The sequence below is a fragment of the Balaenoptera acutorostrata genome, chromosome 9 (genome assembly GCF_949987535.1).
Source record: "Balaenoptera acutorostrata chromosome 9, mBalAcu1.1, whole genome shotgun sequence".
Lineage (NCBI taxonomy): Eukaryota > Metazoa > Chordata > Mammalia > Artiodactyla > Balaenopteridae > Balaenoptera > Balaenoptera acutorostrata.
The window spans coordinates 81185203-81257291 of NC_080072.1; the positions used below are offsets into that span (position 1 = coordinate 81185203).

Sequence of the window (72089 nt, forward strand, 5' to 3'; positions counted from 1 at the left end):
TTAATTTTTGTATATGGTGTTAAGAAAGGGTCCAGCTTCATTCTTTTGCATGTGGATATTCAGTTTTCCCAACATCATTTGTTGAGAACTGTATTTTTTCCATTGAATCATTTTGACACCCTTGTTGAAAATCATTTGATCACATATGTGAAGGTTTATTTTTGGACTCTCTATTCTATTCCATTTGTCTCAATGGCTGTCTATATGCCAGTGTCACGGTTTTGATGACTGTAGCTTTGTAGTAAGTTTTTTTTTAAAATTTTATTTATTTATTTTTTATACATCTTTATTGGAGTATAATTTCTTTACAATGTTGTGTTAGTTTCTGCTGTACAACAAAGAGAATCAGCTATATGTATACATATATCCCCATATCCCCTCCCTCTTGAGCCTACCTCCCACCCTCCCTATCCCACCCCTCTAGGTCATCACAAAGCACCAAGCTGATCTCCCTGTGCTATGCAGCAGCTTCCCAGTAGCTATCTGTTTTACATTTGGTAGTGTATATATGTCAGTGCCACTCTCTCACTACGTCCAGCCTCCCCTTCCCCCACTGTATCCTCTATCTAGTAAGTTTTGAAATAAGGAAATATGAGTTCCCTAGCTTTGTTATTCTTTTTCAGGATTGTTTTGGCTATTCAGGGTCCCTTGAAATTTTATATGAATTTTAGGATGCGTTTTTCTATTCTTTTTTTTTTTAAATTAATTAATTAATTAATTAATTTTTATTTATGGCTGTGTTGGGTCTTCGTTTCTGTGCGAGGGCTTTCTCCAGCTGCGGCAAGCGGGGGCCACCCCTCATCGCGGTGCGCGGGCCTCTCACTATCGCGGCCTCTCTTGTTGCGGCGCACAGGCTCCAGACGCGCAGGCTCAGTAGTTGTGGCTCACGGGCTCAGCTGCTCCGCGGCATGTGGGATCCTCCCGGACCAGGGCTCGAACCCGTGTCCCCTGCATTGGCAGGCGGATTCTCAACCACTGCGCCACCAGGGAAGCCCCGTTTTTCTATTCTTGCAAAAAATGTCATTGGAATTTTGATGGGGATTGTATTAAATATGTGGATCACTTTGGGTAGTATTGACATCTTAATATTAAGTCTTCCAATTCATGAACATGGGATCTTCCCATTTATTTATTTATGTCTTCTTTAATTTCTTTCAGAAATTGTTTATAGTTCTTATTGTACAACGCTTTCACTTCCTTGTTAATTCCCAAGTATTTTATCCTTTTTGATATTATTATTAAGGGAATTGTTTTCTTAATTTCCTTTTGGAATTGTTTATTGTTAATATACAGAAATACAACTGATTTTTGTGTGTTGACTTTGCATCCTACTACTTTTCTGAATTTGTTTATTCTAACAGGTTTTTTTGGTGTGTGTGTGCATGTGTGTGTATATAATCTTTAGGGTTTTCTGTATATAAGATTATATTATCTGTGAATAGAGATAATTCTGCTTATTCCTTTCCAATTTGGATGGCTTTTATTTCTTTTTCTTGTCTAATTGCTCTGCTTAGGACTTCTAGTACCATTTGAATAGAAGTGGCAATAGCAGGCATCCTTACCTTGTTCTTGATTTTAGAGGAAAAGATCTAGGTCTTTCACCATTGAGTATGATGTTCACTGTGGATTTTTCATATATGGCTTTTATTTTGTTGAGGTAGTTTCCTTCTATCCCTAGTGTGTTGAGTGCTTTTATCATAAAAATGTGTTAAATTTTTGTCAGGCGCTTTTTATCGATTGAGATGATTATGTAGTTTTTCCTTTTTTTTGTTAATGTGGTGTATTACACTGATTTTCATATTGTTGCACCATCTTTGCATTCCAGAAATAAATCACACTTGGTCATGGTATATAATCCTTTTAATATGCTGCTAAATTTGGTTTACTAGTATTTTGCTGATAATTTTTGCATCAGTTTTATAAGGAATATTGGTCTGTAGTGTTTTTTTTCTCCCTTGTAGTGTCTTTGTCTAGCTTTGATAGAAGGATAATGCTGATTTTATATAATGAGTTAAGGAGTGTTCCTTTTTCTTCAATTTTTGGAAAAGTTTGAGAAGGATCAATGTTAGTTCTTCTTTAAATGTTTGGTAGAATTCACTGGTGAAGCCCTCAGGTCCAAGGCTTTTCTGTATCAGGAGATTTTTGATTAGTGATTTAATCTCCTTACTAGCTATAGTCTATCCAGATTTTCTATTTCTTCATGGTTTAATCTTGGTATGTTTTGCATTTCTAGGAATTTGTCCATTTAGTCTAGGTTATACAATTTTTTGGCATAGAACTGCTTATAGCACTGTCTTATAATCCTTTTTATTTTTGTAGGATCAGTCGTAATGCCTCCACTTTTATTGCTCATTTTAGTAATTTGAGGCTTATTTCTTTTTTTCTTAGTCCATCTAGCTAAAGGTTTGTCAATTTTTTAATTTTAAAAAGTCCAGATTGTAATGTTATTTTTAATCTATAGTTTTTTTAAATTAAGACTATTTTTAAGAGACATTTTAAGATCACAGCAAAATTGAGTGGAAGGTACAGAGATTTTCCACATACCCCTTATCCCCTTACACACATAGCATCTGCTGTTATCAACATCCCCCACCAGAGTGCACATTTGTTACGATTGATGAACTTTAACTGACACATCAAGATTACCCAGAGTCTATAGTTTACATTACAGTTAACATTACTTTTGATGTTGTACATTCTATGGGTTTGGACAAGTATATAATTACATGTATCCATCATTATGGCATCACACAAAGTATTTTCACTGCTCTAAAAATCCTCTGTGCTCCACCTTCATCCCTTGTCCTCCCCACATTCCTGGGAACCATTGATCTTTTTACTGTCTCCAAAGTTTTACCTTTTCCAGAATGTCATATAGCTGGAATAATACAGTATGTAGCCTTTTCAGATTGACTTCTTTCACTTAGTAATATGCATTTACATTTTCTCCATGTCTTTTCATGACTTGGTAGCTCATTTCTTTTTAGTGCTGAATAATATTCCATTGTCTGGATAAATCACAGTTTATTCATTCACCCACTGAAGGACACCTTGGTTGCTTCTACATTTTGGCAATTATGAATAAAGCTGCTTTGAACATCCATATGCAGGTTTTTAAGTTTTCAGCTTTTTGGGGTAAATACCAAGGAGTGTGACTCCTGGATCATATGGTAAGATTATGTTTAGTTTTGTAAGAAACCACCAAGCTGTCTTCCAAAATGGCTCTACCACTTTGCATTTGTTGATCATTTTCAAGAACCAACTTTTGGCTTCACTGATTTTCTGTATTATTCTTCTATTCTCTATTTCACTTATCTCTGCTCTAACTTTTTTTTTTTTAATTAATTAATTTATTTATTTATGGCTGTGTTGGGTCTTTGTTTCTGTGCGAGGGCTTTCTCTAGTTGTGGAAAGCGGGGGCCACTCTTCATCGCTGTGCGTGGGCCTCTCACTGTCACGGCCTCTCTTGTTGCGGAGCACAGGCTCCAGACACGCAGGCTCAGTAGTTGTGGCTCACAGGCCCAGTTGCTCCGCGGCATGTGGGATCTTCCCAGACCAGGGCTCGAACCGTGTCCCCTGCATTGGCAGGCGGATTCTCAACCACTGCACCACCAGGGAAGCCCTCTTACTTTTATTATATCTTTCATCCTGCTAGCTTTGGTTTAGTTCATTCTTCTTTATCTAGTTACTTAAGTTGTAAAGTTAAGTTTTTGACTTGAGATATTTGTTTTTTTTTTTTTTTAAATGAGAACCTCATTCTTTTTTTCTTTATTTTTTTAGTTAATTAATTAATTTATTTTTAAAATTTTTTGGCTGTGTTGGGTCTTCGTTTCCGTGCGTGGGCTTTCTCAAGCTGTGGCAAGTGGGGGCCACTCTTCATCGCAGTGCGCGGGCCTCCCACCATCGCGGCCTCTCTTGTTGCAGAGCTCAAGCTCCAGACGTGCAGGCTCAGCAGTTGTGGCCCACGGGCCCAGTTGCTCCGCGGCATGTGGGATCTTCCCAGACCAGGGCTTGAACCCGTGTCCCCTGCATTGACAGGCAGATTCTCAACCACTGTGCCACCAGGGAAGCCCTTGTTTTTTAATGTAAGCATTTATAGTTATAAATTTCCCCCTTAACACTCCTTTGGCTGCATCCCATAAGTTTTGGTATGCTGTGTTTTCACTTTCATTCATATTTAAATATTTTCTAATTTCTCTTGTGATTTCTTCTTTGATTCATTGGCTTTTTAAAGGTATGTTGCTTTATTTCCACAAATTTGTAAATTTTCCAGTTTTATTTCTGTTATTGATTTCTAACTACATCCTGTTGTGGTCTGAGAAGATACTTTATATGATATCTATCTTTTAAAATCTATTGAGACTTATTGTGACCTAGCATATGGTCACATGTCCTGGAAAATGTCTCATGGTTCTTGAGAAGAATGTGTCTTCTGTTGTTGTTTAGAGTGTTCTGAATATTTCTCTTAAATCTAGTTTGTTTATTGTGTTGTTCAAGTCCTCTGTCTCCTTACTTATCTTCTGCCTGGTTGTTTTATCCATTGTTGAGAGTGAGGCATTAAAGTTTTCAGCTATTATTGTAGAACTATCTATTTCTCCCTTCAATTCTGTCAATTTTTGTTTCATGTATTTTGATGATCTGTTATTAGATGTACAAATATTTATAATTGTTATATAACCTTTTTTTTTTTTTTTTGGCTGTGCCTTGTGGCTTGTGGGATCTCAGTTCCCTGACTAATTATTGAACCCAGGCCATAGCAGTGAAAGCTCCAAATCCTAACCACTAGACCACCAGGGAACTCCCTGTTATATAATCTTGCTGTATCGAACTTTTGTTAATATATAATGTCCTTCTTTGACTCTTGTAAACTTTTTTGATTTAAAGTATATTTTATCTGTTATTAGTATAGCCACCCCTGCTCTCTTTTGGTTACTATTTGTGTGGAATATACTTTTCTATCTTCCCACTTTCAACCTGTTTGTGTCTTTGGATCTAAAGTGAGTCTCTTCTAGACAGTACATAGTTGTATCATATTTTTTAAAATCCATTCTGCTAATCTGTGTTTTTGATTGGAGAGTTTGATCTATTTACATTTAAAGTAATTACTGATAAGGAGGAACTTACTTCTGCCATTTTGCTATTTGTTTTCTATATACCTTATAAATTTTTGTCCCTCATTTCTTGCATTACTGTCTTCTTTTATGTTTAGTTGCTTTTTAGTAGTGAAATATTTAAATTCGTTTTTCATTTCCTTTGTGTGTATTATTGAGCTATTTTCTTTGTGGTTACCCTGGGGATTACATTTAACATCCTAAAGTTATAACACTCTAATTTTAATTTATACTTGCTTAATTTCAATAGCATACAAAAACTTTTCTCCTTTAACAGCTTCATCTCCACCCCTTTCAGTTGTTGATGTCACAATATTACGTCTTTATACAATTGTGTGTCCCAAAATATAAACTAGTAATTTTTAAAATCTCTTAAGTTATGTAGAAAACAATGTGGAGTTACAAACCAAAGTTACAATAATCCTAGTTTTAGACTAATAATTAAAAAAAAATTAGTCTCTTAAATCCTGTAAAAAACAAAAGTGGAGTTACACATCATTATTACAATATATAATTGGCCATATATTTACATTACTGAGATCTTTATTTATTCATATGGCATTGAATTACTGTCCTTTCACTTCAACCTATGCAACACCTATAAGCATTTCTTGCAGGCAGGTCTAGTGGTTATGAATGCCTTCTGCTTTCATTTGGTAATGTCTTAATTTTTCCCTCACTTGTTTTTCTTTTGGCTGCACTGTGCAGCTTGCAGGATCTTAGTTCCCTGACCAGGGATCGAACCCGGGCCCCCAGCAGTGAAAGCACTGACTCCTAATTACTGGACCTCCAGGGAATTCCCTTCCCTCACTTTTGAAGGACAGTTTCACCAGATATACAGTTCTTGGTTGACAGTATTTTTTCTTTTAGCACTTTGAATATATCAGCTTAATACATCTGATCTCCAAAATTTCTGATGAGAAATTTACTTACAATCTGATTGAGGATCCCTTGTATATGATGAGTTGCTTCTCTCTTGTTGCTTTCAAGAGTCCCTCTTCGTCTTTGCCTTTCAGTTTGATTGAAATGTGTCTTGGTATGGGTTTCTTTAAATTTATCTACTTGGAATTTGTTGAGTTTATTTGACATTTATATTCATGTCTTTCATCAAATTTGGGAAGTTGTTGGCCATTATTTCTTCAAGTATTTCCTACGTCCTTTTCTCTTGTCTCCTTCTGGGACTTCCACAGTGTGTATGTTGGTCTGCTTGATGATCACTTTTCTTCAGTCTTTTTTCTTTCTGTTCCTATAATTTAATAATTTCCATTGTCCTATTTTCAAGTTTGCTGGTTCTTTATTCTGCCTGCTCAAATCTCTTTGAACTCCTCTAGTGAATTTTAAAATTTCAGTTATTTTACTTTACAGCTCCAGAATTTCTTTTTGGTTTCTTTTAAATATTTCTTTATTGATATTTCCATTTTGTTCATACATTGTTTTCTTGATTTTCCCTGTGTCTTCTTTTGGTTCTTTGATCATCTTGAAGATAGTTGCTTTAAAGTTTTTTGTAGTAAGTCCACCATCAGGTATTTCTCAGGGATAGTTTTTTTTTTTTTTTCCTTTGAGTGAGTCATACTTTGTGGTTTCTTTGCTTGCCTTGTGATTTTTTTTTTCTTTGTTGTTGTTGAAAACTGGACAGCTGAATCTAATAATGTGGTAACTGGAAATCTGATTCTCTGTCTTTCACAGTGTTGGCTGTTTTTTTGTTTTTGTTTATTTATTTTTTATTGTTATAGACTATCTCTGTGCCAGGGATCTGCCTGAGGTGCAAACTTAAGATTTTCTCATGTCTTTTCTTTTTTTTAAAAAAAGATTTTAAATTTTATTTATTTATTTATTTATTTATGGCTGTGTTGGGTCTTCGTTTCTGTGTGAGGGCTTTCTCTAGTTGCGGCAAGTGAGGGCCACTCTTCATCGTGGTGCACAGGCCTCTCACTATCGTGGCCTCTCTTGTTGCGGAGCACAGGCTCCAGACGCGCAGGCTCAGTAATTGTGGCTCACGGGCCTAGTTGCTCCGCAGCATGTGGGATCTTCCCAGACCAGGGCTCGAACCCATGTCCCCTGCATTGGCAGGCAAATTCTCAACCACTGCACCACCAGGGAAGCCCTCTCATGTCTTTTCTGAGCCTGCACCTTCTCCGGGACATGTGTGGTAACTTTCTAATTTTCCCTAGATATACAGTTGCTTTTGAAATTCCTAGTCTTCTGTTTGACTCCCAATAGGGAAAAAAGACAAAAATGAGGGAGAAAAAATTTACTGATCCTTTAAAGCAGCTGGAAGTCACTTTGGCAGGAGTGGGAGGGACTTGCAATGATGGGAGGAATTGCAACCACAATGGCTGTTGCCTTTTTGTCTGCACCTGTGTGATCAGAAGCAGCAATCAGTGATAAGATATCCGATCTCTAGTATTTGGAGGACACCCTCACTCCCACAGCTGTGTGCAAGCTGTGTACAGGCTGCTCCAGGAGCATGTGCACAGCTCCCTGCCATGGGGCTGAGGTGGGTAGCTACCAATATACTAAGAGCTGAAATTGACCAATATTGACTGTAATTTACTGTCCAAGCCTTCCCCTGGAAGTTTCAGGCCTTCAATAGACTCCACAGTTCCAAACGAGTTGCATCAAACAGAGTTTGCCAGTGTATTTTTTTGTCTAGGTGGGGAGATACATTTCTGATGCTTCCTACTCCACCATCTTCCCAGAATCCTCCTCTGTGTTTCTTTGTAAAGTTGTGTTTTCTTTTTCATAATTTCTAGGGCATCAATCCAATTACATTCTAATGTATAGCTTGATCTTATGTCTTTTAGAAGTGTTTGAATAATTTACTAATTTGGACACAACCTAAATGAGAGGTTTCTGTGAGTGAACCTTTCATTGTATTTCAGGAATAATTTTTCTTTACACAGAAACATATTCAGTTTCATCAAGGAGCTGCCAATCTAGTGGATATTGTCATAATTCATCAGAAGATTATAATTCAGTGAGATAAAAGATGACTGTGAGGGGTACCTGTTTGGTACCATGGAAAATCATAAGAGGGGCAGCTAGGCAGGTGTAGGGGAGTGTGAGGTCAAGTGGAGGTCTTTTGGGCATGGAAATGTCAAGGCTGAGGTGTGAAAAACTGTAGGATTGCCAGGTGAAGAAAAGGCAATGCATATATATATATATATATATATATATTTTTTTTTTTTTTTTTTTTTTTTTTTTTTTTGGTATCTTCTTTGAGTGCTGTAAGCTAGGGTTGTTTCCCTTGTAGAGCCTCAGTGAGTGATTCTGATGGCACACATTTGCCTTCATATCCTTGTTTTTCCTGATCAAATTGATAGGTAAATTTAGTCAAGAGTGAAACCTTAGTTGATCATTAAATTCTAGATCTTAAGTCCTGCTTTATGAAGTGAGAGAATTAAAACAAAGGACAACGCATAGCCAAGAGAAGATAAGGAAGCCCAAGGCTTTCTTACTGTCTGTTAGAACATAGCCAGTATCAAAACAGAACTTCAGACACAGTTCAATACTCTTTTCATTTAATATCATTATTTTTACATTATCAGCAATGGCAATGACAACAAAGTAAGAGAAGCTTTGGTTAGCTTCACACTGGGCTGGCACAGTCTACACCACTTCAGTCACTTTGATCTGATCTTTGTTCTGTATTGTTGATGTCCATTTTTCTGGAAGGTTTCATGGCAAAAATGGTAGATGATGCTAGTGAAGGGAGGAAGAAGATGCCTATATTATACTGTTTCTCTTAATTGTTGGACTTGTTTGTTTTGGTATTAGCTTAGTTGAAAAGGAGATTTATTGGAAGGACATTAGACTGCCTATGGAATCCAGAAAACTATTGAACAACAAGGCCTTGGGAAATGAAAGCACTACAGAATTTCTGAGATCTTTAGCCATAGAAATTTATGGATCTTTCCTATAGAATTTCACCAGTAACAAGGCTCAGCTCAGAAATCCCAGTCTCTAGGTCTCTCTGTTCATTGTTTTTGGTGAGTTTGTGGGATCCATGTGCAAAGTGACTTTCTTTGTTTGGAATTATATCCTCAAGGTTAAACAGTGCCTGGAACATGGTAAACACTCAATAAATATTATTGAATAAATAAGTGAGTGGAATCACAGTCCCCCTGGAGAAGGTACCTAAAGGGCCTTACCTGAGGTGGGTGTCTGCCCTTGTTCCAGACACCTGTGGCAGGAGGTGGGATAGTACACACTTGCCGTCCGAGGTCCACTGTGGGTCAGCGGCACTTCTCAGAGAATAAGGACTGTCAGGGGAAGTGGTCAACATCCTGAAGGTGACTGTTATTTGTGTTGATCCCTAAAAAGACTGACAAGAAACAACAGTTCTGGAAAAGTGACATTTAAAATAAGGGAAGACTACTGTACAAAGTTTTGTGTCTTTTCACATACTGCATCTAAACTTCGTATTCCAATTAGCACATTTCAGTGAATTAAAATGTCATCTATTGTAGCATGAAACCACCTCTTTGTGTACTATGAAAAAAGTAAAGATGTTCAAGAAGCAGACTCTAACAGGAGATCCTGACTTAAATCTGGGAGACCAAATGACAGGTCTTTCAGTGCAAGGATAAAAGAGAAATAAACCTGCAACACCAACAATGCAGCAAGGGCACATGGCTGCCTCAGTCATAGTACTGAGAGGAAAAAGACATATTTCCTGAATATGCGGTCTCCAAGCTGGTATTCCTACAGATTTGCTGACTGAATTCACATGAACAGTGTGGTCTGAACAACCCCAAGCAAATGATGTAATATAAAGTGATCTCAGGTTGATAGGGCTCCATGTGATTGGCAGAAGCAAACCCAAATCTTCTCCTGGAGAATTGCCAGCCCCAGCTGCAAGATGTCCTCTTATTTTTAACAATGTTAATATGTAAACACGTATGTTTTACAATATGTGAAATTGGCAATGTGCTCCAACTTCCTACATTTTTACATTGTCATGATTGATCAAATTTACATTTCATCCTGTAACCATAGTTAACTCCCATTTCCACCTGAGACCTCTTCATATATCCCAGGCTAAGTCTGATATGTTTCACCTATCACCTGTATTAGGTCATCAGAAATTTATTGAAATTCCTTGTCTATGGATAGACCTCCTCCGCCTATTCTGTTTTATTGCCCTACTACCACTTAAATGGAAACTCAGAGGGGAGTGAAGACAAATTCATGAGCTCAGCCCTCTATCTTAAACTGGAGTTTGACATTAAAATTAGAAAAGATAACAATAAAAATAATTGACAGAATACAAACAAGTTTTGTGAACTTCTATAAATATATATCATCTTGGCTTTGGCATACAGTTGGTTTTATTCCTTAAAATATGACAGTCCTTTCCTCAAATAAGTGTCAAAAACAGATAAAGCCACATTAATCTTTTATTGGTTTTCCTTTCCCATGGGATGGCACAGGATTACCGGATGGTAGGAATGAAAAAAAGGTAAAAAGGGACATTGAGTATAATGCAGTGAAATAGGAATTTATTTTCTTTAGCTCCATGGATCTCAGCTGGGGGCTATTTTGCCCCTCAGGGGTCATTTGGCAATGTCTGAAGACATCTTTGGTTTCCACGACTGAGGATGTTTTACTGGCATCTAGTGGGGAGAGGCCAGGGGATGCTGCTGAGCATCCTACAATGCACAGAATAGCCCCTAACAAAGAATTATTCAGTTGAACATGCTAATAGTGCTAAGGGTAAGAACATTTACACTTGTACAACAATGTGAATATACTTAATACTGAACTATATACTTAAAAATGGTTAAGATGATAAATTTTATGTTATGTGTATTTTACCACAATTAAAAAAAAAAGAACATGGGTCCTTATTTTCTAGGCAAAATTTCTCTTTAGAAGTCAGCTTTATGTTTTTTGGATAGGAATAAGAAAATTCAACTTCTATGCTCAGTTAGAGCTTAACTTCCTAGAGTTAAGATTGGAGTATGTGGTGAGATATATAACAGAGCCCATATATCAGATACCATAGGAGAGCCGTTCAAGCTACTGTGTCAGGGATTTGCAAGCAACAGACATAAACTGACTCTTGCTAACATAAGCAAAAGACAAAATTTATTAGAAGGCAATGCCGTCAGCTGCAAAACCTGGAAGAGACGTCCTGTACCTAAGCTGTTTGTAGGACAGGACCCAAGGCAGCTTCAGAGATTTATCTGGGTGCAGGAATGAATAGGCAGTGTCTCCAAAACCCACTACCAGGGTGAATCAGTGTCTGGTGTTTTCAGAGGGAGTGTCTTGATAGGCCAAACTTGGGTCCTGTACTCCCTTCTCAGCCCTGGCAGCATGTGGCATACTAAGTTATGTCTCACTAAGATAATACACAAAGGGGAAAGACTGTCCCTGTCCCCAAAAATAGTGTGAAGGGATGCTGGGCAGGTAAAAACAATTAATATCCATTTCAGCTACAAGATAGATATTGCCTTCTGCTGCCCAAACCAGAATACAAACAGGCAAACAAACAAACAAAATGCTTTAATCACAGGACACATTTGTTTACTGCAAAATTTATGGAAATTTAATCTCTCTTGGTCTGTTTTATCATCTACAAAATGAGGAACTTAAATTTAATGACTTCTTCCTTTTCATTTTTATTATGGACCTATTCCCTTATGTTTTAAGAGAGTCTTTGAATATATACCTCATTTTGCCTAGGTTGTAGATTCCCCCCCTCATTTTGTCTGTCCCTGGAATGGCTTCCTAATGGTTTTGGTGGTATTTCTGAGTTTTGGATTATTGATCCATTTTGGGTGGAAAAAAAATCCTTAAATGAAATTTTTAAAAATGAATACATCTTTTCAGGTGCTTATGTGTGGCATAATTTGTATCAGTAAGAAAGTAAATTACAATTATTTATCCCTCTATTTGTAGAGAAAACCATGCATGGGTGTAGGGAGTGTGGAGGAGGAACGGCTGAAATGGAAAAGCCTTTGCCAGCTCTGTGTCCTGCTAAAGGGTTAAGCCCCGCATAGAGAGTGTTTTCCCCACAGAAACATAGTAGCGAGTCTCTGTGCACCGAGAGGTAGAGCTACTTGAACCTCAGGAAATGAGTTTCTGAGGGAAGTCAGAAGGACTGGGGTTTAGAGATTTGAGGATTAAGGAGAGATGTGGTAGGAGGTTGGAGCCTGCAGAGGTAGGTGACCAGTGGGAAATTCCTGATGCTGGGATGGGTAAAGGATTTGAAGGGTGAGGATAATATCCAATTTGAGTTTAGTTCAATTTCATTGTCCTTGTGCAGTGTAAAATCTCACCGTTGATACAAATCTTCAGCAGTGTCAACAATCTCACAAAAGCCTTGTAGGATTGGTTTGGAGAAAGTAAAAGAGAAGAGGGTGGGGCTTCCCTGGTGGCGCAGTGGTTGAGAATCTGCCTGCCAATGCAGGGAACACGGGTTCGAGCCCTGGTCTGGGAAGATCCCACATGCCGCGGAGCAACTAGGCCCGTGAGCCACAATTACTGAGCCTGCGCGTCTGGAGCCTGTGCTCCACAACAAGAGAGGCCGCGATACTGAGAGGCCCACGCACCGCGATGAAGAGTGGCCCCCACTTGCCGCAACTAGAGAAAGCCCTCACACAGAAACGAAGACCCAACACAGCCATAAATAAATAAATAAATAAATAAAAATTAAAAAAAAAGAGAAGAGGGTAAGATTGATATTTGGGTTGTGATGGGGCAGAGGAAAGGGAACACAGAGCAGCTGTGGTAGGAGAGATGCCATGAAGTCAGTTCAGGGGCAGGAACTTGGTGCCAGAAGGAACTATAAGAATGTAAATCCCTGGGAATTCACACACATTTTGTGGGAAGATTTGGACTTCCCAGAATACTCAGAGTGAGGGATTGGACCAAAGGATAAGGGGAACTTAACATACCTTTGGGTTATACTATCTTGGTTTATACTATACTGTACTATACTATACTATACTATACTATACTATACTATACCTTACCCAACTGGTGATAGGGTGAGGTGCAGCTGAAGACCCAAAATAATGTGGTGGGGTTATTTAATTCTTTTTTCTGGTCTTAGTCTGATTTCATTGTATAGCATATCTTCTCTTGCCACAGAAACAGTACTTCCAAATAGAAATCATTTTACCATGGAATAAAAATTTTATTTATCTATGTATTTAACATTTATTGACATCCGCCAAGTGCATGTTGCTTGAGGAGAGTCATAGATGGGTAAGACATAGTAATGTCATAAAAGGATTTATCCCTGGAGGGGGAGAGAGATGTACAAAAACCAACCACAATACAAGGATGGAGGCAGCAAGGGGTAAATGGAGTGCAGCAACCGTGTTCTTTAATTCTGGTTGGGAACAACTATATAGAATCCAATGAATGAATGTGTGTTCTCCCTGAAGTTTCTAATTTTTTCTTGAATCATTTCTCTTTCCTGTGAAGAGACAAAATAAGAACAATCTGACAATGTATAAAACATATTAAAAAATCCTAAGACTATAAAAACACAAGAAATGTCACAGTATGTACAGTCCATCGTTCACCCAGCCCAGTTTCTGTGCCTGGGACAACGGTTCTGAAGAACAACCTCCAAAGGCTACAAAGGCAACCCTGTATGGATTGTAGTCCCTGGGTGGTCAGATATCTTTGCACCCTGTCTTTTCACTCTGTCATTTTACCAGCCATTTTGTCTTGGGTAAGTTATTACTTAGCCTCTCTTCATGTTAGATTACCAGCCTGTAAAATGAGGACAGTAACAATTCATTGGATTGTTGAATTAAATAAGCTATTGCACGTGAAATGCCTGGTACGCTATAAAAACTTGATGCATTTTAGCTATTATTTTTATTATTCTGAAAGGAACATTGGGAATTTTATATCCATGAGTTTAATCACATTCTTTTGAATTTATATTTTCTGCTCACATCACTTCTTGTATTAATGAACTACCTACATTAAAAACCTATGTAATTAAATCTTACTTTCATTTGTCCAGAAGCTACCTCTTTCCAACTTTGACTAGAGGCACTTCACTGTCTAATACTTAAGGATTTAATGCACTAATCCATCTTCTTTATGTTAAATCTAATCAGTCTGCCAAATAACATTTTTCAGGCCCTTTCTAATTTTCTTAAGGTTCAAAGATAGTTATACATGCCATAGAGTATTCTGTGAGTTCCGTAGTTTTATATAAGGGGAGGTACTATTTTCTGTTTTGTTGGTGTTGACTTTACCAACAATTGCAGTGTTTCGTGAACTTTTTTGGACAGCAGCAGCTCCTTAAGTCAGAACTTTGTGGTACAGTTAATGGTATTTTCCAAAATGTGTTCTCTGAAATGCTATTCTGAGAGGGCTCAATGGGTGTGCCACAAAAAGGATTATAATTTGGGAAGAGCTGAGTTAAATGACAGTTTGTTAGATCCTTTTTAACATCCTGTGCACCTTAAATACAGTAAGTAGTGGTTTTTGAACTTGTTTCTCCAAAGCATCTTTTTTTGGGGAATTGTCTGGTAGGACCAGTGTTCTGGGAACACAATTTGGGAGATGCTGATCAATAGTAAGTTATAGGTTCAACTGATAGCTTAAATCCATTATCCTACAGGAGTAATTTCCCCCTGAGGACATTACATTATTTATTATGTGGAAGCACTTTCATTGCTCTTCTGAACATTCAGAGACTCTTACGTTATCTTTTTGCCGTATGTTCTTATCATCCTGGTATTTTGCCGGAAAGGTTTAATTATATCTGTGTACTTAAAGATATCATTCCTTATGTATTTTCTTTTCCAAATTGCTTTTAGAAGCATACTAAGTAGTGATAGGCTGAAATATGAAGTAGAATGTGAAATCATGCAGCCCTGGCTTGGAATCTTTGTTCAAGAACTCAGCAGCCTCTTGTCCTTGGACGATTTATTTAGCTTCTTTGATTCTTACTATTCTCATCTTTATCTAGAGACATGGCTTTTTATCCTTGTCCTTTGATTCTTTTCTCACATTACTCTTTCTGACTTGATCAAGCAAATACAAATCAGTTTATTCTTTTAAATTGAATTTGGAACTTGATTAAAACAAAAAAGTGTAGATTGGGACATGGTATATTCATACCCGTCATGACCAGCGATTATAAGAAGTCACTGTCTATGGTTAACCCCTTTCCCTATGCATATATACAGGCAGGAAAAATTGGGTAACTTTTTTTTTTTTAATTTATTTATTTATGGCTGTGTTGGGTCTTCATTTCTGTGCGAGGGCTTTCTCTAGTTGTGGCAAGCGGGGACCACTCTTCATCGTGGTGCGTGGGCCTCTCACTATCGCGGCCTCTCATGTTGCGGAGCACAAGCTCCAGACGTGCAGGCTCAGTAATTGTGGCTCATGGGCCCAGCTCCTCCGCGGCACATGGGATCTTCCCAGACCAGGGCTCTAACCCATGTCCCCTGCATTGGCAGGCAGATTCTCAACCACTGCACCATCAGGGAAGCCCTGGGTAACTTTTAAGCACCTAGGTCCAAACCCTTGGGGGTGGGAAGCTACGGGGGAAGGTGTTATGTTCCACTGTCCGTCCCTGTGGGGGAGGCTCCCCTAAAGTATTTGAACCAAGCAAGAAAGAAGAGTGAGTGGCTGCTTAAAAAAAACGCTTGACAGTGTCATTTTCATGATTTCACCAAATGATACTGTATTACTGAAAATTTAAAATCAATATCCTCATAGTATAAAATAGCATGATTAAATTTCAAGTATCTAATGTCTCAAATTTCTCCTCTCAGTAGGCTTTTGGATATAAAAGTTCCAGTGTGTTTTTCCAAGTAAATACCTCTTTCCCAGCCTTTCTCATTCAAGCCTACCCAAAGGAGGCAATGTCTTAAGGAGATATTGGAAATACGGAAATCATAAACATTACCATATAATTTCTGAATTCCATTAATATCATCCTGTGCAAGTTTGAAATTCTTGGAATCGCCTTCTTCATAAGTTGGATACATCACAGCATTAGGATCAGATGAATGATCCAGACCCAAGGAATGGCCAAGTTCATGAGTTGCAACATACAGAAAATTAATTCCTGCAACCAAAGAGACATACAGTAACTGTAAAAAATAACTATAAAATCAAAATAGATAATAAAAATAAAATAACTATAAAATACCTAACTATTTAAATTCTCCATAGTTTGCTTATTTGTTTCCAGGCCTACACAAAGGCGGAAGGTTTAGAAGAGGAATCAGAATAATAGTGCTTTCCTCAATACATAAGGCAAATGCTAACAGCCATGAAAGGCGAAATCGACAGTAACACAGTCATAGTAGGGGACTTTAACACCTCAGTTTCACCAATGGACAGATCATCCAAAATGAAAATAAATAAGGAAACACAAGCTTTAAATGATACATTAAACGAGATGGACTTAATAAATATTTATAGGACATTCCATCCAAAAAGAGCAGATAACACTTTCTTCTCAAGTGCTCCTGGAACATTCTCTAGGATAGATCATATCTTGGGTCACAAATCAAGCCTTGGTAAATTTAAGAAAATCAAAATTATGTCAAGTATCTTTTCCAGCCACAACATTATGAGACTAGATATCAATTACAGGAAAAAATCTGTGAAAAATACAAACACATGGAGGCTAAACAATACACTACTAAATAACCAAGAGATCACTGAAGAAATCAAAGAAGAAATAAAAAAATACCTAGAAACATATGACAATGAAAACACAATGACCCAAAACCTATGGGATGCAGCAAAAGCAGTTCTAAGAGGGAAGTTTATAGCAATACAATCCTACCTCAAGAAGCAAGAAACATCTCAAACCAACAACCTAACCTTACACCTAAAGCAATTAGAGAAAGAAGAACAAAAAAACCCCAAAGTTAGCAGAAGGAAAGAAATCATAAATATCAGATCAGAAATAAATGAAAAAGAAATGAAGGAAACAATAGCAAAGATCAATAAAACTAAAAGCTGGTTCTTGAGAGATAAACAAAATTGATAAACCATTAGCCAGACTCATCAAGAAAAAAGGGGAGAAAACTCAAATCAACAGAATTAGCAATGAAAAAGGAGAAGTAACAACTGACACTGCAGAAATACAATCATGAGGGATTACTACAAGCAACTCTATGCCAATACAGTGGACAACCTGGAAGAAATGGACAAATTCTTAGAAAAGCACAACCTTCTGAGACTGAACCAGGAAGAAATAGAAAATATAAACAGACCAGTCACAAGCAATGAAATTGAAATTGTGATTAAAAATCTTCCAACAAACAAAAGCCCAGGACCAGATGGCTTCACAGGCAAATTCTATCAAACATGTAGAGAAGAGCTAACACCTATCCTTCTCAAACTCTTCCAAAATATAGCAGAGGGAGGAACACTCCCAAACTCATTCTACAAGGCCACCATCACCCTGATAACAAAACCAGACAAAGATATCACAAAGAAAGAAAACTACAGGCCAATATCACTGATGAACAGAGATGCAGAAATCCTCAACAAAATACTAGCAAACAGAATCCAGCAGCACATTAAAAGGATCATACACCATGATCAAGTGAGGTTTATCCCAGGAATGCAAGGATTCTTCAATATACACAAATCAATCAATGTGATACACCATATTAACAAACTAAAGTATAAAAACCATATGATCATCTCAATAGATACAGAAAAAGCTTTTGACAAAATTCAACACCCCTTTATGATAAAAACCCTCCAGAAAGTAGTCATAGAGGGAACTTATGTCAACATAATAAAGGGCATATATGACAAACCCACAGCCAACATCATTCTCAATAGTGAAAAACTGAAACCATTTCCACTAAGATCAGGAACAAGACAAGGTTGCCCACTCTCACCACTCTTATTCAACATAGTTTTGGAAGTTTTAGCCACAGCAATCTGAGAAGAAAAAGAAATAAAAAGAATCCAAATTGGAAAAGGAGAAGTAAAACTGTCACTGTTTGCAGATGACATAATACTATACATAGAGAATCCTAAAGATGCTACCAGAAAAGTACTAGCACTAATCAATGAATTTGGTAAAGTAGCAGGATACAAAATTAATGCACAGAAATCTCTTGCATTCCTATACACTAAGGATGAAAAATGTGAAAGAGAAATTGAGGAAACACTCCCATTTACTGCTGCAACAAAAAGAATAAAATATCTAGGCGTAAACCTACCTAAGGAGACAAAAGACTGTATGCAGAAAACTATAAGACACTGATGAAAGAAATTAAAGAGGATACAAACAGATGGAGGGATATACCATATTCTTGGATTGGAAGAATCAACATTGTGAAAATGACTATACTACCCAAAGCAATCTACAGATTCAATGAAATCCCTATCAAATTACCAATGACATTTTTCACAGAACTAGAACAAAAAATTTCACAATTTGTATGGAAACACAAAAGACCCTGAATAGCCAAAGCAGTATTGAGAAAGAAAAACGGGGCTGGAGAAATCAGGCTCTCTGACCTCAGACTACACTACAAAGCTACAGTAATCAAGAAAATATTGTACTGGCACAAAAACAGAAATATAGATCAATGGAACAGGATAGAAAGCCCAGAGATAAACCCACACACATATGGTCACCTTATCTTTGATAAAGGAGGCAAGAATATACAGTGGAGAAAAGACAGCCTCTTCAATAAGTGGTGCTGGGAAAACTGGACAGCTACATGTAAAAGAATGAAATTAGAACACTCCCTAACACCATACACAAAAATAAACTCCAAATGGATTAAAGACCTAAATGTAAGGCCGGACACTGTATAACTCTTAGAGGAAAACATAGGCAGAACACTCTATGACATACATCACAGCAAGATCCTTTTTGACCCACCTCCTAGAGGAATGGAAGTAAAAACAAAAAGAAACAAATGGGACCTAATGAAACTTAAAAGCTTTTGCACAGCAAAGGAAACCATAAACAAGACGAAAAGACAACCCTAAGAATGGGAGAAAATATTTGCAAATGAAGCAACTGACAAAAGATTAATCTCCAAAATATACAAGCAGCTCATGCAGCTCAATATCAAAAAAACAAACAGCCCAGTCCAAAAATCGGCAGAAGACCTAAACAGACATTTCTCCAAAGAAGATATACACATTGCCAACAAACACATGAAAGGATGTTCAACATCACTAACCATTAGAGAAATGCAAATCAAAACTACAATGCGGTATCACCTCACACCAGTCAGAATGGCCATCATCAAAAAATCTACAAACAAGTGCTGGAGAGGGTGTGGAGAAAAGGGAACCCTCTTGTACTGTTTTTGGGAATGTAAATTGATACAGCCACTATAGAGAACACTATGGCGGTTCCTTAAACAACTAAAAATAGAACTACCATACGACCCAGCAATCCCACTGCTGGGCATATACCCAGAGAGAGCCATAATTCAAAAAGAGTCATGTACCCAATGTTCATTGCAGCACTATTTACAATAGCCAGGACATGGAAGCAACCTAAGTGTCCATCGACAGATGAATGGGTAAAAAGTTGTGGCACTTATATACAATGGAATATTACTCACCCATAAAAAGAAATGAAATGGAGGTATTTGTAGCGAGGTAGATGGACCTATAGTCTGTCATACAGAATGAAATAAGTCAGAAAGAGAAAAACAAATACCGTATGCTAACACATATATATGGAATCTAAAAAAAAAAAAAAAGGTTCTGAAGAACCTCGGAGTAGGACAGGAATAAAGATGCAGACATAGAGAATGGACTTGCGGACATAGGGAGGGGGAAGGATAAGCTGGGATGAAGTGAGAGGGTGGCATGGGCATATATACGCTACCAAATGTAAAATAGATAGCTATTGGGAAGCAGCCACATAGCACAGGGAGATCAGCTCGGTGCTTTGTGACCACCTAGAGGGGTGGGATAGGGAGGGTAGGAGGGAGATGCAAGGGGGGGGATATGGGGATATATGTATACATATAGCTGATTCACTTTGTTATACAGCAGAAACTAGCACACCATTGTAAAGCAGTTATACTCCAATAAAGATGTTAAAAAAAAAAGCATATGTGGTACATTTATATGATGGAATACTACTCAGCCATAAAAAAATGAAATAATGCCATTTGCAGCAACATAGATGGACCTGAGATATCATACTAAGTGAAATAAGAAAAAGACAAATACCATCTGATATCACTTATATGTGGAATCTAAAATATGACACAAATGAACATATCTATGAAACAAAAACAGACTCACAGATATTGAGAGCAGACTCATGGTTGCCAAGGGGGTGGGGGTGTGGGAGGGAAGGATTGGGAGTTTGGGATTAGCAGATGCAAACCATGATATATAGGATGGATAAACAACAAGGTCCTATTGTAAAGCACAGGGAACTCTATTCAATATCCTGGGATAAACCATAATGGAAAAATATGAAAAAGAATATGTGTATAACTGAATGACTTTGCAGTACAGCAGAAATTAACACAACACTGTAAATCAACTATACTTCAATAAAGTTTAAAAAAAAAAGAATAGTAGTGCTTTAATCTCATCACCTTTTTTTTTTAATATAATATTTTTCTGCCTATTTTCTTCTTATGTAATCACTCAGATAGCAGTATTCAGTAGAGGAAAGCAAAGGCTTATAAGTATTGTATAAATACCTGGTTTTGAAACCCAGCTCTGCTACTTACTAGCTGGACAACTTTGGACAAATTAATGGGTATTTCTGAGTCTCAGTTCCTCATCTGTTAAATGGAGATAATAATTCCTACCTTGTCGATTTGTCATAAGGAGTTTCCCAATATCTGGAAAATAATAATGGCTATTCAATAAATGATAGTGACTTTGAATAGCAGGAGAGAGAAAGTTGGCTTTGAGAAAGCACGGCCATAAGGCAGGAACTCCAGGAGATGCTGGGATTTGTTTTTGATTTGTTAAAGTGTATCATGTATGTGCTCTCTCTCCCTCAGACTCATAGAAAGGCTTTGCAAATAAGGGGGAAGGTGTGAGTGTGTGAGTTTGAGTGGCCAGAGTTCCAATTGTGGTGCATTAGATTGAAGGAAGCTGTCTTTAGCTTACCTTGAGTGGGAAGAAGGAAGAATGAAAAAGGTATGCAAGATGTGAAACGGAAGCAGTGTCATAATTTTACATAGGTTAGATTTTCACGGCAAGGCATCACTTTAGTGGTGAATTCCCATTGCCAAACACAAGTACTCATTTCTGTTTCAGGGCCAGTTAGTAACCACTTTTTAAAAAGCATTGTCTCCAATTAGGATTATTTATCTAGAGCTTCTCTTCATTAGTTTTCTGTTTTGTCTATGATCTTCTGCTTTGTAAAGTGATGAATACAATGGGCTGGGTTATGGTGTGGGTTCTTTCTGGAAAACAGTGAATAATATCAGAACTGTATATACTTCTCAAATATCATAGTCTCTGCTCCTCTTTTTCCTTCTATTAAAAAACTTATTTTGGAGATATATACAAAAGAGCTATAACTTATTGAATTATTAATATATTCCAAGCACTGTGCTAAGCACTGCATAAGCATTATCTCATTTAATTCAAATAGCAATCCTGTGAGGTAGGAATTACTTATAGTCCCATTTCATAGATAAGGAAACTGAGGCTCAGGGAAGTTAAATAACTTGCCCAAAGACACAAAGCGAGTAATTGATAGAGGTACAGCAAATTGAACCCAACATTGCTTGACTCTGTAGCCTGAGTATCCATCTTCTATATATGGAGCATTATGAGCATATTAAATGCAATAATGCATTTAAAGCACAGAGGTGGCAGTTAGCAAGGGCTCAATAACTATTATTAATTGCTTTCAATTATCAAATTAAAGATAGTTAAGATATAAAAAGTCCAGGATTTTAAAAAAGATATGTAGTGGAAGAGATATGGGATGCTGTACCTATACTGCTACCATCAGTCCAGCGTTCATCCTCATCAAAGTGAGCATCTCCTCCCAGGCCTGGCCCAGGTGCAAAGGCATGAGCCAGTGTGTTTCCTGGCCCATCAAATGGGTTGGGGTCCCCGTGAGCTGAAAGAAAAAAGGGTAATTGCCTTTAGTGACTGAATTTATCTCCAGTCATTTCATCTTTTAGTTTACAGTACATGATTATTGAGGTTAGAAAGATTAGCCCAAGCAGTCAGCTGCATACACAGGGTGATTTGGGTGTTTATTTGTCACAGGGACTTTTTCTTTCACAGAACCACTGCTCATCCCTGATAACCACCACATGTTGAAAGCTTACTGATATGGACTTTAAATACATTCACATCCTACTCATGGTGGCATCTAAGTGTTATATTTGATCATTTTCCTTAGCTGGATGGTGGCAGAGTAGAGAATGAGTTTGAGTACTGGATTCAGCAGGTAATTGCATACCATTTAGTATATGTTTTCTTAAAAACCCAGCTTTTTCTTTGTGGGTGTAGTAGACAGTCTCTTGAAGAACTGCGCTGAAGGTGTCTTAAAATAGATTTTGATAGTGCTTTGATTTATGATGCAGAGACATTTATTTTCAAATTGGTGTCAGGCCATATCCAGTTTATCCAGTTCTTGAAAAACATGGAGTGCCATGGTCAGTGCTTTTCTGTAAGGTTTTCTTCAGTCTTGTTGATATTGTGGTTGAAGCTCAAATTTCGGCTAAATTCACAGCACCCAGGAAGTTTAACATTAAAGCAGGCCAAAAAGAGCAGCATTTTCCTCTAAATTTGCACCATGAAACACCAGCAATTAATAACAGTTCATGTATATGGGTTATATCTCCTTAAGCCCTTTAATATGAAAGTTCTCTATTTTCTACTTTTTACTACATGAAAGGTGTTGGCAATAAGCCACAGGGACTGTTCACTTCTTGGAGACCACTTAAGGCCTTTGGAAGTTGTAACCTCTTCTTTTGGTTTAATGTTGATGTTAGTTAGATATATTTTAAACTGTCCCTTAAATATACATATATATGTATATCATGATTCATGTTACAAAAGAGAGGTTGGCAAACATTTTCTGTAAAGGACCAGATTTGTGGGCTTGAAGACCTCTGTCAGAATTGCTAAAGTCTGCCATTGTAGCCCCAAAGCACTCATAGACAATAGGTAAATGAAGGACCATGGCTGTGTTCTAATAACTATTTACAGATTTGGCTCATGGGCCATAGTTTGCCATCTTGTGCTATAAAAAGTGGCTCTGAAAAAACCACAGTTACAGAAAGACAGAGAAGATGAAAAGGCAGAGGGCTATGTACCAGATGAAGGAACAAGAAAAAACCCCAGAAAAACAACTAAATGAAGTGGAGATAGGCAACCTTCCAGAAAAAGAATTCAGAATAATGATAGTGAAGATGATCCAGGACCTCGGAATAAGAATGGAGGCAAAGATTGAGAAGATGCAAGAAATGATTAACAAAGACCTAGAAGAATTAAAGAACAAACAAACAGAGATGACCAATACAATAACTGAAATCAAAACTACACTAGAAGGAATCAATAGCAGAATAACTGAGGCAGAAGAACGGATAAGTGACCTGGAAGACAGAATGGTGGAATTCACTGCTGCGGAACAGACTAAAGAAAAAGAATGAAAAGAAATGAAGACAGCCTAAGAGACCTCTGGGACAACATTAAATGCAACAACATTCGCATTATAGGGGTCCCAGAAGGAGAAGAGAGAGAGAGAAAGGACCAGAGAAAATATTTGAAGAGATTATAGTCAAAAACTTCCCTAACATGGGAAAGGAAATAGCCACCCAAGTCCAGGAAGCGCAGAGAGTCCCATACAGAATAAACCCAAGGAGAAACACGCCGAGACACATAGTAATCAAAGTGGCAAAAATTAAAGACAAAGAAAAATTACTGCAAGCAGCAAGGGAAAAACGACAAATAACATACAAGGGAACTCCCATAAGGTTAACAGCTGATTTCTCAGCAGAAACTCTGCAAGCCAGAAGGGAGTGGCATGATATACTTAAAGTGATGAAAGGGAAGAACCTACAACCAAGATTACTCTACCCAGCAAGGATCTCATTTAGATTTGATGGAGAAATCAAAAGCTTTACAGACAAGCAAAAGCTAAGAGAATTCAGCACCACCAAACCAGCTCTACAACAAATGCTAAAGGAACTTCTCTAGGCAAAAAACACAAGAGAAGAAAAGGACCTACAAAAACAAACCCAAAACAATTAAGAAAATGGTCATAGGAACATACATATCGATAATTACCTTAAACGTGAATGGATTAAATGCCCCAACCAAAAGACATAGACTGGCTGAATGGATACAAAAACAAGACCCATATATATGCTGTCTACAAGAGACCCACTTCAGACCTAGGGACACATACAGACTGAAAGTGAGGGGATGGAAAAAGATATTCCATGCAAATGGAAATCAAAAGAAAGCTGGAGTAGCTATACTCATATCAGATAAAATAGACTTTAAAATAAAGAATGTTACAAGAGACAAGGAAGGACACTGCATAATGATCCAGGGATCAATCCAAGAAGAAGATATAACAATTATAAATATATATGCACCCAACATAGGAGCACCTCAATACATAAGGCAACTGCTAACAGCTATAAAAGAGGAAATCGACAGTAACACAATAATAGTGGGGGACTTGAACACCTCACTTACACCAAAGGACAGATCATCCAAAATGAAAATAAATAAGGAAACAGAAGCTTTAAATGACACAATAGACCAGATAGATTTAATTGATATATATAGGACATTCCATCCAAAAACGGCAGATTACACGTTCTTCTCAAGTGCGCACGGAACATTCTCCAGGATAGATCACATCTTGGGTCACAAATCAAGCCTCAGTAAATTTAAGAAAATTGAAATCATATCAAGCATCTTTTCTGACCACAACGCTATGAGATTAGAAATGAATTACAGGGAAAAAAACGTAAAAAAGACAAACACATGGAGGCTAAACAATACGTTACTAAATAACCAAGAGATCACTGAAGAAATCAAACAGGAAATAAAAAAATACCTAGAGACAAATGACAATGAAAACACGACGACCCAAAACCTATGGGATGCAGCAAAAGCGGTTCTAAGAGGGAAGTTTATAGTTATACAAGCCTACCTAAAGAAACAAGAAAAATCTCAAGTAAACAATCTAACCTTACACCTAAAGAAACTAGAGAAAGAAGAACAAACAAAACCCAAAGTTAGCAGAAGGAAAGAAATCATAAAGATCACAGCAGAAATAAATGAAATAGAAACAAAGAAAACAATAGCAAAGATCAATAAAACTAAAAGTTGGTTCTTTGAGAAGATAAACAAAATTGATAAGCCATTAGCCAGACTCATCAAGAAAAAGAGGGAGAGGACTCAAATCAATAAAATCAGAAATGAAAAAGGAGAAGTTAGAACAGACACCGCAGAAATACAAAACATCCTAAGAGACTACTACAAGCAACTTTATGCCAATAAAATGGACAACCTGGAAGAAATGGACAAATTCTTAGAAAGGTATAACCTTCCAAGACTGAATCAGGAAGAAACAGAAAATATGAACAGACCAATCACAAGTAATGAAATTGAAACTGTGATTAAAAATCTTCCAACAAACAAAAGTCCAGGACCAGATGGCTTCACAGGTGAATTCTATCAAACATTTAGAGAAGAGCTAACACCCATCCGTCTCAAACTCTTCCAAAAAATTGCAGAGGAAGGAACACTCCCAAACTCATTCTATGAGGCCACCATCACCCTGATACCAAAACCAGACAAAGACACTACAAAAAAAGAAAATTACAGACCAATATCACTGATGAATATAGATGCAAAAATCCTCAACAAAATACTAGCAAACAGAATCCAACAACACATTAAAAGGATCATACACCACGATCAAGTGGGATTTATCCCAGGGATGCAAGGATTCTTCAATATACGCAAATCAATCAATGTGATACACCATATTAACAAATTGAAGAATAAAAACCATATGATCATCTCAATAGATGCAGAAAAAGCTTTTCACAAAATTCAACACCCGTTTATGATAAAAACTCTCCAGAAAGTGGGCATAGAGGGAACCTACCTCAACATAATAAAGGCCATATATGACAAACCCACAGCAAACATCATTCTCAATGGTGAAAAACTGAAAGCATTTCCTCTAAGATCAGGAACGAGACAAGGATGTCCACTCTCACCACTATTATTCAACATAGTTTTGGAAGTCTTAGCCACGGCAATCAGAGAAGAAAAAGAAATAAAAGGAACACAAATTGGAAAAGAAGAAGTAAAACTGTCACTGTTTGCGGATGACATGATACTATACATAGAGAATCGTAAAACTGCCACCAGAAAACTGCTAGAGCTAATTAATGAATATGGTAAAGTTGCAGGTTACAAAATTAATGCACAGAAATCTCTTGCATTCCTGTACACTAATGATGAAAAATCTGAAAGAGAAATTATAGAAACACTCCCATTTACCATTGCAACAAAAAGAATAAAATACCTAGGAATAAACCTACCTAGGGAGACAAAAGACCTGTATGCAGAAAACTATAAGACACTGATGAAAGAAATTAAAGATGATACCAACAGATGGAGAGATATACCATGTTCTTGGATTGGAAGAATCAACATTGTGAAAATGAGTATACTACCCAAAGCAATCTACAGATTCAATGCAATCCCTATCAAATTACCAATGGCATTTTTTACGGAGCTAGAACAAATCATCTTAAAATTTGTATGGAGACACAAAAGACCCCGAATAGCCAAAGCAGTCTTGAGGCAAAAAAATGGAGCTGGAGGAATCAGACTCCCTGACTTCAGACTATACTACAAAGCTACAGTAATCAAGACAATATGGTACTGGCACAAAAACAGAAACATAGATCAATGGAACAAGATAGAAAGCCCAGAGATTAACCCACGCACCTATGGTCAACTAATCTATGACAAAGGAGGCAAAGATATACAATGGAGAAAAGACAGTCTCTTCAATAAGTGGTGCTGGGAAAACTGGACAGCTACATGTAAAAGAATGAAATTAGAATACTCCCTAACACCATACACAAAAATAAACTCAAAATGGGTTAGAGACCTAAATATAAGACTGGACACTATAAAACTCTTAGAGGAAAACATAGGAAGAACACTCTTTGACATAAATCACAGCAAAATCTTTTTTGATCCACCTCCTAGAGTAATGGAAATAAAAACAAAAATAAACAAGTGGGACCTAATGAAACTTCAAAGCTTTTGCACAGCAAAGGAAACCATAAACAAGATGAAAAGACAACCCTCAGAATGGGAGAAAATATTTGCAAATGAATCAACGGACAAAGGATTAGTCTCCAAAATATATAAACAGCTCATTCAGCTCAATATCAAAGAAACAAACACCCCAATCCAAAAATGGGCAGAAGACCTAAATAGACATTTCTCCAAAGAAGACATACAGACGGCCACGAAGCACACGAAAAGATGCTCAACATCACTAATTATTAGAGAAACGCAAATCAAAACTACAATGAGGTATCACCTCACTCCTGTTAGAATGGGCATCATCAGAAAATCTACAAACAACAAATGCTGGAGAGGGTGTGGAGAAAAGGGAACCCTCTTGCACTGTTGGTGGGAATGTAAATTGATACAGCCACTATGGAGAACAATATGGAGGTTCCTTAAAAAACTAAAAATAGAATTACCATATGACCCAGCAATCCCACTACTGGGCATATACCCAGAGAAAACCGTAATTCAAAAAGGCACATGCACCCGAATGTTCATTGCAGCACTATTTACAATAGCCAGGTCATGGAAGCAACCTAAATGCCCATCAACAGACGAATGGATAAAGAAGATGTGGTACATATATACAATGGAATATTACTCAGCCATAAAAAGGAACGAAATTGCGTCATTTGTTGAGACGTGGATGGATCTAGAGACTGTCATACAGAGTGAAGTAAGTCAGAAAGAGAAAAACAAATATCGTATATTAATGCATGTATGTGGAACCTAGAAAAATGGTACAGATGAGCCAGTTTGCAGGGCAGAAGTTGAGACACAGATGTAGAGAATGGACATATGGACACCAAGGGGGGAAAACTGCGGTGAGGTGGGGATGGTGGTGTGCTGAATTGGGCGATTGGGATTGACATGTATACACTGATGTGTATAAAACTGATGCCTAATAAGAACCTGCAGTATAAAAAAACAAACAAATCAACTAATACTAAACTTTCATTGGGTTATTTGTATGGAAATATGTTAATATAAATGTTTCAGACATTACATGAAATTTCTAAAAATCTTATATTTGTATTTGTATGGAAATATGTATGGAAATATGTTAATATAAATGTTTCAGACATTACATGAAATTTCTAAAAATCTTATATTTGTATTTGTATGGAAATATGTATGGAAATATGTTAATATAAATGTTTCAGACATTACAGGAAAAAAAAAAAAAAAAGTCCATCATGGGCTTCCCTGGTGGCGCAGTGGTTGAAAGTCCGCCTGCCAACGCAGGGGACACGGGTTCGAGCCCTGGTCTGGAAAAAAAAAAAAAAAAAAAAAGGTGGCTCTAAGTTAATGGACTAGAAAAAGTGTAAGAACATTGATCTTTAATGAGATCTATCTATCTATCTATCTATCTATCTATCTATATCATCTATCATCTATCTGTATCTCTTTAAAGATTTTAAATCCCAGAAAGAGGAGGGCATTGATATAAGCAACAAGCAAAATAGCACACAGGATCAGCCTGCAGGAATCTTCCTTACCTCCTCTTGCAAAGCCAATCATGATATCAGCAATTCCCCAACTAACTTTCTTGAAGCTCAGTGGGATCTCTTTGCTCCACACGTTGAAGGCCTTTGCCACTAATTGATTCACTATGACATGTGGTAAGTCTCGAGTATATGACACGATCCTGGTAGAAAACAAGAAAACAATGTTTGACCTTTTAGGAAATAGGCTTTATTGTTTTTGCTAAAATGAGCCAAAGCAAAACTAACCTGTAGGTGACTACTTTGGAAGTCCATTTTGGGCGATCTGGGAATAGGGAATATTCTGCAACATCTGGCACTCCACATCTGGGCTTCTGCATGATTTCTATAATATGAGAGCTTAATCTTCCAGTTATAGGCAGGCGAAAGAAGTTTTGCATCTGCTTGAGTTCGACTTCTAAACTATTGGGGTCCCTTGATTTTGAGTCAGATGGATAAAATCTCTTCAGATAGTCCTATTGGAAAGAGAGTAATTGATCTATAATTCTTGTTTATTGTCTTCTTTTAGCTCAGAAGTCTGCACATCTTTGCCTCTGACTCCTGTGGACCCAGATAGTAGTGTGAAGGCAGAATACTTACATAGTAACCAAGTAAAACAAGAGTGCATTAATGAAAAGAAAACTTAATATTGATGATGAAGCACTGCCATTTCATTTCATGAGCAAAAGAGTCCCTCCATTTTTCTTTTATCCCATTAAATGTTTTGAAGAGAAACACACTGTATACTTTATAAAACATAGACTTGTGTGTAATAGCCAATCAGGAAGAGTGCCCAGTGTGCCCTCAAGGGGCACAGCTGAGACCTCCCCTTGGTATCAGAGACCCTATGGGGAGATCCAAAGTCACCCAGCCCTTTCTAAAATTCTCTGGAGATCAGGTCCCAGCTGAGGTTAAAGGCCTTAACATTTTAGTCCTGGGAAAGGTTATTATGACATTATTTTGTATACGTATTCTCCAGGTGAAGAAATCAAAACTCTTAGTAACTAAATGATTTGCCCTGGGGTCACATGTTAAGTTAGTAGCAGAACTGGCTCTGAGTTTCTTGACTGCCAGGCCAGTGCTCTTTCCATGGCTAAATCCTTAGTAAAACCCTCTTTGTGAGGCTGCAGGATAAAGCAGGTCTCTCAGGTGTATTCCATGGGCAATTGGGTCCCTGGGATTTCTTAAAGGACACTAGTGAATGGGTATGAGGATGGCAGTCCAGCAGCCTAAATAGGAAAAAATAGAAAGCGAATGAAATAACAACAGCAGCAAAGAACTTATATTAAGCACTTACTAGTGCCAGGGACTATACCAGGAGCTTTACATTACTTATCTCATTTAAACCTCATAACCACCCTGTGAAGTAAGGTATGGCATTATTTTCCTATTTCACATTTGAAGAATCATGGCTCAGAAGAGTGAAATAAGTTGCACGAGGTCACCCCATGAGTAACCAAAGGAGCTGGTATTTGAACTTGTGTTCTGATTCCAAAGCCCATTTCATCAGAAAAATGTATAGTGTTATATAATGTGTGATAATATCGTTGAAATGATTTAAACATTGGCTCACTCATTTGCAATCTAATTTGGAGTAGGTGGTAATGGTTACTTGTCTGAGAATTACTTAGGAGTATGCACTTTATGTAAGTAACCTTAGCAATACTGTGCTCTGTCTTCCTGTTACCAACGACTGTATTTCATTCACTACAACAAACACTTACTGTTCACCTATGACAATTAGCAATTAATCCCTGATTTGAAAACAAATAGCTCATTTTTTTCCCTTCCAGAGCTACAGGCTTTACAAAGACACCCTTTGAAAGAAATCTCTCTGCATCCTTAAGATTAATTTTCCTGCCTTCCTTTAAACTTAGAGAACCTCCCTCTGGTTTATTGGCAACCTGCACCATGGGTAAAGGGACTCAATACTCTTGCAAGTGTACTCCTTCTGCAGAGTCCATTAGGTGGACCCATATGAAATTGCTCTTTTGGAGAAAAAAAAACCTGTCAAATATCACTAATTTCATATGGTTAAGTCCAGTGTATTACATGGACTTTTAAAAAGTCAAAGTTAGTGTGAAATAAAACACAACTTTTCTTATGCTTAAAGCTTAAATTTATAACCAATACGTAGGAGTAGATGTCCCATTATTTTACCAGGTAATAATTACTTACAATTATTAGGCTACTTATTAAGTAGTATATTGGAAAGAACATGATTTTTGAACCAGAACTTGTCCTTGACTCTTATCTCTACAATTAACAAGTATGTGAATTAACCTTACTTTGGTTTCTTCTTTTTCCCAGGATAGAGCTAAGGATTCAATGACACAATGTATATGAAGTACTTTATAATCTGTAATTGTTACATACATGTTAGTTGGTATTGTTACCACTTCCTTTATTCGCTAGAATAATCCTGTGAGGTATAAAGCACAATATTATTATCTCTATTAGATATATGAGAAAACAAAGCCAGAAGTTCACGCCTTGCCCATCATCATTGGCTTGTCAGTGGGAGGACTGCAACTTATACCCTCATTTTTTCTTTTCAAGTGTCTCCATCACAAGCAGTCCTCATCTTGAGGCAACACTTTGCTCTTTATGAGAAAAATCTCAAGTTACAATACATAATAGTAGCAATAAGGACTTCAACTTATTGAATATGTCTCAGGTACTCTGTTAAGTGCTTCACAACACCCCCGTTTGGTTGATATCATTATATTATCCAACTTCTAAATTAGAAAACTGAAGCTCAGAGAAGTTTAATAACATTCGTGTGTTCATCTACACAGTTGAGTGGAGGAGTTGGAACTTGAATCTACTTTGGGCAGGCTCCAAAGCTTGCTCCTAACAGCTACTTGATTGAAACATATATTACCTATATAATCAGAAAAATTATTAAAATTGAAAAACATACTTGCTAATGCTGATGGTGAGCCTGTGGAGGCCCAGGTGAGTGGGCCAGTGACATACCTGAGCCTGTTCCCACGGCGGCTCACTCATGCCTCCTGCCTTCCGGGGAAGCTGCAGGGCCAGGGTGCCAGGCAGCACACTCACAGCGTACAGCACAGCCAGCACAACCAGCTGCATAGCTGCTGTCCAGAGATGATTGCTCTCGGACTTACGGTTGGTTTGGTGTTTTCTGCCAGAGGCTGGAGAAATTTATGTAGCTTCTCAGACTTGAATGTGGAAATAGGTGACGCATTTGAGTGTTTTCTTTCTTTTTAGTGTCTACAGAACTTTGAAAGTGTGTATTATCTTTTATTAATGACAATGAGGAAGTATTACGTTCTTATTGGCAAGAAGCACACAAAGTGTTTGTCTTTCAAAAGACTTTTCTCCCACCTGTCTTCTGTATAAATTTGACCCATGAAAATTTAAATTTAACACATTTTATTTGCCAGAATCAAATTGCTACTTAGACATGTCTTCTCAGTTTAAAAATTTGGGGAGCATTATTCAGGACATATTTTATCTTAACATAATTTTTTAAAAATTTGAAATGCATGGAAAAGTACATAAAAGATACAAATACTCAAATCACTATTAAGCAAGCATTTGTAACAGTCTCCAAAGTCATAGAGGGGAATGATGGGAGGAGTGGCAAGTGGAAATGCTCTGCTGTGATTGGGTCGGTGGCCACCGTAAAGCCTGTGCTCCACTCCCTCACCTTCCAGGTACCTTAGTGGAGCCCTGAGAATTCCCTCTTCAAGTCTCCCTTTAATCAGATTATTTCTTTTCTTAGTGGTCAACATCACTTGAATTCCTCTTGAATTACATGAAAAAATATTAAACAATAAAACCCTTCAGGCATGGGCTTGCCTGTTCATCTACCATACTTACCATGCTTCACCTTCTGTAGTTGCAGGTTTCTCCAAAGCTGGCCTTCAACTTGGAAATCACTCTCTCCAATCTTTCTCTTCCAATCGCCCTGACTCTAGCTGCTGACCAGCCACCACTTGGGCTAGTTTGGTCCTCACAACACATAATGGTTATTCTACATATAACAATTAAAGACCCATGACCTAGAGATTCTAGTCCATTTACTTCAATTTTCCTGAAGATGAAACTGAAACCAAGACAACAGGTTCACTTATTTCTCCAAGGCTCACACAGCCAGTTAATAGTAGGCCTGATTCCCAGTCCAGTGCTTTTTGTGTCATATCACACTACCTATTCATTTTGTCATTATATAGAATACACATTTCTTGAGAGAGCACGTGGCTTTTTTACTATAATAAGTCATGGGAAACTCCCCAAATATGCTGGAGCTGAAAAATATGATAGAGGTCTTTGGCCTTCTTAGGTAGGTTTATTCCAGGTATTTTATTCTTTTTGTTGCAATGGTAAATGGGAGTGTTTCCTTAATTTCTCTTTCAGATTTTTCATCATTAATGTATAGGAATGAAAGAGATTTCTGTGCATTAACTTTGTATCCTGCTACTTTACCAAATTCATTGATTAGCTCTAGTAGTTTTCTGGTAGCATCTTTAGGATTCTCTATGTATAGTATGATGTCATCTGCAAACAGTGACAGTTTCACTTCTTTTCCGATTTGGATTCCTTTTATTTCTTTTTCTTCTCTGATTGCTGTGGCTAACACTTCCAAAACTATGTTGAATAAGAGTGGTGAGAGTGGGCAACCTTGTCTTGTTCCTGATCTTAGTGGAGATGGTTTCAGTTTTTCACCATTGAGAATGATGTTGGCTGTGGGTTTGTCATATATGCCCTTTATTATGTTGACATAAGTTCCCTCTATGCCTGCTTTCTGGAGAGTTTTTGTCATAAATGGGTGTTGAATTTTGTCGAAAGCTTTTTCTGCGTCTATTGAGATGATCATATGGTTTTTCTCCTTCAATTTGTTAATATGGTGTATCACATTGATTGATTTGCATATACTGAAGAATCCTTGCATTCCTGGGATAAAATCCACTCGATCATGGTGTATGATCCTTTTAATGTGCTGTTGGATTCTGTTTGTTAGTATTTTGTTGAGGATTTTCGCATCTATGTTCATCAGTGATATTGGCTTGTAGTTTTCTTTTTTTGTGACATCTTTGTCTCGTTTTGGTATCAGGGTGATGGTGGCCTTGTAGAATGAGTTTGGGAGTGTTCCTCCCTCTGCAATATTTTGGAAGAGTTTGAGAAGGATAGGTGTTAGCTCTTCTCTAAATGTTTGATAGAATTTGCCTGTGAAGCCATCTGGTCCTGGGCTTTTGTTTGTTGGAAGATTTTTAATCACAATTTCAATTTCAGTGCCTGTGATTGGTCTGTTCATATTTTCTACTTCTTCCTGGTTCAGTCTCGGCAGGTTGTGCATTTCTAAGAATTTGTCCATTTCTTCCAGGTTGTCCATTGTATTGGCATAGAGTTGCTTGTAGTAATCTCTCATGATCCTTTGTATTTCTGCAGTGTCAGTTGTTACTTCTCCTTTTCATTTCTAATTCTGTTGATTTGAGTCTTTTCCCTTTTTTTCTTGATTAGGCTGGCTAATGGTTTATCAATTTTGTTTATTTTCTCAAAGAACTAGCTTTTAGTTTTATTGGGCTTTGCTATTGTTTCCTTCATTTCGTTTTCATTTATTTCTGATCTGATCTTTATGATTTCTTTCCTTCTGCTAACTTTGGGGTAATTTTTGTTCTTTTTTCTCTAATAGCTTTAGGTGTAAGGTTAGGTTGTTTATTTCAGATTTTTCTTATTTCTTGAGTTACGATTTTCTTCCTATAAACTTCCCTCTTAGAACTGCTTTTGCTGCATTCCATAGGTTTTGGGTCGTCGTGTTTTCATTGTCATATGTTTCTACTTATTTTTTGATTTCCTCTTTGATTTCTTCAGTGATCTCTTGGTTGTTTAGTAGTGTATTGTTTAGCCTCCATGTTTTTTGTGTTTTTTACAGTTTTTTTTTCCTGTCATTGATATCTAGTCTCATAGCATTGTGGTCGGAAAAGATACTTGATACGATTTCAATTTTCTTAAATTTACCAAGGCTTGATTTGTGACCCAATATCTGATCTATCCTGGAGAATGTTCCATGAGCACTTGAGAAGAAAGTGTATTCTGTTGTTTTTGGATGGAATGTCCTATAAATATCAATTAAGTCCATCTTGTTTAATGTGTCATTTAAAGCTTGTGTTTCCATATTTATTTTCAATTTTGTTGATCTGTCCATTGGTGAAAGTGGGGTGTTAAAGTCCCCTACTATGATTGTGTTACTGTTGATTTCTCCTTTTATAGCTGTTAGCAATTGTCTTATGTATTGAGGTGCTCCTATGTTGGGTGCATAAATATTTACAATTGTTATATATTCTTCTTGGATTAATCCCTTGAGCATTATGTAGTGTTCTTCTTTGTCTCTTGTAATAGTCTTTATTTTAAAGTTTATTTTGTCTGATATGAGGATTGCTACTCCAGCTTTCTTTTGATCTCCATTTGCGTGGAATATCTTTTCCCATCCCCTCACTTTCAGTCTGTACGTGTCCCTAGGTCTGAAGTGGGTCTCTTGTAGACAACATATATACGGATTTGTTTTTGTATCCATTCAGCAAGCCTCTGTCTTTTGGTTGGAGCTTTTAATCCATTTACATTTAAGGTAATTATTGATATGTGTGTTCCTATTACCATTTATGTAACTGTTTTGGGTTTGTTATTGTAGGTCTTTTCCTTCTCTTGTATTTCCTGCCTAGAGAAGTTCCTTTTGCACTTGTTGTAAAGCTGGTTTTGTGGTGCTGAATTCTCTTAGCTTTTACTTGTTTGTAAAGGTTTTAATTTCTCTGTCGAATCTGAATGAGATCCTTGCTGGGTAGAGTAATCTTGGTTGTAGGTTTTTCCCTTTCATCACTTTAAAGATGTACTGCCAGTCCCTTCTGGCTTGCAGAGTTTCTGCTGAAAGATCAGCTGTTAACCTTATGGGGATTCTCTTATATGTTATTTGCTGCTTTTCCCTTGCTGGTTTTAATATTTTTTCTTTAGTTTTTGATAGTTTGATTAATATGTGTCTTGGCATGTTTCTCCTTGGATTTATCCTGTATGGGACTCTCTGTGCTTCCTGAACTTGATTGACTATTTCCTTTCTCATATTAAGGAAGTTTTCAACTATAATCTCTTCAAATATTTTCTCAAACTCTTTCTTTTTCTCTTCCTCTGGGGACTCCTATAATTCGAATGTTGGTGCGTTTAATGTTGTCCCAGAGGTCTCTGAGACTGTCCTCAATTCTTTTCATTCTTTTTTCTTTATTCTGGTCTGTGGTAGTTATTAGTATTTTATCTTCCAAGTCACTTGTCTGTTCTTCTGCCTCAGTTATTCTGCTATTGATTCCTTCTAGAGAATTTTAAATTTCATTTATTGTGTTGTTCATCATAGTTTGTTTGCTCTTTAGTTCTTCTAGGTCCTTGTTAAACGTTTCTTGTATTTTCTCCATTCTATTTCCAAGGTTTTGTATCATCTTTACTATCATTACTCTGAATTCTTTTTCAGGTAGATTGCCTAGTTCCTCTTCATTTGTTTGGTCTGGTGGGTTTTTACCTTGTTCCTTCATCTGCTGTATATTTCTCTGTCTTCTCATTTTGCTTAACTTACTGTGTTTGGGGTCTCCTTGTCACAGGCTGCACTTCATAGTTCCTGTTGTTTTTGGTGTCTGCCCCCAGTGGCTAAGGTTGGTTCAGTGGGTTGTGTAGGCTTCATGGTGGAGGGGCCTAGTGCCTGTATTCTGGTGGATGAGGCTGGATCTTGTCTTTCTGGTGGGTAGGACTGAGTCTGGTGGTGTGTTTTGGGGTGTCTGTGGACTTATTATGATTTTAGGCAGCCTCTCTGCTAATGGGTGGGGTTGTATTCCTGTCTTGCTAGTTGTTTGGCATGGAGTGTCCAGCACTGGAGCTTGCTGGTTGGAGTGGAGCTGGGTCTTAACGTTGAGACGTATATCTCTGGGAGAGGTCTTGCTGACTGATATTATGTGGGGCCAGGAGGTCTCTGGTGATCCAATGTCCTGAACTCTGCTCTTCCATCTCTGAGGCTCAGGCCTGACACCCAGCTGGAGCACCAAGACCCTGTCAGCCACACAATTCAGAAGACAAGGGAGAATAAAAATAAATAAAGAAAATAAAGTTATTAAGATAAAATATTTTAAAATATTATTAAAATAAAGAATAAAAAAGTAATAAAAAAATAAAAAGAAGAGAGCCACCAAACCAGTAAACAAATCTACCAATGATAATAAGTTCTAAATACTAAACTAAGATAAACATAAAACCGGAAACAAACCAGTTGCAGTCAGCAAACCCCAAGTCTACAGTTTCTCCCAAAGTCCACTGCCTCAATTTCAGGATGATTCATTGTCTATTCAGTGATTCCACAGATGCAGCGTACATCAAGTTGATTGTGGAAATTTAATCTGCTGCTCCTGAGGCTACACGGAGAAATTTCCCTTTCTCTTCTTTGTTCGCACAGCTCCTGGGGTTCAGCTTTGGATTTGGCCCCGCCTCTGCATGTAGGTCACCTGAGGGCATCTGTTCCCTGCCCAGACAGGGTGGGGTTAAAGTAGCAGCTGATTCGGGGGCTCTGGCTCACTCAGGCCAGGTGGAGGGAGGGGTACCAAATGTGGGGTGAGCCTGTGGTGGCAGAGGCCTGCATGAAGTTGCAACAGCCTGAGGCAAGCTGTGTGTTCTCCCGGGGAAGTTGTGCCTGGATCACTGGACCTTGGCAGTGGTGGGCTGCACAGGCTCCTGGGATGGAAGGTGTGGATAGTGACCTGTGCTTGCACACAGGCTTCTTGGTGGCTACAGCAGCAGCGTTAGCGTTTTATGCCTGTCTCTGTTGTCCACGCTGATAGCCATGGCTCACGCCTGCCTCTGAAACTCATTTAGGCAGTGCTCTGAATCTCCTCTCTTCGTGCACCCTGAAACAATGGTCTCTTGCCTCTTAGGCAGGTCCAGAGTTTTTCCCGGACTCCCTCCCGGCTAGCTGTGGCGCACTAGCCCCCTTCAGGCTGTGTTCATGCAGCCATCCCCAGTCCTCTCCCTGAGATCTGACCTCCAAAGCCCGAACCTCAGCTACCAGCCCCCACCCACCCTGGCGGGTGAGCAGACAAGCCTCTCGGGCTGGTGAGTGCTGGTCAGCACCAACCCTCTGTGCGGAAATCCCTCTGCTTTGTCCTCTGCACCCCTATTGCTGCGCTCTCTTCCATGGCTCCAAAGCTTCCCCCCTGCCCACCCACCATCTCCACCAGTGAAGGGCCTTCCTAGTGTGTGGAACCTTTTCCTCCTTCACATCTGCATCCCAGAAGTGCAGGTCCCATCCCTATTCTTTTGTCTCTGTTTTTGCTTTTTTCTTTTGCCCTACCCAGGTACATGGGGAGTTTCTTGCCTTTTGGGAAGTCTGAGGTCTTCTGCCAGCATTCAGTAGGTGTTCTGTAGGAGTTGTTTCACATGTAGATGTATTTTTGATGTATTTGTGGGGAGGAAGGTGATCTCCACATTTTAAGCCTCCACCTTCTTGAAGGTCCTTCCGATTTTAAATTCCCACCAGCAATGTATGAAGATTTCAATTTCTATATGTTCTTATCAACATTTTTTATGTTGTGTTAAATTTTTCAAAATTATAACCATCCTAGTAGGTGTGAAGTTGTATCTCATTATGGTTTTGATTTGTATTTCTAATGAGTAGTGACTCATGTTGAGCATCTTTTCATGTGCTTGTTATCCATTTGTAAATCTTTGGATAAATGTCTATTCAAGTCTTCTACCCATTTTAAGAAATTGGGTTGTTTGTCTTTTTTCTGTTGAGTTGTAAGAATTCCTTATATATTCTGGATGCTAAGCCCTTATCAGATATATGATTTGCAAGTATTTTCTCCCTTTCTGTAGGTCGTCTTTTCACTCTTTTGATAATGTCCTTTGATGTATAGAGTTTCTACTTTTGATGAAGTCCAATTTATCTATTTTTTTCTTTGGTTGTTCATGCTTTCGGTGTTGTATCTAAGAATCTACCACGAAGTCCAAAGTCATGATTATTTATGTCTATGTTTTCTTCTAAGAGTTTTATGGTTTTACCTCTTATATTTAGGTCACTGATCTGTATGCTTTATTTTTGATAGTTTTCCTTTTTATACCTTTAATTTTCCCCTGCTGTACTGTGATTTTCTGCTTTGGTGTTCTGATCACACTGACTGAACTTATTATCATGTTAAAGGGGTCAATTTCCTTTTGTGTCATAGTGACAAAGTACTTAACCTCTCTGTGCTTCAGATTCCTTATCTAAAAATGGGGATAGTACCTTTTTCTTTGGATTGTGTTGGAAATTAAATGAGAGGATTAAGTGTATAAAAGACTTAGCAGTATTTATGGAGCATGGTATGGTAAGAGTTCTATAAATGCTAGCTAGCTAGTATTGTTGTCATTGTCGTTATATGTTAGGGATTTTATATATCATAATGCACTTTTTCTTTCACCTCTATAAACATAGCATGGTGATCAGATTAAGTATAAAAGAAAAACAAGAGGTTTAAATAGTTTTGTTCTAGTAGTTTTACTGATGCTGATAATGCCAATGTCTTTTGAGACACAAGGAAGTAACTACTTTAAATATTACAATGTGGTGTATTACAGTAACCAAAGAAATCTTATCATAGATGTTTTATACTTTTTAAACAAGAAAAGCATTTGTGGTATTTATCAATAAAATTCTTGGGTGGAGAATATGAGCAACAAAACAGAAAGGCACGAAGAAGAAAAAGGCACAAAGATTGAAATAGAGTAAGTCAAATATTAGGACTAGTGACACAAATTTAATTTTTAAATGCATGGAAACAGTTCACATTCAGGAGAAGATGGGTTTATACAGAGGAAAGGAAGGCAGTGAAATACCTTAATGGACGCAGCTGATGATACATACAGCCCTCCCATTCCATCTGGGTGAGAGGCGACCGAACAAAGTGATATTTAAGCCTGTTCTGAGTGGAGTGTGAGCTGCTGCAGCAATGTTGCCTCTCATTGCAGCGCCCCCCTCACCCTGCAGCTCCATGCATCAGCTAATGGAAAGTTCTAGGACTGAGAAACAGGAGGAAGAAGGAGCACACAGAGGGAAGGGAAGTGAGAAGAAAGTGAAAGACAGGATGAGCTGAGTGACCGCATCCTCTGCTTAGGTTCCATTTTTCTTGAAGCTTCCTTCCTCTACCACCAAAGGGAGAAAGTGAAAACAAAACCATTTACTCTTCCTTTCTGTCTATCCCTTTCTTTCCTCTCAAACCATAACCTGCAACGATCCAGACTGTGTGTAACCAAGCCCACCTCCCTTGCTTGCAAGAGGAAGGGCAGGAAAACTTCTGAATGGAGCTAGACATTTTTTCCATCAGTGCCAATTTTTACAAGTTATACCTCAGGAAGGAAGGGAAGCGATTGTCCTTGTCTCAGCCCAACCCTGAAGTAGGATATAACTTTGTGTGCTCGACCTCCTCCAGATGGACTTGCAAGCAGCAGTTCTGTGTAACAGATTTGACTGAAGAGTAAGGGGTAAGGGAAGGAGAAAGTAATTCTCCTTACCCAGCACAGTACCATAGATAATTTAAAATTTAGTGATAAGCTTCCCTGTTCTAAAAAAAAAAACCAAAAACCTGTCACCATCTAGATCTGCTTCCTGCCCTGCTGCTGGGCTTTTTCTATTTCTACTGGCTTCCAACCCTAAACTTTTGTTTTATTATTGTTTTTAATTAGGGACCCATTAGTAATCCTTATAATGCAAGCACTCCCTTTCCATTTCCAAACAGCTCTTCAAGGTATTTTTCTCAACAAAGGCAGTTATTTTCCTAGGGGGACTCTATGCCTACTGGTAAAACAAAAACTTAGCTCCTCAGCTACATCAGATTACATGACCTACACTTTGTAGAAGTAATTCATATTCATGTCTATATTGCTTTTCGTGGTTTTAAAAAAAGAGGGAGAAGCAAATAATTTACTCCAGATTGTGTCTATAACTGCCATGGCAGTCAATCACTCTGGGAATATTTACTCTACTCTGTCCCCTCTTCTCCCATATTTTGATTGACATTGAAAACAACTGGATTGTTTTAGAGACAGAACAGTTATTGGGACTTTTTATTGTGTGTATGTGTTTTCTAAGGGCATAAGGTTTTCTTTAATATATCAAAGCAGAACACAGGTTTTAAAAGGTAACATGTATCATTTAAAATCATTAAAAGAATCAAGATCAAAAAGAAGTCACAGAATCCAAATAGTTACCAAGGAATAGAACACAAAATAAAAGTCAAGGAATAGAACATGTATAAGTAAGGAAAATTATATATTATAGCCCAGTTATATATCATTTCTATTATAATATATAACTAAATGACAAATGATAACAAAGCTTGCAAAATTCAAAGGTCTCTATTATAGAAAGAAAACTATAAAGCTAGATTAAAGTAAGAACTAAGACATAAGACTACTAAGAACCTATAACTAATTATAATGAAGAGTAATTTTGATTTCCCATGAAAAAATAGAGACAAAATGAAAATTTTGATAAACATAAATACAGTACTATATTTTAAACCCTTATATCTAGTCCTCCCTTCCTCCCTGACTCTCTCTCACATACACAACTAACAAATGCTGGAAACAGTGCAGCCAAACAGGAACCTCATTCACACCTGGTAGACATGAAAGCAGTGAAAACCCCTTTTAATAAATGTATGCAGTGGAAAAGAACCCCAAATTACTTATGTCTAAAGGAAGCTCTCACAAAGTTATACTACTCAAAGAAACTAAAGACTTCTTAACTTAACCCAAAACACTTTTTAAAGCAACATTAGTAGCAGAATTGGTCATTTCTACATCCTGGAAACAAAGGATAATGCTATCTATTTTTTTAAAAAATTGAAGTATACTTGATTTACAATATTAAATAAAGTTAGTGTTAGTTTCAGGTTTACCACATAATAATTCAGTATTTTTGCAGATTATGCTCCATTGTAGGTTATTACAAGATAATGGCTATAATTCCCTGTGCTATATAGTATACCCTTGTTGCTTATCTATTTTATATACAGTAGTTTGTATCTGGTAATCCCATACCCGTAATTTGTCCCTCCTCCCTTCCCTTTCCTCTTTGGTAACCACAAGTTTGTTTTTTATATCTATGAATATGTTATGGTTTTGTGTATACATTCATTTGTATTATGTTTTAGATTCTACATATAAGTGATAACATACAGTATTTGTCTTTGTCTGACTTACTTCACTGAGCATAATATTCTCTAGATCCATCCATGTTGCTGCAAATGGAGGTGTTTAATTCTTTTTTATGGCTGAGTAATATTCCATTATATATAAAGTAATATTCCATGTGTATATACCATGTCTTCTTCTTTTTTTTTAATTAATTAATTAATTTATTTATTTATTTATTTTTGGCTGTGTTGAGTCTTTGTTTCCATGCGCGGGCTTTCTCCAGTTGCGGAGAGCGGGGGCCACTCTTCATTGCGGTGCGCGGGTCTCTCACCGTTGCGGCCTCTCCCATTGCGGAGCACAGGCTCCAGACGCGCAGGCTCAGTAGCTGTGGCTCATGGGCGTAGCTGCCCCGCAGCATGTGGGATCCTCCCGGACCGGGACACGAACCCACGTCCCCTGCATTGGCAGGCGGATTCTCAACCACTGCGCCACCAGGGAAGCCTTACCATGTCTTCTTAATCCAGTCATCTGTTGATGGGCTCTTGGGTTGCTTCCATGTCTTGGCTATCATAAATAGTGCTGCTGTGAACATTGGGTTGCAAGTATATTTTCGAATTAGTGTTTTCATTTTTTCCAGATATCTAACCAAGAGTATTTCTACTTTTAGTTTTTTGAGGAACCTCCATACTGTTTACCATAGTGACTGCATCACTTTACATTCCCACCAACAGTGTATAAGGATTCCCTTTTCTCCATATCCTTCCAACATTTGTTATTTGTAGACTTTTTGGTGATAGCCATTGTGACAGGTGTGAGGTGATACCTCATTGTGGTTTTGATTTACATTTCTCTAATAATTAGTGATGTTAAGCATCTTTTCATATGCCTGTTGGCCATCTGTATGTCTCCTTTAGAGAAGTGTCTATTCAGGTCTTCTACCCATTGTTTGACATGGTTGTTTGTTCTTTTGATGTTGAGTTGTAAGAGCTGTTTCTATATTTTGGATATTAACCCCTTATCAGTCATATTATTTGCAAATATTTTCTCCCATTCTGTAGGTTGTCTTTTCATTTTGTCGATGGTTTCCTTTGCTGTGCAAAAACTTCTAAGTTTAATTAGGTCCTATTTGTTTATTTTTGCTTTTGTTTCCTTTGCTTTAGGAGACAGATCCAGGCACATATTTCTACGATTTATATCAAAGAGTGTTCCATCTATGTTTTCAACCAGGAGTTTTAGGGATTCAGGTCTTACACTTAGGGCTTTAATCCATTTTGAGTTTATTTTTGTATATGGTGTTAGAGAATGTTCTAATTTCATTCTTTTACATGTTGCTGTCCAGTTTCCCCAGCACCACTTATCGAAGAGATTCTCTTTTCTCCATTGTATATTATTTCCCCCTTTGTCACAGATTAATGGACCATTAATATGTGGGTTTATTTCTAGGCCTTCTGCTCCATTGATCTATTTGTCTATTTTTGTGCCAGTACTGTACTGTTTTGAATACTGTAACTTTGTAGTATAATCTGAAGTCAGGGAGCATGATACCTCCAGCTTTGTTTTTTTTGTGTATTTTTTTTGTTTGTTTGTTTTCCTCAAGATAGCTTTGGGAATTCAGGGTCTTTTGTGGTTCCATATAAGTTTTAGGATTATTTGTTCTAGTTTTATGTAAAGTGTAATGGGTATTTTGATAGGAATTGCATTAAATCTGTAGATTGCCTTGGGTCGTATGGTCATTTTAAGAATATTAAGTCTTCCAATACAAGGACATGGTAAATCTTTCCATCTGTTTTTGTCATCTTCAGTTTCTTTCATGAGTGTCTTACAGTTTTCTGAGTATAGGTCTTTTGCCTCCTTAGGTAGGTTTATTCCTAGGTATTTTATTCTTTTCAATGCAATTGTAAATTGGATTATTTCTTTAATTTCTCTTTCTGATAATTCATTGTTAGTGTATAGAAATGCAACAGATTTCTATGTATTAATTTTGTATCCTGCAATTTACTGAATTCACTGATGAGCTCTAGTAATTTCTTAGCAGTGTCTTTAGGATTTTCTATGTATAGTATCATGTCATCTGCAAACAGTGACAGTTTTACTTCTTGCTTTCCAGTTTGGAAGTGCTGTTTATTTTTGTACTTTATAATATAATCATAATAGCAAACATTATTATAAAGTTTACCAGGTACTCGGCTCTAAGTGTTTTACATGTTGTTAAATCCTCAAAACAATCCTGTGGTAGGTACTTTTATTATCATCCCCTTTTACTGATGAAGAAACTGAGGTGTAGAGTTTAAGTAACTTACCCAGTATCACACAGCTATTAAGTGGCAGAGACAGGCAGTCTGTCCTCTTCATCACTGTGTAACACTGCCTCTCTCATGGGATGAAATATTGTTTCATAAATTATTTCAAGGTCATTTCCTGCCTCAATAGGACTACAAGGTCCTTGAGAGCAAGAGCTTGTCTTTTTTTGCTGTGTACTCCATTTTACGTGTCCTCCAAGTACTTTTCTCTTTTCATATTTGCCTTAAAAAAACTTTTTAGTTTAAAATAATTTTAGATTTGTAGAAAGTTTTCAAAGATAAAACAAGGAGTTCCTAAACACCCTTTACCCAGCTTCCTCTAATATTAACATCTTATATAACCATGATTCATTTATCAAAATGGAATTAACATTGGAATATCACTTAACTAATTTACAGGCTTTATTTAGATTTCACCAGTTTTTGCAGTAATGTTCTTTTCTGTTCCAGGGTCCAATTCTGTATACCAAATTGCATTTGGAATCCTTTTTTTTTTTTTTTTCTTTAAATCAGCAAATAAGCAAGAGAGGAAAGCTGACTATATGAGCCAATTTGATAATGATATCAAATGGCCTAACTCTAAATATTGAGAATTTTTAACCACCAGGTTCTCTTCCTTAGTTTTCAATGATACCAATAATTTTCTGTTTTTTAAATTAGGGCAGTATGACACACAAAATTCAACATTTAAAAATAAGTAGGTTTTTGTTGTATTCAAATAAGGAGAAAATTCAAATTGAATGTGTAATTCTTGTAATTACATTGAACTCCATTCCCCTAAAAGCTTTGTTATTAATAAAGCTGCTATTTGTTGAGTGTTTATTACTACTTAGTAAATGCTTTACATGGGATTTTGCTGTTAATCATCACATCAATGCTGAAAGATAATTATAGTGCAAATATGTTACTTTTTGTCTGCTTGGAAATTTTTCCTTTAGTGACTGTCTCTCCCCAAACTTAAGTAATTCTTCATGTGCTTTCACTGGCCTCCACACCCTTTTCCAAGGTTTGGATACAATGATTAGTCGAAGGGGCAGGTATTCCAGAAGTACCAGTGAGAACCTTTTCTGGGTTTGATGTAGACAACTGCTGAGAGAGGGAACTTTTTTGTTGTTGTTCTTTTTTTGGAACATGAGCTATATGAACCATGCAAGCTTGGAGCATCTAGCAGCCATCTTGCTACCACGTGGAGAAAAGTTGTCTGAGAATAAAACTAAGCAGAGGTTGGTCTTCAGATTTTCAGTCATATCATTTGATTCCTTGGGTGCAAACAGAGCTGAAGAGATTTCCACTACTTGAATTTCCCAATTATGCAAGCCAATGAAATTCCCCATGTATTTGTTTGTTTGTTTTTGATTGTGATTGTTTGGGATGGTTTTCTGATGCTTTCAACCAAGTAATTCAGAAGGTATTATTATTTATATTTTAGCTTCAAAGTTACATAGATATTAAATGGTAGAGCTGGGAATAAAATCCAGGCCCGCCTGTCTGTGAAACCCATAGTACTTTCAATATTCCATGCTACCTTTCATTCATTAATTTAGACATTGAGTCATTCGTTCTACAGATATATATAGAGTGTTTGCCTCATGCCAGGCACTCTGCTAGGTGCTAGTGCTATAGAGACATATGACAGATTTTTTTTTATATCTTTATTGGAGTATAATTGTTTTACAATATTGTGTTAGTTTCTGCTGTACAACAAAGTGAATCAGCTATATGTATACATATATCCCCATATCCCCTCCCTCTTGAGCCTCCCTCCCACCCTCCCTATCCCACCCCTCTAGGTCATCACAAAGCATCGAGCTGATCTCCTTGCGCTATGCAGCAGCTTCCCTCTAGCTATCCATTTTACATTTGGTAGTGTATATATGTCGATGCCACGCTCTCACTTCATCCCAGCTTCACCTTCCAGCCCTGTGTCCTCAAGTCCATTCTCTATGTCTGCATCCTTATTCCTGCCTTGCCACTAGGTTTATCAGTACCGTTTTTTTAGATTCCATATATGTGCATTAGCATACGGTATTTTTCTCTTTCTGACTTACTTCACTCTGTATGACAGACTCTATGTCCATCCACCTCACTACAAATAACTCAATTTCATTCCTTTTTATGGCTAATATTCCATTGTATATATGTGCCACACCTTCTTTATCCATTCATCTGTTGATGGACATTTAGGTTGCTTCCATGTCCTGGCTATTGTAAATAATGCTGCAGTGAACATTGTGGTATGTGTAGCTTTTTGAATTATGGTTTTCTCGGGTATATGTCCAGTAATGGGATAGCTGGGTCATATGGTAGTTTTATTTTTAGTTTTTTAAGGAACCTCCATACTGTTCTCCATAGTGGCTGTATCAATTTACATTCCCACCAACAGTGCAAGAGGGTTCCCTTTTCTCCACACCCTCTCCAGCATTTATTGTTTGTAGATTTTTTGGTGATGGCCATTCTGACCTGTGTGAGGTGATACCTCATTGTGGTTTTGATTTGCATTTCTCTAATGATTAGTGATGTTGAGCATCTTTTCATGTGTTTTTTGGCAATCTGTATATCTTCTTTGGAGAAATGTCTGTTTAGGTCTTCTGCCGATTTTTGGATTGGGTTGTTTGTTTTTTTGATACTGAGCTGCATGAGCTGCTTGTATATTTTGGAGATTAATCCTTTGTCAGTTGCTTCATTTGCAAATATTTTCTCCCATTCTGAGGGTTGTCTTTTTGTCTTGTTTATGGTTTCTTTTGCTGTGCAAAAGCTTTTAAGTTTCATTGGGTCCCATTTGTTTATTTTTGATTTTATTTCCATTACTCTAGGAGGTGGGTCAAAAAGGAACTTGCTGTGATTTGTCATAGAATGTTCTGCCTATATTTTACTCTAAGAGTTTGATAGTGTCTGACCTTACATTTAGGTCTTTAATCCATTTTGAGTTTATTTTTGTGTATGGTGTTAGGAAGTGTTCTAATTTCATTCTTTTACATGTAGCTGTCCCAGCACCACTTCTTGAAGAGGCTGTCTTTTCTCCATTGTATATTCTTGCCTCCTTTGTCAAAGATAAGGTGACCATATGCGCATGGGTTTATCTCTGGGCTTTCTATCCTGTTCCATTGATCTTATTTCTGTTTTTGTGCCAGTACCTTACTGTCTTGATTACTGTAGCTTTGTAGTAAAGTCTGAAGTCAGGGAACCTGATTCCTCCAGCTCTGTTTTTCTTTCTCAAGATTGCTTTAGCTATTTGGGGTCTTTTGTGTTTCCATACAAATTGTGAAATTTTTTGTTCTAGTTCTGTGAAAAATGCCATTGGTAATTTGATAGGGATTGCTTTGAATCTGTAGATTGCTTTGGGTAGTGTAGTCATTTTCACAATGTTGATTCCTCCTATCCAAGAACATGATATATCTTTCCATCTGTTTGTATCATCTTTGATTTCTTTCATCAGTGTCTTATAGTTTTCTGCATACAGGTCTTTTGCCTCCTTAGGTAGGTTTATTCCTAGGTATTTTATTTTTTTGTTGTTGCAAGGTAAATGGGAGTGTTTCCTTAATTTCTCTTTCTGATTTTTCATTGTTAGTGTATAGGAATGCAAGAGATTTCTGTGCATTAATTTTGTATCCTGCTACTTTACCAAATTCATTGATTAGTGCTAGTAGTTTTCTGGTGGCATCTTTAGGATTTTCTGTGTATAGTATCAGACACATGACAGATTTTTAATACTAGGCTTTTGTGTCATTGTGATAATCATGGTGATTAATAATGAATAGATAATAAAATAGTTTCACCAACCAAATTACTGTCTGGTCTGATTCTCCTTCTACCCTGATCCTAGTATGGTTATGAAAGGCTACCTAATCTTTTTTTTTTTTTTAACATATTTATTGGAGTATAATTGCTTTACAATGTTGTGTTGGTTTCTGCTGTATAACAAAGTGAATCAGCTATATGTATACATATATCCCCATATCCCCTCTCTCTTGCATCTCCCTCCCAACCTCCCTATCCCACCCCTCTAGGTGGTCACAAAGCACCGAGCTGATCTCCCTGTGCTATGCAGCTGCTTCCCACTAACTATCTATTTTACATTTAGGCTATCTAATCTTGCTGTAGTGACAGTGACAGTGGCATGCATGGACTGATGGACCAAGGACAGAGGATTCTCTAAACATACTGCCACTGCCCCAGTTATAGTTGTTAGTATCCCTCATTTGGGTGTTTGCATGAGTTTTTTTAACTTATTCGTTTACTTACCAAATATTTATAAAGCATGTGGTGTATGGTCTGACCCTGTAATAGGGCTAGGAAACTCTTGAAAAATAACACCTAGACTCTGCCATCAAGAAATTGGCAGCTTGGTTGAAATAGACACAGAAAATTAGAATACAGTATGGTTAGTGCTATGATAAGGTTTTGCTGAGATATTGAGGAATATGGAGGAGGAATATTTAGCACAGCCTGGTGTTGCTGGCTGATGCACTGAGGACAATGAAGGCATACTCATACCTGCAATATCTGATTTAATCAGATATATTGTCTCAAGTAACTGTTTGGCCCCCTTGAGGAATGGTACCATATTGAGGGCTCAGATTCAGTCCTTAATACTGACAAGTCAAATCTGTAGTAGCAGTGGCAGCAGCTAGGTGAACTGTAGTTGGGCTCATAAATAGCTTCCATGTCCATTACTGTGCCATGTTGTTCATAGGCCCATTATGTTCATGCGGTAACTGAGGACAGAGGCAGGCTGACCTCCATTGTATGCATGATTACATCCACACAGGTGTTCAGTGCTTCCTCCTAGGTAGATGTTCTCCTTCAGGCATTGATGTGAATGAGACACAAAGATCCACACATTTTGTGCTTACTTGCGTAAGTTCATTCAGGTGTTACTTTCCCAGACCTCCTTGTCTTTGGTCTTATAATATTTCTATCTTGTTTGTTCCAGACCCTTGATGAACCAGTCAAGTGACTTGTGATTTCCCAGGAATTTATGTATATTCTTACTTACGATCACTTCCTCCTCCAGGCTGAGTTGATGACTGCTTATCATCATCAGCATCAACACCAAATGTACTGCTCAGTGTTCTGCTTACTGGAATGATCATCCCTCGTTCCTGTCCTTCAGAGTCACCCCCTGGGAAGCTAGAGTACAGCAGCAGTCTACAGTGAGCTAGGAATGAATTTTTTCCCTGTCATCAGTAGTGAAGGGGGAGCATAATATGCCACCCCAAAATATGCCACTTTGGCATAAGGCTTATTTTGAGCTGAAGGCAAGTGAGAAAAAAGAGATAAGAAAAGCTCTCTGCCCTTTCTCTATTTGCCTAAAAGAAGGGCATACATTTATAAAGTTATCCCCCCTCCCCTGTCTACCAGGAAGGACAGAAGTTAATCACCCAGGTCAACTCTAGACCCCTATGAGCTCAGAGACAGCACTAGAAGAATCTATTTAACAAACTTTACTCATTAGATCTTCTATTAGTTCCTCCATATATCTACCTTCTCACAGTTTGTTGCCCTGGAGACTTAAAGCCCCTTTTCTTATGTTGTCATTTCTCACATTCATCTTCTCCACTGAATTAAACCATCATCTTTATCCTAAATTAAATGATCCTTGTGCACTCTCATGTAAATGTTTCCAAGTATCCAGAGACATATAGGTAAGTTAAAAGCAAATAGCTAAACAAAATGTTTAGTATTATTCCATTTACATAAATAAATATATATTTAAATATAAAATATATGTGTAATAGTGATTTCTTTTGAGGAGGTGGGGGCAGTGGAATACAGATAAAGGGAGATTTTCACTTTTTACTTTATAACAGGTAATAAAAGCTAACATTTATTGCATGTGGCAGACCCTCTCCTAAAGCTTTACCTGTTTCATTTCATGTACTCATTACCATCCCAGGAGGAAGATACCAGTGGTTAAGAGTGTAGGCTCTTCTAGTCTACAGACATTTCAGAGTTCATATCTCACCTTACAAACAGATTAGCTGTGCGACTGTGAGCTTTAAACAAGTTACTTAAATGCTCTGTGCCTCAGTTTTCTCATCTGCAAAATGTAAATAAAAGTGGTACCTAAGTAATGGGGTTGCCATGGGGGTTAATTGAGGTATACACGTAAGCTCATTAGAACAGGGGCTTCCCGGGGCTTCCCCGGTGGTCCAGTGGTTAAGACTCCGCGCTCCCAATGCAGGGAGCTGCGTTCCATCCCTGGTCGGGGAACTAGATCCCGCATGCCACAGCTAAGACCTGGTGCAGCCAAATAGGTAAATAAATAAATAAATATATATATATTTTAAAAAGCTTATTAGAACAGCCCTTGACACGTGGTAAACACTCATGAAATTATTATTATTATCATCATCTTCATTTTATAGATGAGCAAAGTGAGGCACAAAGGTTTTAAGTAACTTGTTAGTAAGTGGTAGAGCCAAGTTTTAAATCCAGTCTGTCACCAAAACCTATGCTCCTAATTATTTAGTCAAACTGCCTTCTCAATTCTCCTGCGTTATTGAATTTTTTGTAAGCATGCTTATGAATACATGTGTTACTTATGTATCTTGGAGAAATTAAAAACTATGAAAAGAAATGTGAATGGAAAATAAGTAAATTTTTACAAGATAGAGAATTTTAAACTATCACCTGTACAATTTTTAAGAGAGCCTCGAAGATATTAACAGCATTTTTTTAAAAAACAGCTTTATTGGGGTTTAATTTACATACCATAAAATTCATCTGTTAATGGTAGTTGGTTTAGAAAAACAGAAAAATCTTGGTTAGAGAGTTTTGTTTTAGCTCATGGTAGTATTTTCAAATTCACTGCGGTATTTAGTTTGGTGTCCAATAATTTGGTTCAATTCAAACCCACTCATAATCGTTAAGCACCTACAGAGGAGAAGGCCTTGAGGGATATAGCAATGCATGTGAAAAGTCCCCTATCTTCCCTTCAGTATAATAGCTGGTGTTTTTTTATCATTTGCATTTGATTATTTTTGGCCTTTTTTTCTCTTGATGTAAATCATAATTAAATTAGACATGTAGCCACTGTTCTTTGTGTGTGACATTAGGTAATAAATTCAATACTTTTGCTATCAGGATTTTCTTTTGCCTACTTTTTTGTTTTGAAGAAGCTGCATTCATTAATGGTGAAAGAAAGACTTCTGTAATGTTTACTACACCCTTTGGAAGTAATTCTAACATCACGTCTTATTCCAGTCATTCTAAGTCTGAGAATTTCCCGAAGTGTACAGTCAGAAAGATTCCCCTTAGTTATTAGGAAACCCCACCAGTTCTTTCATGGGGCCCTCTTCATTACTGAATTTCCCACATCCTATGTCTAGCCTTCATCACAGACTGGCATGAATTGACATCATGTCTCTATATATTATAAGCCGAGTTATTTTGTATAAGGGGTGGTCTTTGTCCTTAGGGACCTGAGTTTGGTGTATGTTATGAGCCAGACAGAGAACATTAGTTGGAGAGGCAGAATGGAGGTTACTGGAGGATTATAGATATTTGGGGTGAGTAACATCATGCTGGCAGGGTTACTGTAGTCCCCACAGAAGACTTGACTACATTTCTGAATCCCTTGATGGGGCAGTGACCAAATCTGACCCTCTGTTTGTACTGATGGAGATGGTTTGTTGTCTGACAGGCAGGAGGCAATATAGGGTGGTAGAAAAAAAAAAGACTTTGGAATCTGATACATATTGATTCAAATCCCAGTTTTATCACCTTGGACAGGTTAGTTAACTTCTCTGAGCCCATTTCTTTACCTCTACAAAGAGGTTCTAAAACTCTCTTGTTTCGGGTCCCCTGGGTCTTGGTAATTTTCTTTTGCAGTGCCTCTAAGCCAAAAGAAATGTCCAACAGTCCTGTTTATTAAGTAGTTAGGTCCAAATCAACTTCATAATTAAGTCCTAACAACTTAGGAGCTATTTGAAAAAAGAATACACATAAATTGAAAGAAAAATAATTTTTATTTCATCCTTAAATAATCACAATTTCTTACTAATGGAATGTATGTGTGCTCCTGGTGGACACTGCACAACTTCTGGATTTTGGGGAAGATCAATCCACACTGATTTTCACACAGTACTTGCTTTTTTTTTATCACAGAACCTGTGGAAAACCCAGTTTTGCAAAGTTTGATGACATCAAAAGGAATGTAGCATGATCTAATATTGAAACTGTGAACTACTTTAAACTACTACTTTGTCCAATTTCCAAGAAACATTAGGCACTGCTGTATTTCCCCTGAAAATTTAAGCTATCCCGTGAGTCCACTTGTGCATCTGGAAGTTTGGGAACCATGGGGTTGAGAGAATTTAAGTGCAGGGATTTTGGAGGGATGAATGTAATAGTGAGTGGGCAATGCCTGGTACATCACAGGTGCTCAGTAAGTGCAGCTACAGACATGTGCTTGGGGGGTGAAGGAGAGAGAATATGGCCCAGTACTTGATACAGTATTATTCCTCTTCAAAGTAAAGTCCTCTCAATATGCTGAAATGGAGTCCTCTCTGGACGCCTCCTGCCCCTTGCACTGACACCTGCCATGATGCCTTTTCTCTCTTAAACACACACACACACACACACACACACACACACACACACACACACAATAGGCCAGTAGTACATTGGGAAAGACCTGGGAATTCTACTCAGGTGATCTGGCATGCTGATTTCAGTAATGTGGGGGTAATTACTTAGCCTCTCTGATCCTCCAGTTAAGAGGCAGCATATTGTTACCAGATTTTTTTCAGAGATTTCAGAAATTTTTAATACAACATGAAAATTCTGATTTTTTTGCATCACTTTCCATAGTGTTTATTTTAATAATGTCACTAATGGCTTCTAAAAGGCTTTACAGTTCTGGGCATAAATTAAACCTTTTTTTTTTTTTTTACCATTTCCTAATCTGCTGAATTCCAGTTATATTTATTATTTATTTTATTTTAGTGAAGTATAGATGATTTACAATGTTATGTTAGTTTCAGGTGTATAGTGAAGTGATTCAGTTGTAAATGCATATATATATATATATATTTTTTTTTCAGATTCTTTTCCCTTATAGATTATTACAAAATATTAAGTATAGTTCCCTGTGCTATACAGTAGGTCCTTGTTGGTTATCTATTTTATATATAGTAGTGTGTATATGTTAATCCCAAACTCCTAATTTATCCCTCCTCCCCCTTTCCCCTTTGCTAAATGTAAGTTTGTTTTCTAGGTCTGTGGATCTATTTCTGTTTTGTATATAAGTTCATTTGTATCATTTTTCTTTAAACATTCCACATATAAGTAATATCATATGGTATTTGTCTTTCTCTTTCTGACTTACTTCACTCAGTATGATAATCTCTCGGTCATTCCATGCTGCTGCAAATGACATTATTTCATTTTTTTATGGCTGAGTAATATGCCATTGTACATATATATACCACATGTTCTTTATCCATTCAACTGTCAGTGGACATTTAGGTTGCTTCCATGTCTTGGCTAATGTACATAGTGCTGCAATGAATGTTGCGGTGCATGTATCTTATTGAATTATGGTTTTCTTGGTGCAGCCACTATGGAGAACAGTATGGAGGTTCCCTAAAAAACTAAAAATACAGCTACCATATGATCCTGCAGTCCCACCCCTGGGCATATATCCAGAAAATCCTGATTTTAAAATAATATTTATTTAAATAATTTAAATAAATAAATAAACAAACAAATAAATAACAATACTATGTGACCCAACACCCTGCAGTTCAAAGAAAACATGCCTTTAGGTTAGAGTTTCCCCATGGACCACCCTTTCCAACTCTGAAACCAGCCCAACCCCCTTATCTCTGGTTGACAGAACCAGGAGCAAACCTAGTGTTTATGGCCCATGGAGTGAGTCATTGTTTTTAACACCCCCTTTCTCTGTATGACAAAATTATTTTGTCATAATCAGGAAACAAAATGAATAAGAATACTGACTGGAAAGGAAATGCAGAAAGTGAAATTTTCAGTTACTGAACATCGTAATGAATAATGTTACAGTTTTTGTTTTTCAGCCTGAGCTTCATTGTAATCGATCTTTGCACATTTGGGTTAAAATTTGTCAGTCTATCTTGACTCATAGTTAATTGAATAACACTTCTTTTGGATTTGCATTTTATTTATTCATTTATTAAAATTTTTAAAAATTGAAATATAGCTGATTTACAATGTGCGAATCTCTGCTGTACAGCAAAGTGACCCAGTTATATACTTATGGACATTCTTTTTTAATATTCTTTTCATTATGGTTTATCACAGGATATCAAATATAGTTCCCTGTGCTATACAGTAGGACCTTGTCATTTATCCATCCTGTATATAATAGTTTGCATCTGCTAACCCCAAACTCCCAGTCCTTTCTTCCCCTACTCCCTTCCCCCTTGACAACCACAGGTCTGTTCTCTATGTCTGTGAGTCTGTTTCTGTTTTGTAGATACGTTCATTTGTGCCATATTTTAAATTACACATATAAGTGATGTCATATGGTATTTATCTTTTTCTGACTTACTTCACTTAGTATGATAATCTCTAGTTGCATCCATGTTGCTGCAAAGGGCATTATTTCATAAAGAACACTTCTTATTAATTTAATTTTAAAGTTTTCTTTCACATGGAGCAACCAACATACAAATAGGAAAAATCTTAAACTTAGGGATAATTTTGTCAGAGTCATAAAAATCCCATTTCACATTAATTTCTGGAAATCACAGTGCTATCCATGTCTGTTTCTTTGGGATTGAATTTAGCATCTTTCATATGTCTCTACAGTTGAAAATTTTAAAATACCAAAAAACTCCACATGGTCACAGAAAATTACAGAAATGATGGAATTCAAATTCTGTTTTCTTATTTTTATAATCCCATATTTTGATTATCTCGAATATACTGTTTAAATGCAGGAATCAGTAGTACTATAGAAACTGGCAAAGCAAATTTTACCTTAGTGAGCATGAACTGTTATGGACTTACTTTTATTTATTTATTTATTTATTTATTTATTTATTTATTTTTGGCTGTGCTGGGTCTTCGGTTCGTGCGAGGGCTTTCTCTAGTTGCGGCAAGTGGGGGCCACTCTTCATCGCGGTGCGGGGACCGCTCTTCATCGCGGTGCGCGGGCCTTTCACTATCGCGGCCCCTCCCGTTGCGGGGCACAGGCTCCAGACGCGCAGGCTCAGCAGCTGTGGCTCACGGGCCCAGCTGCTCCGTGGCATGTGGGATCTTCCCAGACCAGGGCTCGAACCCGTGTCTCCTGCATTAGCAGGCAGATTCTCAACCACTGCGCCACCAGGGAAGCCCTGGACTTACTTTTAAGGGTATGTGTGTAGCTGAGTCCTCATTAGTCCACAGCTAACTTCAGCTAAAAGTTCTCTAAATTAAATTCTATGTGGGACACAATATCTATTAAAGATAAGTAATAAAAATATGCTAACTTGAAGTCTACATATACATTATTAAAATTCAACAGTAACTTCAGTATTTATTTAGAATAGAGACTAAGACAAGATGTTTGGAGGGGGATTATTTCATCAATGCTATTTATTAGAATTTCTGGAACATGGAGACTGAGATTTAGTCATTCTGGAAAGATGAAGCAAGCCATCCAAGAACTCAGAGTTCATTAGCAGAAGACCAGGACTGGAACTCAGATATCTTGTTTCCTAGCACTGGGTAATAAGATGGGTAACACTGCAACATGAAACAAATCCTCAGGACTGTAAAAGGGAAATAAAAATAATTATTAATTATTTTAATATTATACCAATTATTAATTTATTGCTTATTGTGAACTAGGCATTGTGATATGTGTTTTATATAGACTGTCTCATTTAATTCTCACAACAATAATTCTGTAATTATTATTCCCATTATGCAGATGAGAAAACTGAGGCTTGTGAGATGTGTGTCATCAGAAAGGTAAAGGTGGGAGAGAGCACATTGATCAACAGGGCTGTCTAGAGCTGTGAGCTCCTGCTGCAGCCACTGCCACTTTCCCTCCCACCTCCACCCACATAGCAATTCACCTTTTCACTTTTGGGTTCTGAGAATTTAGGTGGGGTCTGAGTTCTAGACTCTAACAACCTGTGGGTTTGCAGGTATAATATTTAAACTTCATTGCTTGGTGAACAACGAGAGAGGGTGGGAGAGGTGTCACCCAGGGCCCTTCTGCAGTGAAGCATGAACCCCTTATAATGATAGCACATTGACAACAGTAGCTCCAATGGGATCCAGACAGCCTGTGGGCTGCTCTCTCATGCTCCCAAATCCTGTTTGTGTCTGGACCTTTAACAGTTTGTCCGGGAGAGTTTGAAACTGCCTTGTCTCAGGTTACCAATTAGAAAAATACAATCCCTGTGTACTGATACTTCTCATTTTTCACTTTGTGTTCTCCTCACTCAGGCTATGAGGCTTGTGCTGGAAATCCTGCCCTTCCTTCATAAGATTCCTGAAGCTAAAAATTTCCAGCATTTTGTGATCAAAAAAAAAAAAAAAAATGTGTTCTCCCTATCCTGGAGAGGCAGAGCAGTAAACAAATAGATTTCTCCAAAGAATAATTAATAATTCAAATACTTTTATCAATTAATAGGTTACCAGTATACTTAATAAACAGAGGCTGACATATTTAATGCTGTATTTGTTTTTCATGTTCCTCTCTGCTGCCTTAGAAAGCTGTCTTCATATTTTATTTTCTCATTGCCCCTTATGTCCCCTCATTTGATGCAGTTTTTGGAGGATTTGGGACAAGAGGCAAACACTAAGAGGTAGATTGCCACTTGGATGTTTGACTTAGTATCTTCTGTATTTTGGGGAAACACAAATTGCTAGGGACTTGGAATTTGAAGAACAAGATTTTAACCATTCTTCTGGCACTAATTTGTGTTAAATTAGGCAAAAATCTTAACCTCTGTGGGCCTCAGTTACACTGCTTGTTAGGTGAGAGTAATAACCCCAACTCCCAGGACCATTCTGAGAATTACACTCTTGGCATAGAGTAGGGGAACAAAAAGCTTCTTTCACAGGGACCACAGGAAATAGGACTTAAATATCTGATGTGTAAATATTATGCACCTTGAAGTTAAAACTGTGTTTCAGATCTCTGGAATATTCTTTTGTATACAACAAGAGTTTGTTCTTCAGTTTGACTCTCCATGTGTTTGCTGCCTATTTGTGTTGGCTCCATAATCCAGAGGCGCCTTATTTTCCTGGTGGGAGTGGTGGAGAGGAGAATTTTTTGCATCCTTTGATGTGGCCAATCCTTAACTTGATCTTTTGTCTGATGCCAGAGACATGATTCATCTCTAAGAAACCATGTTCTCGAGAAGTATTTTTACCTATGTAAGAGCAGAAAAAAGCCCCGGCTCTGATGTTTGACCAGGTAAGGGAGAGACTAGCTTGAGAACTGCTCTCCTTCCACCTACAGACTCCCAGAAGAAGAAAGCACAGGTGCTTTCACCATGAAACTAATAAAACCTGAGCCAGAAGCTTTGAAGTTGTTTAAAAAATTCAGAGATCTGGGCTGCTGCTGAAGCTGGAAGCCTAGAGTGCATAGTTTTCTTTTAAGGATACCACTTATGATATTTTGATTCTGAAAGTTCAAGATTTATGAAATGGGAACTGGAGGCAAAGGAAACTATCAATAAATCGATCTGTGTAATAAAGTAATAGGAATTTCCTATTTTTCCTGGTGGTCCCCAGGAAGTGTTCAAAGGCCTCTGAACTTGGGGAAGCATAAGGGAAAATACAGGCAAGAGGAGAGGGAAGAGTACCACAGATGTGGAGGATAGGGGCCTAAGAAGAGAAACAACTAGGAAAGGACATCGGGCTGATATGGTCAGGAAATGTTACAAGAGAGCCTTAATAGTCCGTTGTAAGTTGTTTCATCTTCTGTGCTCTAATCTTCTTAAACCTGCACTAAATCTGCTACTCACGTCAACTCTGTGATTGTGATGACCTGGGACATGGGGAAGAGGGGCTGTGTCCATGCTGAAGGGGACAGCAGGCCCAGGGAGGGTGACAAGGCACAGATGACCATGATGATGATCTGAGGAGGAGCTTGGAGAAAAGACGATGGAACAAATAAGAGATGAGAGAGAATGCAAGCATCCCCCCAGCATGGAAACTCTCAGAGGATCCGACTGGTGATAACTTAAACTCAGTGCAGAAAGGGGGCTCTCATTTTTGTATTTACATAGGGAAAATTGTGACCTCAAAGGTGGAAATTTGGTCCGAAAATGCAGTACTCTGAGCTGGCTCAGGGACATGTCCACCCAGAGAGTAAGGCCAGGCCAACTTGGATCTCAAAGAAGCAGACTGAGTCTCCCAGGGTTTCTGCCTCCTTCAAGGGCATCCAAGAGTTTCAAGAGGGGAAAACCGATGATCTATGCACAGACACACTGCACTTGTGGGTTGTGGGAAGGTGGTCAGACAGCCAGAGACTCAGAGTGCACTTCCAGGCTTTACCGGGCTCAGCTCATCAAAGAGACTGCCGGAATTTTAGGAGGAATTCCCATCAGAGTAGGAGGATAGACCAGCACCAGGGGAATGAGAAAGAGAGGAAGAAAATTCCACTTAGAAACAACAAACAGAACCAAAGAACAAAGGGTAGAGTTCCAGGAAGAAATAACAAAAATTTTCTCCCCAAGGTGAAATGCGTGTGAAAATCACTTTTTCATTCAGAATCGTGGTGTCTGTATTATTCTGGGGAAAGCTCCAGAAAGTCAGACAACTCACTGCTCAGGAAGTCACATATGCATGAGGCTGCAAGTGCAGAGCGCAGAGCAAGCCCAGTCACAGAGCTCTTTTTTTTTCTTTTGGCTGCGTTGGGTCTTCGTTGTGGTGCATGGGCTTCTCATTGCGGTGGCTTCTCTTGTTGCAGAGTACAGGCTCCAGGCACATGGGCTTCAGTAGTTGCAGCACGTGGGCTCAGTAGTTGTGGCTCGCGGGGTCTAGAGTGCAGGCTCAGCAGTTGTGGCACACGGGCTCCACGGCATGTGGGATCTCCCCAGACCAGGGATCGAACCTGTGTCCCCTGCATCGGCAGGTGGATTCTTCACCACTGCGCCACCAGGGAAGTCCCAATCACAGAGCTTTTGACCTCACTTGTGTGTTGCCCACCTCCCAGCCTTGCCTAAGCCATCCTTCCCCTCTTCCCAAATCTCTGAATCATCTTCCCATGCTAACTGTATCTGGAAGGCTTGTGTCTGCTCCCATCAGCCCTCAGGCATATCCCCATGCAGAGCTGACAGTTGACTGATGTGCAGAACTAAATGCAGCTCTTCCTTTACTGCATTGAGGAGTATTTTTCATATGTGTTTGCTCTGGATGCACTGAAGTCTTTCTCAGGGAAGGCTTAGTGGCTTACAGCATTGGACATGGGCTCCAATCCTGGCTCTCCCTCTTTTTAGCTATATGACTGGGGCAAGTTCACCTAACCTAGAAATAGAGAAACAGTAATACCCACCTCACTGAGTTGTTGTGAAGATCAAATAAAACTACACATGTAAAGCACTTACATGGTGTCTGGCACATACTAAATGCTCAATAAAAAAGATTATTCACTGGAACTCACACACTGCTGGCTGGAGTGTACATTAGGACAACCCCTCTTGCAGATAATTTTTTGGTATATATTATATATTAAAGCTGAACATATACATAGATTATGACCCAACAATTCTACTCAAAGGTATATAGTCTTTTGTTAGTTTAAAAGATCACCGTCGTGGGAAATATGTTCTGAGTTCTAAAGAGCCAACTAACAAAGTTTTGAAATACAGTCTAAGTATAACTTGAGGACTGTCTGTTTTATATTTTATTAATAATGCTGTGGTTTGGTACTCTTTGGTACTTAAATTCCTGAGCTTTACTGGCTTGAAGTTTTTGGCATTCTGTGGTTAGGTTAGTCACATGGTCATATTTTGGAATTTGGGGCTCTGTTATTAGAAGAATAGTTACATCTTGGGTTGACTTGAAATTGACTTGGAATTGGCTGACTTCCTCAAATAGACAAGAGTAAGTCCCATGATGCTAGGCCACTAGCAGAGTTTCTCGGTGTGACAAATGTCACATTGAAATGCTTGACAATTTTCACTGTTGAGGACATTATTACTTGTGTAAAAACTAAACTCTCATCAAACTCTCACTTGGTGAAATTATACTCAATGTTCTCTTATTCTCTCCTCAGTAGAAGTTTCACACTTGGTTGTAATGTTTTATGAATAAAGCCTTATTGAAATACATTTTGGTGTAGTTATGAAATTGTTGGCTAATTCTACTTCTCTTCCGACCACTTTCCCTCTTCCTTTGTATCTCCTCTGTAATGTTTTTAGATATCGCATAAATATAAACATATATTATGACATACTTTACAGATGACTTTTAGTTTGAAAACTTGCTGAATGACATTGTTGATATGATAAAAAGTTTGAATTTAAGGCACATCATTTTGAATGGCTCCATTCTGTGGACCAGGGCTACCCAAAATGTGCTCCACAGGGCAACGCAAGTCTGGGATCTGCTTGCTACCAGTCTGATGACATACATACAGAACTTAATGGTAAGCATTTATAAACTTTTATAAACAATTTCTCAGAGTAATTTTACATCTGTTGAGTATGTCTGTAATAATATCTTCCAAAGAGAAGCAAGTGGTTTGTCTCATGCTGTTGCCTCTCTTCCTCTTTTTCTTCCTCCCCCGCCCTCCTTCTCCTCCTCCTCTTTCCCCTCCTCCTCTTTCTCCTCCTCCTTCTCTTCCCTCTCCTACTTCTTTCTTTTCTTCTTCTTGTCCTCCTTTTCCTTCTCCTCCTCTAGATATAAAAGTCCATGATATTTACATAAGGTACATAAACAACTGTTCCTCTCAGTCAATGCAATGACAACTTAGTTTAAACCATTGTTGGAGGAGGTCATGAGAGGACATGACTGCTGGATGACCCGTGAACTGGACCTGGGCAATCAGAGGCTCCTCACTGCTCCCCTGTCCCTGGAATGCATGTTCTGCCCACCGTTCCCACTGCTGGAGCCATTTTCAAGGATGCAGCCTTGAGAGAGCCTGTGTTGTTGAGATCACGTGGACTGGATATGTGACTTTGACTGAACCCAGTTAAGACCTATGTATAAACAAGGTTCTGGGGGCAGGTGCAGAGATCTATTCACCTTGCGGTCGCCCAAGACAAGCCTCATATGTAAGTTCCCTTGCTTATCAAATCTGCCACCTACCAGTCTGGAGTGATCTGCCTTTCTTCAGTCTCTCCTTGCTTTCCATGTGTGGGAGCCAGTTTCAAATTTCACCCAGGGAACTCCTGAGGTTGTGAACCTGTAACAGGGAAGAACCAAATCTGACTATATGTTGGATCTGTTTCTTTTACTTTAACCTTTGCTTTCCACTGCTTTTGTTCACTAAAAGGATACTGTCTATACATAATGGCCTGCCTCAGGGGAACCCTGCCCCTCTGCCTGAATGTTAAACCAACGTGCCTTTGTTCAGGGAAGCATCCTGACCCTGTCCACCTGTGGATGGCTGCAAGAAAGAAGAAATTAACACATCCCCTCCCCGAGGCTGGCCATTCCAGGGGACATTTGCAAATCTTATGCCCTTTTTACTTTGCTTCCTCATCTCCTTCCCGTCTCTGTTCTATAAAAGAAATTGACATCAAATCCCGATAAGATGGTTTTTTGGAGATACTAGTCTGCCATTTTCTTGATCTGCGGGCTTTCCAAATAAAGCTGTATTCCTTGCCTCAACACCTCATCTCCCGATTTACTGGCCTGTCGTGCGGCGAGCAGAACGAGCTTGGACTCAGTAACAAACCAACAACCATTATTTAAAATACCCCCTTTCCTCTGTAGCTCCATTAAAAAAAATTCCATTTTGCAACTGTATTCTTCGTTGAATAAAGTCCAGTTCTCCAGCTTGATATCCTGGATCTTTCATAACATAGCCCAATATAACAGTCCGAACTCCTCATAATTCTCATAAAAAGTTATATAATTTCTCCTTATTGTCTATTTAAACCATTTCCTTTCCCAGAATGTGTTATCTGCTTATGTATTTATTAATTTATTCACTCATCTAATGAATATTTATTTAGCATCTACTAGATGCTGGGCAATGGGTTCCTGCCACTCAGTAGTTTAATAACTAGTACTTCAAATACATACCTGTTTTGGGGGGACTAGCTCAGGTCTTGCCTTCTCCATGAGGTGCAATTAGAAAAAGTACTGCCTATCGTCAGAAAAGTTGAGAGTCAGAAGACTTGGCTGTAAATCCCAGCTGGTCAAGTTACTTTACTCCTTGAGTCTCATTTGCATATTCATCTGTGAAATGGGGATGATAGTGATCTTTTCTTCATGCAGATTTATCTTAAAAAAAAGATTATGTGGAATAATGATGTAAGAATATCTGGCATAACACGAATCCACTCAATGCTATTTTCCTCTCTTCTCCTATGAAAAATTTTGCTTTTTATTAACTCTGCCACCAAAGGCATTTTTTTTTTTTCTGTCCTCTGCACCATACACATTCTAAATTAGTTCCTTTAACTGGTATTATCTTCCTATTCCAACTTCCCCTTTTTCTGGAATCCTCCGCCACCCCTGCTTCCTTTCCCATCTGCCCTAATTCTTTATATTTTTTCAGGATGGGATTCAGAACCTCGCTCCTCTGTAACTACTCACAGGTCCCTTGAATTTCTGGCATTTTCTTACAGAACTCCTTCAGCTCTTAGCCATGTTATCTTGGCTGTTGTTGGCCATCTTATTAACTCCATCTTGTCTGTCTAATGAAAATAAATATTCTTTGATGGCAAAGAGAATGTTTTATATGTTTGTATTTTTCTACTCCCTGGAGTATAGAGCATATGATAGGTAGTTTAAAAATCCAGCAGAACCTTGACACTGGTGAAGGACATTGATTGGTAAGCCACGCTATAATGTGGATGCCCGGTGGCTAGCAGGATTTAGTGCTCAAGTGCTTCTCTCATCACACCATCCTCACAATGCCACTGCACCCAGTTTTTCCTTTAGCAAAATAATGAACCCATGATTGGACATTCTGTGCTTGCAAAAAGCTGAAACTTCAAGGGTAAAAGCTTCAAATTCCAAGGGTATCTTATGCTTTTGATAAAGCTGGTTGTACCCAAAAATACTTAATGAAATAATTCTTATTTGGCTAATTATACTGGCATTGTACTGCTTCAACAATAGACATATCTCCAATTACCTGTCAGGTGTGGGTTGGAAGGCTGGTTTCTGGGTAAATATAGACAAGGGAATAACTGCTTGTCCTTGTCTGGAAGCTCTGGACCTGCCTGCATTTTCCCAGCTCTGAAGGAGCAGATGCCAAGCACTCCTTTAGGTGCTCAGTGAACTTTCAGAGGCCACATCAGCTGTCTTCAAAAGTCCCACTCCAGGAAGTGTCCTTTCTCAAATATTCCATCTCTCAGTAGCTCTACCCAGTAACCAACTTTCTGAAGAATAGTGTCTGGCAAGATGGAAGGATAAAGCAGTGTCTTGACCTAGAAGACTGTCTTTTATTTAATCTAAACTTTATTTATGTTGATTTTATTTGTAAAAATTACTTCAAAAAGAAAAAAAACCTCAAATTTCCACCATAATATTAGGAACTAATATTAGAAATAACTTTCAAATTATGGCTAACGCTAATGGAATGCTTATAACGTACCTGTGTAGTTTTTCTTAGTCCAGATAGATATATGCAATCAGACTGCAGGCTCAAAATCCAGCTGAAAAAAGAATTCATTAGAGATAGCCTCATCCACCAGAGGGCAGACAGCAGAAGCAAGAGGAACTACAATCCTGCAGCCTGTGAAACAAAAACCACATTCACAGAAAGATAGACAATATGAAAAGGCAGAGGGCTATGGACCAGAAGAAGGAACAAGATAAAACCCAAGAAAAACAACTAAATGAAGTGGACATAAGCAACCTTCCAGAAAAAGAATTCAGAATAATGATAGTGAAGATGATCCAGGACCTCGGAAAAAGAATGGAGGCAAAGATCGAGAAGATGCAAGAAATGTTTAACAAAGACCTACAAGAATTAAAGAACAAACACCTAGAAGAATTAAAGAACAAACAAACAGAAATGAACAATACAATAACTGAAATGAAAAATACACTAGAAGGAATCAATACCAGAATAACTGAGGCAGAAGAATGGATAAGTGACCTGGAAGACAGAATGGTGGAATTCACTGAAGACAGAATGCTGTGGAACAGAATAAAGAAAAAAGAATGAAAAGAAATGAAGACACCCTAAGAGACCTCTGGGACAACATTAAACACAAGAACATTCTCATTATAGGGGTCCCAGAAGGAGAAGAGAGAGAGAAAGGACCTGAGAAAATATTTGAAGAGATTATAGTTGAAAAATTCCCTAACATGGGAAAGGAAATAACCACCCAAGTCCAGGAAGTGCAGAGAGTCCCAGGCAGGATAAAGCCAAGGAGAAACACACGGAGACATATAGTAATCAAACTGACAAAAATTAAAAACAAAGAAAAATTATTGAAAGCAACAAGGGAAAAATGACAAATAACATACAAGGGAACTCCCATAAGGTTAACAGCTGATTTCTCAGCAGAAACCCTACAAGCCAGAAGGGAGTGGCATGATATATTTAAAGTGATGAAAGGGAAAAACCTACAACCAAGATTACTCTACCCGGCAAGGATCTCATTCAGATTTGATGGAAAAACCAAAATCTTTACAGACAAGCGAAAGCTAAGAGAATTCAGCACCACCAAACCAGCTCTACAACAAATGTTAAAGGAACTTCTCTAAGTGGGAAACACAAGAGAAGAAAATGACCTACAAAAACAAACCCAAAACAATTAAGAAAATGGCAATAGGAACATACATATCAGTAATTACCTTAAATGTGAATGGATTAAATGCTCCAACCAAAAGATACAGGCTCGCTGAATGGATACAAAAACAAGACCCATATATATGCTGTCTACAAGAGACCCACTTCAGACCTAGGGACACATACGACTGAAAGGGGTAGGAAAAGGATACTTCATACAAATGGAAATCAAAAGAAAGCTGGAGTAGCAATACTCATATCAGATAAAATAGACTTTAAAGTAAAGAATGTTACAAGAGACAAGGAAGGACACTACATAATGATCAAGGGATCATTCCAAGAAGAAGATATAACAATTATAGATATCTATGCACCCATAGGAGCACCTCAGTACATAAGGCAACTGCTAACAGCTATAAAAGAGGAAATCGACAGTAACACAAAAATAGTGGGGGATTTTAACACCTCACTTACACCAATGGACAGATCATCCAAACAGAAAATTAATAAGGAAACACAATCTTTAAATGAAACAATCGACCAGATAGATTTAATTGATATTTATAGGACATTACATCCAAAAAGAGCAGATTACACTTTCTTCTCAAGGGCACATGGAACATTCTCCAGGCTAGATCACATCTTAGGTCACAAAGCAAGCCTCAGTAAATTGAAGAAAATTGAAATCATATAAAGCATCTTTTCAGACCACATCGCTATGAGATTAGAAATCAATTACAGGGGAAAGAAACGTAAAACACACAAACACATGTAGGCTAAACAATACATTACTAAATAACCAAGAGATCACTGAAGAAATCAAAGAGGAAATCAAAGAATGCCTAGAGACAAATTACAACGAAAACACAATGATCCAAAACCTATGGGATACAGCAAAAGCAGTTCCAAGAGGGAAATTTATAGCAATACAAGCCTACTTCAAGAAACAAGAAAAATCTCAAATAAACAATCTAAACTTACACCTAAAGGAACGAGAGAAAGAAGAACAAACAAAACCCAAAGTTAGTAGAAGGAAAAAAATCATAAAGATCAGAGCAGAAATAAGTGAAATAGAAACAAAGAAAACAATAGCAAAGATCAATAAAACTAAAAGCTGGTTCTTTGAGAAGATGATAAACAAAATTGATAAACCATGAGCCAGACTCATCAAGAAAAAAAGGGAGAAGACTCAAATCAACAGAATTAGAAATGAAAAAGAAGTAACAACTGACACTGCAGAAATACAAAGGATCATGAGAGATTACTACAAGCAACTCTATGCCAATACAGTGGAAAACCTGGAAGAAATGGACAAATTCTTAGAAAAGCACAACCTTCTGAGACTGAACCAGGAAGAAGTAGAAAATATGAACAGACCAATCACAAGCACTGAAATTGAAACTGTGATTAAAAGTCTTCCAACAAACAAAAGTCCAGGACCAGGTGGCTTCACAGGTGAATTCTATCAAACATTTAGAGAAGAGCTAACACCCATCCTTCTCAAACTCTTCCAAAAAATTGCAGAGAAAGGAACACTCCCAAACTCATTCTATGAGGCCACCATCACCCTGATACCAAAACCAAAGATACTACAAAAAACAAAATTAAAGACCAATATCAATGATGAATATAGATGCAAAAATCCTCAACAAAATACTAGCAATCAGAATCCAACAACACATTAGAAGGATCATACACCATGATCAAGTGGGATTTATCCCAGGGGTGCAAGGATTCTTCAATATATGCAAATCAATCAATGTGATACACCATATTAAGAAATTAAAGAATAAAAACGATATGATCACCTTAATTGATGCAGAAAAAGCTTTTGACAAAATTCAACACCCACTTATGATAAAAACTCTCCAGAAAGTGGGCATAGAGGGAACCTACCTCAACATAATAAAGGCCATATACGACCAACCCATAGCAAACACCATTCTCAATGGTGGAAAACAGAAACCATTTCCTCTAAGATTAGGAACAAGGCAAGGATGTCCACTCTAGCCGCTATTATTCAACACAGTTTTGGAAGTCCTAGCCACAGCAATCAGAGAAGGAAAAGAAATAAAGGGAATTCAAATTGGAAAAGAAAAAGTAAAACTGTCACTGTTTGTAGATGACATGTAACTATACATAAAGAATCCTAAAGATGCCACCAGAAAATTACTAGAGCTAATCAATGAATTTGGTAAAGTAGCAGGATACAAAATTAATGCACAGAAATCTCTTGCATTCCTATACTTTAAGGATGAAAAATCTGAAAGACAAATTAAGGAAACACTCTCATTTACCATTGCTACACAAAGAATAAAATACATAGGAAGAAACCTACCTAGGGAGACAAAACACCTTTATGCAGAAAACTATAAGACACTGATGAAAGAAATTAAAGATGATATCAACAGATGGAGAGATATACCATGTTCTTGGATTGGAAGAATCAATATTGTGAAAATGACTATACTACCCAAAGCAATCTACAGATTCAATGCAACCCCTATCAAATTACCAATGGCATTTTTTACAGAACTAGAACAAAAAATTTCACAGTTTGTATGGAAACACAAAAGACCCCAATGGCCAAAGCAATCTTGAGAAAGAAAAACGGAGCTGGAGGAATCAGGCTCCTGGACTTCAGACTATACTACAAAGCTACAGTAATCAAGACAGTGTGGTACAGGCACAAAAACAGAAATATAGATTAGTGGAACAGGATAGAAAGCCCAGAGATAAACCCAAGCACATATGGTCACCTTATCTTTGATAAAAGAGGCAGGAATATACAATGGAGAAAAGACAGCCTCTTCAATAAGTGATGCTGTGAAAACTTGACAGCTACATGTAAAAGAATGAAATTAGAACACTTTCTAACAGCATGCACAAAAATAAACTCAAAATGGATTAAAGACCTAAATGTAAGTCCAGACACTATAAAACTCTTAGAGGAAAACATCGGCAGAACACTCTTTGACATAAATCACAGCAAGATCCTTTTGACCCACCTCCTAGAGAAATGGAAATAAAACCAAAAATATACAAATGGGACCTAATGAATCTTAAAAGCTTTTGCACAGCAAAGGAGACTATAAACAAGATGAAAGACAACCCTCAGAATGGGAGAAAATATTTGCAAATGAATCAATGGACCAAGGATTAATCTCCAAAATATATAAACAGGTCATGCAGCTCAATATCAAAAAAACAAACAACCCAATCCAAAAATGGGCAGAAGACATAAATAGACATTTCTCCAAAGAAGACTTAGAGGTGGCCAAGAAGCACATGAAAAGCCACTCAACATCAGTAATTACTAGAGAAATGCAAATCGAAACTACAGTGAGGTATCACCTCACACCAGTTAGAATGGGCATCATCAGAAAATCTACAAACAACAAATGCTGGTGAGGGTGTGGAGAAAAGGGAACCCTCTTGCACTGTTGGTGGGAATGTAAATTGATACAGCCACTATGGAGAACAGTATGGAGGTTCTTTAAAAAACTAAAAATAGAATTACCATATGATCCAGCAATCCCACTCCTGGGCATATACCCTGAGAAACCATAATTCAAAAAGACACATGCACCCCAATGTTCATTGCAGCACTATTTACAATAGCCAGGACATGGAAACAACCTAAATGCCCAATGACAGACGAATGAATAAAGAAGATGTGGTACATATATACAATGGAATATTACTCAGCTATAAAAAAGAACGAAATTGGGTCATTTGTAGAGACGTGGATGGATCTAGAGACTGTCATACAGAGTGAAATAAGTCAGAAGGTTAAAAACAAGTATTATATATTAATGCATATATGTGGAACCTAGAAAAGTGGTACAGATGAACAGGTTTGCTGTTCAGAAATAGAGACACAGATGTAGAAAACAAATGTATGGATACCTAGGGGGGAAAGCGGCGAGAGTTGGGGGGTTGTGGTGTGAAAAAAAAAGAATTAATTATATAGGACTGAATAAATTGATGTTGGAAACTTTTTTTCATTATTTATTTTAAATTTCAAGAACCATTATGAGGCTTGAAAATGGAGAAAAAAGAGATCACTAAGTGTTCTTTCAGTGCAGTGGTCCTGAGTGTTGTCTAGGTGATCCTCCAGGGATTATTTAGTTGCATTTGATTATTTCACTGTCTGGTTGACTAATCTATTTTATAGCTGTGTAGGGATAGAAACTAAGTTGTAGAAAACCGATAACAATCTAAGTTTTTCCGGTCCACGGTAATGCAAACAGTCTTGTCCATAGAAATGCAAAGAGTCTAAAAAACAAAACAAATGAAGAAACAGTTTCATAGAAACAGAGAATAAACTGGTGATTGCCAGAGAGGAAGGGGAGGGGCTTTGGACCAAATAGGTGCAGGGGAATAAGAGGTACCAAACTTCCAGATAGAAAATAAATGTCAAGGGGATACAATGTACAGCGTATGAATTATAGCCAATAATATTTTAATAACTTTGTATGGTGACAGATGGTTACTAGACTTATCATGGTGATCAATTCATAGTGTATATAAATGTCAAATCACTACGTTATGCACCTGAAACTAATATAATATTATATGTCAACCATACTTCAATTAAAAAAATTAAAAAAAGGAATGCAATGGCATATTGTCTCATAGAGATAAAACTTTTAAATGTAAAATTTATATTTAATTGACCTATAGAATTTTAAACAGTTTTGTGTTTATTAGCAAAATCACTTCAATGTTCCTATTTGCACATATATATTCTCCAAAATCTCTTACTAGTACACTCATTAATTAATTGAATAAACAAATTCTTTGACATATGTTTATTTTATGTTTGTTTGAGAGTCATAATTTTACCTTTTAGAAAATTATAGTTTGGCAGTTTGGGAGGTTACACTGAGAAGCCCAAATGGGCTGTCTTGGCAAAGTATCAAGTAAACCGCATTTCTGGAGAAGTTCACTAATGGTTACATAGCCTGGACATATCCTTTCTTGGCCTCCAGAGTGAATTCCAAGTAACAATAGAATTTTAGCTTTGCTTACTCTGTTTCTCTAGTTTTTCTTCTCTCTCTACTGATTTTCCCATAGTCAATAATATATTCCCAAGTGGTTGCATCAATGACTGGAAATTTGGTTTTATAGCATAACCATTTGATGATGTTTCTAGATGATGGAGATGAATTCTCTGTTGCATGAGAAAAAACAGAGAAACTGATTGGTTAGTCTTTTTTGTTTGTTTTTCTGTTCATCTATATTTTCGTGAGCTCACATCAATTCAGAATTTTGTGCCCCCTGGGAAAGAGGATAACTCTTTAAGATCTAGGCCAGTTTGTTTTTGTATTTCTGTGTTTATTCTCGACTGGGCTGAGGTGTGAGACTGAATCCATAAGTTCACACTCTTCCCATCCTTATTTCTTCTTTCTTTCATAATGTGCAGCAGCAAGTAGAGAGATCTCTTGAAGGTTACTCCAAAGCCCATGAAAGTGAAAGCTCTGGTAAACCTGGGGCTCTGCTGATGGGGGCCAGGCCATCTAGGAGCAATGTCGGCACCAGGCTCGGTCACCTCTCTACCACTTGTGGTGGCTAAGTACAGAGAAAAGCACAGGTAGCTCCCCAGGAGGAAGCTCAGCACCACAACAAACCCCAACAGGAAGACAATCCTTGGGAAGGTCAGGAACAGGTGCTGAATAAGAAAGACAGTGTCAACAACCTGCAAGTGTCCAAGGTCATCAACATAAGTCTCCAGGTACAAGTCTGACACCACCAACTGGACCAGAAACAGTGCTCTCCACAGCCACGGTGGCAGCTTAGGCTGTCACCATCAAGAGGAAGAAGAGGCAGTACCTGGTATTCCAGGCCCCAATGCAGTTGTTCATCCACACACAGTGATGGTCAAACTGGTGTACACACCAGTTATACATGCTTCAGTGCTTGGATCACACTGGTTTCCTTAAATCACACATAGAGCACTTCATGTTCTTTGGGAACATAACTTCATCGAATTCATAAACTTGAAGAAACAGTAATTCGTTTGCTTTTGTTATGGTACCGGGGTTGGTTACACAACTTAGGGCAAAAACAAACAAAACAGGTTTACAACCAGCAGCCAATAAGGCAGAAAAAAGGTAATACAAGAAGAACTCCAGCTCTTGACAAAGGCAAAATATTTCCCAGGTGTATTTGATATGAACTCTCCCTTGCAAGATGAGATGCAGGATAACGAAGGCGTGGTTCCGTGTATGAAAGTGGTAATGAAGCAATCTTAGCACGGGTCTCCAAAGACATTCTGGAATCATACAGGAAAAAGAATCTGTGCTCTTCCTCTGACCAGGCCTTTCAAGCAATGGGTTTTTGAGCAGATGCAGATTGTAACAACACCAATCAGCACCAAAGCCAGGTAGAACAAGAAGAGAACCAGAAAGTCCATCCTGGGGGAGGTGATTCAGGGTCCCCAGCCTCCATATATCTTTTGTTTGGATAGTTTTCAGCTGGCAGCTCTGGCATTCCTCCTCCAAACATTCACGGAGAATTCAAACGGCATCTCCTCTTGTGCAGTGGCATCCGCCTGGCTCAACAGGTGGCACCCAAAGCTGCAGGACATGGTTCCTCTAAGACAGCGGTCCCTAACCTTTTTGGCACCAGGGACCGGTTTCGAGGAAGACAATTTTTCCACCGACAGTGGGGGAATGGTTCAGGAGGTAATGCGAGTGATGGTTCAGGTGGTGATGTGAGCAATGGGGAGAGGCAGATGAAGCTCCGCTCACTCGCCCGCTGCTCACCTCCTGCTGTCCGGCCTGTTTCCTAACAGGCCATGGCCTGGTACTGGTCTGCGGCCCAAGGGTTGGGAACCTCTGCTCTAGGAGGCTGGATCTGGCACCAGGATTCTTACATAATCTTAATATGTCCCAAATTCACA

General features: G+C 37.9%; 1 protein-coding gene and 1 pseudogene across 1 annotated transcript; both read right to left on the bottom strand.

Annotated features, from left to right (window-relative positions):
• Nucleotides 1–13510: 13510 nt before the first annotated feature.
• MMP7 (matrix metallopeptidase 7) lies at nt 13511–31963 on the bottom strand. Its single transcript, XM_007191221.3, has 6 exons — nt 31847–31963; nt 29117–29343; nt 28883–29031; nt 22021–22149; nt 16003–16164; nt 13511–13539 (listed from the first exon to the last, which is right to left on the bottom strand). Exons 1-6 carry the CDS (start codon nt 31961–31963, stop codon nt 13511–13513), a joined length of 813 nt encoding a protein of 270 aa, XP_007191283.1.
• A 38618-nt stretch (nt 31964–70581) lies between these two features.
• Nucleotides 70582–71692, bottom strand: LOC103008600 (palmitoyltransferase ZDHHC4-like; annotated as a pseudogene).
• Nucleotides 71693–72089: the final 397 nt, after the last annotated feature.

Excerpts from the sequence above, each read along its gene's own strand:
- MMP7 (XM_007191221.3), bottom strand. The coding sequence starts at position 31,963 with ATGCAGCTGGTTGTGCTGGCTGTGCTGTACGCTGTGAGTGTGCTGCCT. Across the intron at positions 29,344-31,846 it reads CGCCGTGGGAACAGGCTCAG|GACTATCTGAAGAGATTTTA; the intron begins GTATGTCACTGG and ends TCTTTCCAATAG. Across the intron at positions 22,150-28,882 it reads GATTGGCTTTGCAAGAGGAG|CTCACGGGGACCCCAACCCA; the intron begins GTAAGGAAGATT and ends TTTTTCTTTCAG.